The sequence below is a fragment of the Eublepharis macularius genome, chromosome 6, assembly GCF_028583425.1.
Source record: "Eublepharis macularius isolate TG4126 chromosome 6, MPM_Emac_v1.0, whole genome shotgun sequence".
Classification (NCBI taxonomy): Eukaryota; Metazoa; Chordata; class Lepidosauria; order Squamata; family Eublepharidae; genus Eublepharis; species Eublepharis macularius.
In genome coordinates, this window is record NC_072795.1 from 118,028,521 (window position 1) to 118,090,489 (window position 61,969).

The window sequence follows — 61,969 nt, forward strand, 5'->3', positions numbered from 1 at the left end:
CGTGAGCGTCTGATCAAGTGTGTGCAGAGTCCCCCAGGTTGGAAAAGAACCCGGAGACCGGTGAGTCTCAACAGGAGGGGTAAGGGCTATTCTTCCAGGAGGCCTGCTAGGGGTTTGAGTGGCTGTAAGCAGCACTTAAAACGGCAGGCGGGAGGTAGCCCCTTTGACCCCTATCCTTCATAACCCCCAAACCCTCCAGGTTGGGAATTTCCCAACCTGGAGCTGGCAACCGTATGTGTCCATCACATGCTTATCTTCATGCACACTCCAGCACTTGCACGATGACAACACTTCCGGAGGTGATGTCATATCGCCAACCCCGGAGTGCTCCCTTGCTCTGCGCAGGGCCGATTTGGCCTGTTTGGAGCCAAAATCGGCCCCCAATGAAGCCTGGGGGCACTCCTGCAGCTGGCACGATGTCACTTCCACAATGCCTGTCTTCACATTACAAAGTCCTTGTGTTTGTTTAATGGCAACGTGAGGCATGTGAAGCAGATGTTCAATGGGAGTTTTGTCCTGAGGTATGTAGGCAGAAGCAGTTGTAGCCTTCCCTTCAGTGCAGTTCTCCTCTTTAAACCACTCCGTGGAGCCGCTGTTGGCTCTGTTGCAAAACTTAGATGCAGCCACACGGGTAATGTGATTTCTCAAATGGAGCAAGCAGCAGCTTCATGGGGGACTTTAAGGAGGAAAAACCAGTGCAGAAGGGGAAGCTGCAGCCACTTCTACTGTGCACCACAATCACAAGGAGAAAAAAAAGAGTCTGGGAAGCACAAAACTCCAAATGAATGTCTTATTCAAAGTCCTCAAATCACCACTCAACAAACAAGAGGGCTTCATAATGTGAAGACTGGCCCTGAGATGCCACAAGCAGCAAGGGAGAAAGTACAGAGGAGTTTAGTTCAGACATAACACAACATGAACTGTGATTTCTTCTTAAACTGGAGTTCATAAAACCAGAATCATCAATGATTGTTCCATCATGGTTTGTTTTGACAAATCCTAGTCTCTGCTTCTCCACCATTCTGTTCTGAATTCCAGATGCTGTTTCCGTCTTCATTGCAACTCCAGCCAAAAGACCATGCTGCTTCCAGACTGGGGGGGGGGGCATGGGGGCGGCCTGTGGTGGTCATGTTGCTGATGCCGTTGTGGGTGAAATTGCCCTTGCGGCGCAGATCCCAGATGGCTTGGGGCAATCTGTTTTCTCTCCATTTTCTCCCTTTCACATCTCTTCTGCACTGAGGCTCCCTCCACTGCTGTGCTGTCCTGTGATCATTATTGTCTGCCCACCCTTTTCTTGGTTTGGGCCGCATGCGGAGCTCTGCATAGGAATAACTATATGCGCCTATGCCTCCAACAAGACTACTTTTTTCTGTTTTGCCATTGGTTGCCTGGAAGAAGAAACGCCCAACTACTTCTTGCTCTTCTGGCAGCCAGGCTTCTGGCAAAAGACACCCATTTGTAATGTGAAAGAAAGCCTTGCAGGTTTTTTTTAAAAAATGGAAATGTTTGCCAATAAACAAAGGCATCCATCCCCTTCCACAGCATTTCTGCATGGAATAATGTCATTGATCAATAAAGGAAGACATTCATAATGTGAAGCGATGCGCAGCGGTGGGAAGGAGCAAGCTTTCATATGTTATAATGGAGCCCAAACCTTGGAAGAAATTTAGAAAGCAGGCACTGCGGTGAGGATTTTCCCACTGCCGCAAATTGAGAAGAAGCTGAAATGTACGTTATCCTGATCCCTTTTTTAAAAAGTTTTATTGATGCCAGCAGCTATAGGATGTTCACAGACAAAATGCAGATGAACAATGGTTGCAAACAGGCCATTTCCTTTCATTCAATCAATCACGAGATGTACCTTCCCTTTCAAACTGAAGAAAAAGATCATGCTGATAACATTCTGCCTGGAAAACACCATCTTTTTACAGGTTTTAAATAAAGTGAGTGTTAAATGGAAAGGACTGTTAATGATCTGAGCAGGATGATGTCGTGTGGAAATGGGGAAAAACCTGCATGAGTTGGGTCGCTGAAATGTGGGAAACCTTGTATATTAAAGTAACTCAGGTAATTTACTATTGCCCGGGGATATTGTGATCAAAGATCATAGATTTATTGTTACAGTCCAAGATCAGCAAACAGTACAATAAAAGTATTGAATAGCGAGTAAAAGCAATACAATTATAAACAGTTAATTATAATACAATTAAAAGCAATACAATTATAAAATTGTGAATTTGGGGAAACCAATACTTGTCATCATCGTACTCACTTAACTCCCTAACTTTTCAAGTTAACCGTTTTGTCACACCAAAACCACATATGTGCACAATTTCGTACACACTTCTCAGTGCCCAACAGGCACTCCCCCTCCCCGTTTCCTTCCACAGTGGCTATCCTCATTCCACATTCTAATACTGGAGCGTTATCTTGCGCCATATCAGTGGCAAGTTAAATCAGGGAAGTAATGTAGGAGAACGCGCATGTGCCCACATCCTGCACCCGTGCCACTACTACCTGCTTTGGCTTCAGTGTTTGAGAGCTACAGAGATTCTGCCCTTAGAGCCTGCCTGATTGGCAAGGCCAGCCTGCCTGATTGGTCCATGGGCCAGTGGAATGTCTTCAACAGCCCCTGGCATGGAGTGAACCAGAATTCCATCACTTTTAAGACAGGAGACTCCTACACAGACACATTGCACTTCTGGAGTTGTTTCAGTGGTGAGCAGGTCTTGCCAGGAAGCAGCAAATCAGGATTATGTCAGGATTCCCCATTCAGACATAATGTGGAACTATAGTTATGAGTAAATGCCGTTAATAAACCAACTTCAGATCCTGGTTTAAGAAAACCAAACCAACCATAGTTAGAAGGCTGGGCTCAGAGGACCCATTAACAGTAGTTAAAGATAACCGGCTCCAGTTGATCAGAGATCTTCCTTAATCATATTGATTATTCGGTGCTTTTTTTTTTTGCAAATGGACAAATGGCTGAACACACACACCTAATAATTTCCTTGTGGTTGTGGATGTGTACAATCTGTACATTTACAAAAAGCTGAAATGCAAATGTTACGGAAGCATTAGCATCCATTTTCCTTATAAATAATAACAGTGACAGAATCCAGGCCACTGGAGGTTAATTCAGAGTAACAGCCACAGCAAGAATGCTTAAAATCGTCAACAGAGCACACAGGGGGGAAAAACCCATGCGTCATATATATGGCAATTTGAAACCAAGTAGAAGATTTTTAGATGTTTCCTGACACCTAGAGCATTGATCTGGACATTGCATGGAATATATTCATTAAAAGATGCTATTTAGGTAGGCATTCTCTCTCAAGCCAAACTATTCTTGATGCTCTAATACAAGAAAGACAGATATTGGGCAGGAGGAAAGCAGAACAGAACTCAGGTTGCTTTTAACATTTCTACCCATTCTCTAAGAATCTCTGATCTGACATTATAGTGAATGTTATGTAAAGTGCAGAATCATATTACCTTGCCCTTTTTACACCTATGAAGCTACTCGATATTAGGTCTAACGGTTGGTCCATCAAGCTCAGAACTGTTTACTTGACTGGCAGCAGCTCACAGGGGGAGAAAATTCGTTTTAACTGGAAATGCTATAGACTCAGGGACAGTCTTAGAGTCTCTCTACACAAGACATCTTACACAGGGACACTCAAGTGACTTACTTTCTGCATGGTCTTATATTCAAGTGTACTCTGTCTCCTTAGCAGTGCATTTGTATCCACAATGGGAGAACAAGTGTAAGATTTCACTTGAGCTTCCCTGTGTAAGATGTCGTGTAGACATCTTAGTGATTCAAGGCTCTAAATAACTGTCAAGAATGCCCCCTACATCCTCTTTATTCCTGCCATCACATACCTCAGTCACCTGTGAGTTGTTTATGACGGAGGCAGATAGCATGCAGAATGAAGATGGCAGCTCTGCAGACAAGGGGAGCTCATGTGTGCATGTTGCCTTCTTTCTGTGTAGCTGCAACCCAGTGCACCAGCCAGCTGGACCACAAGGGCAGCTGGTTGCTCTCTGCTGGTGATGTGGCAGGACTAGTACACAGATGAAGAAGAGGTCCTGCATGGATCCAATACAGGTAGCTCCTTGCCCACCAGCTGCCTGACTAGGGTTGACTGGCTCGGTGCTCTCTCCCCCTTGCTTCAAGTAAGTCACTGTGTACCAGGAGCAGGGTATCCGCACAGTGGTCACAGGGCTTTTATCTTATTGTAGCTTTTACTTCTATTTTTATTGGTTTAGGTGTGAAATGCCTTGAGCAGGTCCCTGGAGAGGTTGCACATACATTTTCTAAATAATTTTTTAAAACTGCAGAACATTATAAAAGCATGTGCAAAGTTAAGAACATTTAAATCTCATTGGTTTCAGGAGGAAAGTGAAGTGCATGTTTAATTTTATTACACTGAAATCAGCAGGACTTTAGAAAGCTTAACTTGGGCAGAATCATGCCCCACTATGTCATCTAGAAATGTACATTTTAAAAGAGGCACATAGGAAGGAGGACAAATGAAAGAAAGATTTCTAAAACCCATTTTGAAGAGTTTTATCCATACTATTGCAGTTTTTTCATTACATTGGGAATTTGATAGCAGATATGAAAGGAATGCGACTTTAATCTTTCTCTGTTGAGTAACAGTGACAAGCTGCTTTTTAAAATAGTGGCTGCTGAATCAGGCAACAGGTAAGGAAAATATTTCATACTTGTTTAGCCTTCAGATAGTATGTTTCTGGTTTTCAAAGCTTGCAATTATCTGATTCAGTATACAAATGCACCTAGCTCAGAATGCTTAGCTGTATTATGAATTGAGTCTCACTTTTATCCAGATGTTCTTTTCCAGCTCAGCCTGTTTTGTTGGTGCATGGACAGAAGCAAACATAAGAAGAACCCTGCTGGATTCGACCAACAGCCATCTAATCCAGCATCCAGATTCCCACCTTTACAAATCAGGAACACTCACAAGCAAGGTGATTTAGTCTTGACATGGAAGAGAGACTTTGATGGGACTGTCCTCTATTAATTGGTCTAAACCCCTTCTAAATCAGCTAGTGGCCATCTCTTTCTATAGCAGCAGTGAGTTCCTCAAGTTAATTATGCATTGTGTGATATAAAGCACTTCCTTTTGTCTCACAAGCATCTACTGCCCACCCATTTCATGAGGTTCCAGTTTTGGGGGGGAAAGACAAGAGTTTGTTCTGTCTGCTTGCTTTGTAACAGACATAAATGGAAAAAACCCTGTAGTGTCATCTTGGACAAAGGAAAAAAACCCAGAGTTTCATCTTGGACAAACACAGCACAGTAAAAATCAAAACAGAACAAGGCTCTCCATTGGGTCCCCAGTGGAGCTTTCTTGAGGTCAGTGTCCTTACGTCAGCCACTTCCTGTTCCCATACAAAGGAAGGGCTAACCCTTGTGCACTTCAAGAGGGCCTTTGAGAAAAAAATCAACACACAATCTCCAGGGGGAAAGGCCCTTTGGAATTTTTTTAAGTCTTTATAGTCTTCCTGAAAACTGCGAGTGAAGAGATCTTTCAAATCTCCAAGTTAGAGTTCATCCTAAAATTGTGCGGCAGCAACACAGAAAGCTTGGGTTCAAGTTGTGACCAATTGTGCAGCTCCAGGAATGGTTGCCTTCAACAGGTATTGAAACATAACTGGTGCACTGGTTCCCATTAAAAGAATATCATTCAGTTTGCCACTTACCTGAAAGGGAAGTCCCACCTCACTAATCTTTTACAGTCCTTTAAGTCTGTAACTTACATACATGGGAATAAGGCTGATCCACTTATTATATACTTGGACTTCTGAAAGGCTACAGAGAAAACAGTAGTTATAGTACTGAAGGATGAATACTCCTGTAGATTGGTGACTGGTTAAAGAAGAGGAAGCAGGGATAAATTGACAGTTCTCAAACAGAGAAGAGGAAGCAGTAAGGTTACACAAAGTTCTATATTGGAGGTGATGGATGATCTAGAGTTAAGAGTGAGCAATGAGTTTGCAGACATCACTGAAGTATTCTGGATAGTGCAAATACATGACTTCTAAGTGCTCCAAAATAGTCTGTCTTTCCAACCATAGAGAATGTGCAAAAAATTGTAAAGAACATCCAGTGTATCGATACCCAGTGGGACAAAATGCAAACGTTCTAAGTTTGCATATATGATGTGGGGTCTGAACTAGCTGCGACTGGTCAGGAAAGGAACAGTGAGTCATGGTGGATAGCTCAGTGGAAAATATTGATTAGGTATAAATTCTGAGGCAAATCCCATGCTGGGGATAGTGTACCGTTCTGGTTACACCATCTCAAAAAGAATGCCATAGACTTGGAAATAGTACAGAGAAGAGTAACCAAAATAAACAAGGGATTGGAGCATCTTTGCTATGAGGGAAGGCTAGAGCTTGAGGCAGAGCTGAATTTATGGACAAGCTAAATTTAGAGCCTCAAATTATGAGGAGCCTCTAAATTTTAAAAAATTACTAAATTATCTTTGTTTTGGTAACAGTGTAGGACCTCTTAAATTTGACCTTTAGGGCCCCAGCACGTCTTAATGAAGGCTTAGGGTTTTTCAGAAAAACAGTGGGGGGGGGGGAGAGAAAATAACATGGCAGCATTTGAAAAAATTGCACACGGTGTTAAGAAGGTTGACAAATAACTTTTCTTCCTCCCCTGTAATACCACAACTTGGGATCTTTCAGTGAACAGGTAACAACTTCAAGACAGACAAAAGAAAAGTACTTCTAAAAACAATGCATAAGTAATATATATAATTCACTGCCATGCTATTAACAGCTATGATCTTTGATGGTTACATTAATTCTCCATGCTGAGGCAGTACCCAGCTTGCTGGATCGGGGCGGGGGGCGCAATCAGCAGAAGGCGTTTACGGATTACTAATTAACATGCAAATTATCAATATTGTTGTATATTTACAATTATGCAAATATATTTTCTTATACTGGCTCTTTGTTGCTCTGAATTTTTAAACCGTTTGGTTCTTTCATTATTAAAAATGTATTAATATTATTATATATATTATATTAATTATGTAATATACAAATTTAATTATAAACCCTTACGGTCAAAATGATTTTCTCTGACTATCAGCAGCTCTTCAAGGTCTCAGGGCCAGAGAAACATTTTCCCCAGTGCTCCTAGTTTCAGATCCTTTCAACTTGAGATGTCAGAGATTAAACCTGGGAGCATTTACAAAAACGGCATGGTTATTATAATCATGAGCTCTCTCTTATGACCTATGCAACATTTTCCCGCTGCAAACTACTTACAAAGTCACTGTATGGTAATGATATCACTTATGGTTGAAGCATTAGGTTACAATTCCAAGTAATCTGTGACAATTCTTTGTAAACTTTTTGTACACAATTACTTGGATCTCATGTCAATTCCTACAAACAGGCATGAATAAATGTGATGCTACATTCAACATCAGATTATCGCTAGATTTTTTACATACAACAAATATGACATCCTGACCTTTTCTCCCTGATTGTTCTTGATTGGTTTCTTAAGTATTTTTAATCAACATTTTGGCACATTACAAAAGCTAATACGTTTCTGGGATTAAAATGAAAGCCAAGATATGAACCAAGATTCTGAAAAACTCATTAGATTCTGGATAAGAAGAAACCCAGATTTTGTGCCATGCAGTACTGTGCGTATTTTGGGAACACCTTAATTTAAAGGTTATGCATTCTTAATAGAATGCACATTATTTAATAAAGGTAGAATGAGAATAGGACAATGTGAATGGTGGTTCATCCTCCAAGCTTTATTCTAAACAGGTCTCAGCTTTCACTTTTCAATTTCAGAAAATATATTTACATGATACTGGTTTGTTATTGATGATTATGTGCAGATACACTTTGCCTTTCTTATGAAGGAAAGCAGAGTTTTTTGGAAACACTCAACACTCACTAAAATTTGAGTACAGTAATAAAATAATAGATGCCTTACAGGGATATATTCTTCTCTTATTTATACTGTCCTTGTCCCAGAATCAAATGTCATTTTATTTTGTGTTCTTGCATTATCATGCCATACTGCCTCATCTAAAAGATGAAATCAAACAGAATTATTTGTTAGATTTGATATTCTATGGTAGCAATCTTTGTTGGGGACTCTCATTGAACTGGACCTCTTGCAAGCTGCGTTCAGATGTCGCAAATAAGCCTCTTTGTTTGTGAAAGGTTTGTTGTGCTCACACACTTCCTTCCATGATGCACAGAGCATTACTGAAGGGTTCCAGGTTTTGGAAGCTTTCAATAGAACTCCAGTCTGTTATGATTCCCACTTGTGCAAGTGGGATTTGCTTCCATCCCACAATCCATGATCCAAGATAGAGTTTGTAGGAAGAAAACAAAATCCCAATTGCCCAGGCACCTGGTGTTCAGGTAAGACTTAAGACTTCCAAAAGCAGAAAGCCTTCAATTGCACTTCCTGTGCAGGGGGAGAAGATAGGGAGCATTCGAGCACAGCATTGCAATCACAAACAGAGTTTTGTTTCAATGTCTGAATTCAAACTCTGTCTTGGGATTTGCCTAGAGAATTATCTGAATCTGTGATGAGTTGGTTCTCAGAGGCTACTTCAGACATAGAAGAGCATAGACATAGACGATACTGTACCGTGTAGCCACAGGAAACCTCTGAAGTGGCCTGCCCTGGTATGAAATATTATAACCTTGGCCTTCTGCTCCACATTAGAGCAGTTACTACTACCTGCTGCCTTGGGGGTCTATCTGCCATGGACTGCCAATCCCTAGAACTGACACTGCCATTCATGGACCAGCCATCTGTCCCCTGAAGCAGAGGACCAGGATTCTGTGACTGGTCTGGATTCCATCATAGTCATCCACAGCTACACCATGGCCCTTACAAGTCTTTGCACAAATGGCTCTAAAGAACAGAAGACAAACTAAAGACTCTCTGAATCTAACTGTCCTACCGGGGAGGGGGGAGGGGGGACGGATGGACTTGTCTGCTTTCCAAGAGATCGTAAGAGCAGCCTGTTGGATCAGCTTCCATTGCTGCTGCTTCCCAACAGCTGGTATCTAGCAGTCTCTGAACTTGAAGGAGTGCTCTTGATGGTGGGCCTATCCTACAATAATTTGCCTAACCACCTTTTAAGGCTGTATCAGTTAGTGCAATCCCTATATCCAGAGGCAGCAAGATCCCCTAGTTAATTATACTCAGGGGTAGACATTCAGCTGATTGGGAACGTTCCCAGTGGGTCGCTGATCTAGAGGGATGCTAACAACCAAGAGCAAGTTGAGCCAAGCGCCAGTAGTTCTGGATAAGTCACTTGGCTCAGACCTGTCCAGTAGCGCTGTTGGACATGTCTGAGCAGCCCTTGCAAAATTAGCTTGTGGCAACAGAAGAACCACTCAGCCTGGCTTGTGCCTAGACCAATGTAACCTCCCAGTCCACCCTGATGATGCATTGTGCAAAGAAGTGCCTTTTGTGTTTGTGCCCCAATTTATTCTCCGTTGTCTCGAATGGAAAAGTTTTGAAAGGAAGAAGAAATTCACTCTATCCAGTTTCATCACAGCACACAATTTTATATATTTCCCATTAGTCATCTTATTTTAAAACTGAAAATCCCTAAACCCTTTCACCTTTCAGATCCTATTGGTCTAATCTAAATGAAAAAACTTATCATCCTTGGCACATAGACCATTCATTTCACTATAAGCAAGTGTAATTTATGGGAGAACCAAGAGAACTATTCTTTTACAGTCTGCTTCCTTTCGCCCTTTAATTGAGCAAATTATGTCATACATATGATTACCCCTTGTCATGCAAATTGTATCTGTTCTATAGAGTGCTGCTATAGCCTTCTCAGATATTAAAACGTAATAGTCAAATGAATCCACCTCAATTTTAAGTAGAAAATTAATTGGTAATTATCCTTCTTCCTTTCTAAGTCTGCAATGGAATTTCAGAGCGATCTAAAACTGCTAAAGCTGCAATATTTTCTCTAGGGTAAGTGGCCTCTTTTTGCTATTCTAATTTTCTCCCTAGAGAACTAGTAAAATATTCAAGTCTCCTTTTATTCAGGATATTATATCTTATGCAGTATTCAATGCCTAGAGCAGAGTTTTTCAAACCGTACACCAGGGTACCCTGGAGTTCCTCTGTACTCTATCAGTTTATGAATGAGAAAAAGAAACATACTTCACTGAGCAAAATATGAGTCCAATAACACAAGGTATGAGCTTTCAAGAGTCAAAGAGTAGACTCTTGAAAGTTCATACCTTGGAAATCTAGTTGGTCTTCACGGTGCTGTTAGTCCTGGATCTTGCTTTTCAACTGCAGAGCAACACAGCTACCTCATCACTACTGATCTGATTTTCATTGTGCAGCCAGCTACGTATGGCAAGTGTACTATAGGGCACACATTTGATTCACCTAGGCACTCACAACACCCAGCCAATGCCCCACAAGAATGTACCTTCTACAATATGCCCACAGAATCTATGCAATATGCAGATTCTGTAGCAAATGGTTAGGAAGTTTTGGTAGGTTAGTAAAAAGTTTGAAAGTCTACAGCTGCGCTCACTGGAAAGCTCTGCAATATTCATGCACATAGAATTTGCAGAGATCTGCTCAACCTGCTAATGGAACGTGGACATCAACCAGTAAGCAAAGCAGCCTGAGAACCACAGCTGAGAATTTGGGGGAGATATTTGAGAAGTGACAGCTGGGAAAAAGAGAAGGAAAGGCAGAAGCTAGAGGAAGAACTACAGAAAAGAAATATAGCCAAAAATGGTACTTACCAAGTGGTAACAGAGAAAAACATGGACGACTGACTACTTCTAGCAGAGAGAACGATAAACAGCACAGGAAGCAAGTCCACTCTATGGACTTTTAGTTAAAGTTTGTAGCAGACTGTCAGCCTGATCATATTCATGTGGACTTGGCAGTTCATCAAGTTCAATGTGGCTTAATCTGAAGTGAACATATTAACATTGCAGCCTAGTATTACCCAAAATGATACTTCTAAACTTGCAGAGCAGACTAGGCCACCTAAACAGCCCTTGGAAGAGGCCTGTCTCCAATCCCCCACCAGATGCAGGGGGAAGACAGAAACACTTGCACAGGAGTCAAGGAGGTTGGTGAGGATGCCGCTGCTAGGCAGAGGCACGTGGTACAGTCCCCAGGCACAGCGGGTCTAGGCAGGGTTCAGTGAGGATGGGCACCGTGCCACCTACCACTGCCCACCAGCAAAGATGTTCTTGCCATCCAGTTTGCAAAGTGCAAGGAAACTGGTTGACCAGCCAGGAGCCAAGTAGGCCAGCAAGAACACTGATGTTGGGCTGAGCCATGGGTTTAATGCAGTGGCAAAACTAGACACTGCATTGCCTGCCTGGCCTCATTGCTCCCCAGGCTAGGTAGGGGGTAGAGACATACACACACACACACACACACACCCAGAACACCAGCCAACTGGGATTTTTCACAGCAACCTTAAGGGCCAATCTGTATACATAGTTACCAGATTTATTACTACTAAAGCATATTGGTAATAGTAGTTTCTCCTGATTGCTTTAATTTAGGGTCAGGATCCAAAGAGCTATGCTCAAAGTTGCACATGGATCCCAGGACGTTTGTAGACCCCCACTCCTACCACAGCTCTTCATTCCTCCTTTTGGAGGACTGTGCATTCTAGCATGAGATGCTGAAATTGGCAGGGAAGACATCTGGCAACATGGTCTGAATGCTTTCCACTCATTCTGGGATCTTTGAGTCCTGGCCTCCTTCGAGTGGCTGGCTTACAGAATCATAAAATAAAAAGCAGTGGACTCACAAAATATTTTCCCATAGTGCAACTGAGCAGTCAAGCCCAAAATGTCAAGCCTACTCCATGCAAGACGACAGAGGACCTATGGATCGAGATTGGGTTTAGACCAGGAAGAACCAAACTAGGTGACCCGCACAGTTGTTAGCAGTCACATTCTTCCTAAGCACAGTAACACAATTCTAAGCCCACTGACTCTAATGGACTTAGAAGGACGTAACTCTCCTTAGGACTGCACTGTTGGTCTGTCATTATCTTTCAGATTTGCTGCAATGATGAAAGGGGAACTATTCATGCCTTCCTCAGCTACTCAGAAGAAAGGCAAATAAGGAAAAAGATTGGCATGCATTCTGGCCAAAGTCGAATGGCTTTAGTGTACACAAAATTTAAAAGGAGGCAAAGCCACCCCACCCCATATTAAGTATTTTGTGTTTTTCAAAATACAAGCAACATAAAATAGCATGTGATTAAAGCTGTAAAACTGTTTCAAACAGTTGATCATTGCTGTCAAGCCGCTGTCACATTTAGAATGGAATTAAATTCCCTTAAGTAGCCAACAATTTAGAGCTTTCAGAAAAGAACAGTGTAATCAATTATAAAAGTAATTAGCTTCACTGCATTTTCTACAGTAGCATACATCAATTTTCATGCTTTCTGGAATCATCTATTTCAATATTCCAATTTGCAAGTTCTGCAAACTTGATTAACTACAAAAATACTTGGCTTGATCCTGGCACTTGATTGTAAATAAAAGGTAGTTCAGTAATTTGGGAAGCAATTTTAAAATGAGAAATACTTGATGAAGTATATTCTATAAACTGCTGGAAGGTAATTGCTTATAGTCAGGTGTGTTTGTAAACTCAGCATTATTTAATTACATTTAATTAGATTCTTTGTAATTGAAACATTTGATGGTTGAATGTTGCCCTATTAAACTGATTTAGAACACCTGCAATATGCAATTAGTTCTTCCAACACCAAACATAGTTTTAGCTACAAACCTGCCAATTACATTTCTCCTTTCCTGGCTGATTACTAATATTGGTTATAATCTAAGGAGAGCATAAGCACTTCACTCCAGAAAGCAGAGCTGCAAAGACTAACCTATCAAGGGAAGAAGCTGACAACATACATGTAAGATGAGAATTTTTCACATTTAGTCAGTTTGCTACTGGACATATTGAAATGTTGATGAAAACCATCTTTCCCTGGAATGACTTTTAGTCCTCTCCCCCTAGAAAAGCTAAGAGAGTCAATGGACACAGATTTAATGGAGAACTCTATCAACAGCTTTGTGAAAGATTCAGTCGATGCCTTTGTGACTACTTTGCAGGTCTCTTTAGAGAGAGATCCTGCTTTCCCCAAGACTGTAACAGGAGGCGGGGTAACAATAACAAGTGCATTGCTTGTCCTGAAACCTCTAACCCAAGCACCTTTGGAGACACAGAAATCAACTTTTCTGATCTTAGAACTCTTACTGTAACAAGGTTATGTTTAATTTGATCTGTTCTTGCACCTTAGGATAATTGGTGTTGGGGGTTAGCAAATGCTTAAAGAATTCAACCTTAAAGATTCACGTTGAACCGTATGGTGTGTAAATCACTCATGGGGTGAGTAGCTCCTATGCCATATTATGATACTAATGGTCAACCGACAATTACCTATTGAAGCACAGGAAACACCAAGTCAATCAAAGAAGAAATTCTTAACTCATTCTCCATGTTTAGAGTTGCCTTAAGGTTCAGCACAGCATGTCTGAAGCAAATACTTTCTGTCTGAACACGCGCTTCACAGATTGCAGAAGGCTATTTATGAAATAATTTAAGATCTGTGTATTACCAATATACTGTTGTAATTATCCAACAAGTATCACCTCGGTGTGGGAATTTGTCCAGGGGATGTAGTGATGAGTAGCAAATTTAGAAACATGCCAGATTGTGCCTTAAGCATCTTGCTTACTCACCGCATCTAGACTATTGTTAGCAATTTTCTTCCCGTGTTCTACCCAGATGTCCTCATAGTGCCCTTTATGGCCTGAGAGTGTAAAATGGACCCTGAGCTATAGAAAGGCTTGGTTCTCTATATGGACCTTAAGCAATTCCAAGAAACCATATCCGAGGCAGATAAATAAAAGAGGAAGAATACAAAATTCTTATTGTACAGCAGATCTGGCCAAATGCAACAAAATTTTTCAGGTCAAATTCATAGGATCATTCAATTAAGCAATATTTTAAACTGATAAACTACCTCTTCCAATTTGTAAGGCAAGGCAGCACCCTTATTCACCTCTGTTGCCCCCGTTTCTGCTGAGATCATTTCATGCAGTGAAGACGTTTATTTCCAAAGGTGACTTTGTTCCTTCCTGAGGCAAACACGTACGCAGGAAGTTAACTTGACAAACTACCAACATTTTAGTATACGCTTAGGAGGATCATTTCAAAGTTATAAAGACAAACCACAAAACTCCTACCCATTTAAACTGAAATTGTTTATTAGCCATTTTCTACACCATGTGGAACACAACGCAGGCAAAACAGCCTCTATAAAGATACATTAAATATCTGATATAAGAACCATTTCATGATATGGCAGTAAGTTTTGAGAGAATTATCTTTGCATCTCACTTTCACAATCAGAACAAATGTATGTTGCATTTTTATTATAAAAATAAAGATTTATAAAGCTTTCCATATAAATTTATTATAATACAAGAATGTAAAACTCCACATAAAAATTGGTCTTCATCTTTTTTACCTATTTTGACATGAACAATAAAGGAAAATAACGGAGTACCAGAGGACACTTTGGAAGAGATAACTATGTGCTCTAAAGCTCAGAAAAATGGAATGCGTCAAAGAAAAAACCCTGGTTGTCTGCCCAATTTATTACTAAGTGGAGAAAATCAATTAATAATAGATACTTAAGTGAAAATCAACTAAAAAACTTAGCTTTGGGGCTATGTACATCACTTTTAAAAAGTTGGCCTTGAAATCAAAAACTGTAAATGTAAAGAACTGAGGCAGTCAAGTCTTTGTCAGACATCAACATGATTTGACAGGTTGACATCAGTCTGCCTAAATGCCACACATTGCAGAATGTTGGTCTACATAAACGTACTCTGTTAAAATACTATTTTTAATGTTCAGGATTCTCCCTATTAATTAAGGGCCAAATGAGGGGGGAAATTCCATTTGTGTGGTGATGTCATGCTGTACAAACTTTTCCTGTCTCATAAGCTTATATAGTTCAGTTTTTGTCATGATTTGCAAGAATACTTGGTTCAAAGCCCACAATTGCTTCTGGATCGCTTACCTACTTCCTACAGCACATGTATACTGTGATTTATGCATACAAGCAATACTGTTTAACAATTAATAGAAACAGTAGCAAAAGGCATCTTTGGTCTTTATAAATAATACAACATTCATTATAAAACATAAACTGGAAAACAATGGCATTGCACAGAGTCTGTAAAATTTAAGAACTGAAACATCTCTGGATATTCCATGCTTTTCTGTAGTCTTCCAATGAGAAGCTAATTTATGAAGCAGTGTGCTATGTTTCCAACTAAAATTCCAAATCCACATAAATAAGCCTAAATGCAAGTGCACAAATAAACTATGACACTTTATGAGTAACAGTGTGTTTAGGATAACAATAAAAAAACCTAAATCAAAATCTAGGATTCTTTCCTTTGAATTTTGTTACATGTCTATTGCCTTTTGTAATAACGGAATGTGGTATTTTAAGATGAAGATTTAACCACTTAATTTTTCCTTACAAGTTTCCTTAGCTTTTTTCCATTTTCACGATTAATGTCTGCATGAAAATAAATAACTGTAAATCCCATAATACTTTGCATACTGCAGTGTGATCATCTTGATGGCACCACACCTGAACAATGGAAGCACCACTCCAGGAGACACTTCATTTTTCAACCGCAATGTTTTTTGAAACATTAACTGTTTTCTTCTAACTGATTTACCTGTTAAACAGATGAAAAACTGAATAGTTAGAATGCTCAACAAGTTTTAATGCCCAGTTTGCACAGGCTTATGTAAAAAGAGAAACTGGTTTTATAAACCAGAAAAAGCATTATGTTAAGAGCTCCAACTTATTGTTTAAGTTGAGCCCAACTATTTCAAGTGCTTTACTACATGAGTATTTCATGCTGCTCAGTTTTTGCCACAACACCAACAGCTGTGTGCATACAGTAACAATGCTACTATCTCCTCACTGTTACAGCGAACCTAAATTTTAAAAACTAGCGATTACATATTTTACATCAACAAATGATATTTTCACAAAATGGCCACCATATTTAATTCTTTGTGAGAAAACTTTGAGAGAATTTTATTTGATGTTGGGTTTTGAAACATTCTGTGGAAAGTTAGAAAAGGTCATGTCAAACATCTGTAATTCCAAATGCCACTGCAACAATATGGTCACCAAAATGGAAATGCATCTTTTTAAAATGACCATGGCGAACCTTTTCATGACAATCAATATACAAACAAAACTAAGCTACTTTAAAATTAGGTAAGTTTTTATTTGCCATGTATCTACTGTAAGAAAATCTTCCAGATGGCTTTTCTAACAAAGTAAAGCAAGAAATATAAAACCAAGAGTTCTTCCTGATATCATATATTAAGCAACCTGTCAGTAACATAACTAAGTAAAGGCAAACAAGCTAGAAAGTAAATGAGATAAAGATCCTGCCGGGCACATCACTTCTCAAAATGCTAAATGCCATCTGTTTTTATCAGCGTGCGAAAGACTTTGTTCTTGGATTCAGAGGGAAATAACGAACTGCATTTGAGGAGAAAAAACTCAGAACAGAAGAAATTTCAAATGAATGAAAAATCCTGCCCCCATTCTGTTAGGTAAACAAATTACATGAAAAAATTAGAAACAAAAGATCATTTTTACTCTGCCTTTTTATTTTTAAGTATTTGATAGGTAGGGGTCTGCAAGTCTTCAATGGTCTCCGCGATGGGTCTGTTAAGAGTTTCTGGAAGCAGAAGAGTCAGGAAACCAGCTGATAACCCCGTGATGCCAAAGATCATAAATGGTACAGATGGCCCAAGAGACTTCTAAAATAAATCAATAATTAATCCTTCATCAATTGATGCCCAATTGCATGCAGTACATGTACATAATTTAATAACACAGAAAAATCTACTACCCATAACTTTAATTCCATGACTTCCTAACCCCATCGCCTCTCCTATACAACTCCCTCCCTCTGTTTTTTTTTAAAAGTGTTTGATTGCATGAACAGGGATTAAGAAAATTAATTGTGTAAGGTGAAGGTATGAATGGATTTAAAAGCTGGAAAAGAAGGGAAGAACAGATAAACTGAGGGCTAGGATTGCACAGTAGCTAAGACTCTGATCTGTGAAACATAAAGTCCCCACTTCAATTACTGACTCTTTCCTGAACTGGTTAGGCAGCCATAGGCAAGCCACTCTCTCTCAAAGCCAAGTGTCCTATTTGCAACATGGCAGCAATATTCTTGACAAACTCTAACCCAGTGATTACAAAAGTGGGCAGTGGGATTATCTAGGGGGTCCTAAGTAACAAGAGGGTGGCAGGGGGGTGCTGGAGGTGGGCCCCTCCAAGCATGTTGTTTGCTTATTTATGATTGACCAGACTAGATCCTAAAGAAAAACACCTTTCTCACTTCAAGTTTCTGCCTCTGCATGGTGCTGAAATCTGGTAGAAACTCTTGGAATTTTTAGTGAACACGGCATCAGAGCTCTAGTCAGACCAGTATACTGCATTCTGAGAAACTGTTGTCACTGTATGTGCTTTTGTCTCTTTGTCATCTTTCAAGTTTTTGCTGGTAAGGCCTTAACGTAACAGTATTTAATCATTAAATGATTTGTTTCAGAATAAAAACATCAGAAGCAGAAAAATCAAAGCAGAAATATATACAATAGTTTGGACTATCTGAAGTGTGAATTTATACCAGTACCAAGTAATTAATTCATTGAAGTAAAAAGTTTTAATTGACTCTTGAATAAATGTGCAATTAATTGTTACTGTTTTTAATTTTGTTATCTTCCTTAGTGCCTTGTGCAAACTGCTATTATGAAGAATGCTTTTTATAGGATAGGGTAGGGGGCAGTGGACCAAAAAAGTTTGGGAACCACTGGTCTAACTTTACAGCAACAAGAAAAAACACACTTACCATAGAGGGAACAAAGGGAGCCAAAATGCCACCCAATCTGCAAGTCATTGAACAGACACCTAAGCCAGCATTTCTGTTTGAAAGAAAACATGGTATCAAGCTCAGAAGAGACTGGCGCCAGCAGGTGGAAGCCAACCACTGCACACACCTTCCAACAAAATGCCTCCAATCTGGGCAGCTGCAAGGACTGGGCTCCTCCCAGACCTGTGTGGCACACCTCCCTGCGATGTTTTCTCCCCCTACCCCTTTCCCTCATGGCAAAAGGATGGCCTGAATTGGGGTCAGCTGCTTCTCACTTCCTTACTCCTAAGCAAATGAGCAGCAATGGCAACCACAAGTTCCTACTAACCGGGAGAAGGCAAGGGGGGCAGTTGCTGCTTCCACCTGCCGAGCTAGCTGCAAGTAACTGAAAATAATCAAGCAAGCTACAAGTGGCAAAGCTGCAGAAAGAATTGCTGCTGCCTTTTGCCACCACTAGCTGCTCACTCATTCCACTTACTGCTGTTGCCCCAGACACCCTTGTGATGTTGCAAGTGTGTCTATGACAATCCCTCATACACAGGTTAAAATGGCATCTAACGACAGCAGAAAACAATGAGGGGTGAATGGGGGAGTTTGTAGTGTAAGGGAGAAACTGATTAAAACTACCCTTCTTTCCAACAGTGGAAATCTAATACTAGGTCCAAACCCCTATCAATAACTCCACTGTCTCAACCAATGTATCTAGTAAAAATGTTTCAGTCAGTGGCAGACAGCTCTGATGACATTAAGGAAGCAGTCTCAAAAAGCTGCATCAATAAAGGGACAGGGCGTGACTATAGACTTTACTACCATTGCTGTAAAGATGATTGTACAGCACAGTTCCTATGTTTTCTAATATGTCAGTCTTATGTTCAGTTTCAACATTTCTTGAACTCTGTAGGGGATTTCTGCTGGTATTAAATCCTTGTAAACTTGCAAGGATAAACCCTATTACATGTTTACTGAAATGTCTTTGAACTGACTGTACTGACTCACACTGCGTAATCTGCCTTGAGTCTCAGAAAGGCAGACTATAAATAACATAAAATCAATCAATCAATCAATCAATCGCCATGATGATGATTTATATAGAGTATTTGAAACCTACAAAGCACTTTGCAGCATATTATCTCTGTAATCCTTACAACACTCCTTTAAGGACAAAAAGTTATTTTATCCCCATGGCTTAAGTATCACTGTGTTTTCATCTAGTGATGTCGTTACTTAGGGCCTGGAATGACCCACTGAGTTCCAATCCAATCTGGCCCATGTAACTTTGGGTGATATATCTCTAGTTTAAAAAAGAGCCTCTTCTGGCATGAATCAGTAATTAACTCTTTAGGATATCTGCATCCCCAAATATTTTTTTATTTATATATTTGAAGAATTTGCATACCATTTTTTTTACAAAAAAAATAGTTTCCAACAATAATGCAATACAATATGCCAAGAAATCACTTAAAATTTAAAACAACCATTGAAGAGCTTACAAGAAATAAAATTAATATAAAATGCCCTTAGGAAGAACAGGAAGAACAATTTTTGCATGGTACTAAATACATTATCTGAACTGAAAAAATGTGAGGTGTTGCTGTGCCTTCAGGGGCCACTGCGCCGAGAGAATAGGATGCTAAGCAGATGACAGAAGCACACAGCCATAGGCTGCCTGTTTAAGTGGAACTCACGCCATGTTTGCATTCGAAACTACAATTAGTGCAATGTCTGAATTAAGTCACATTAATATGGTGCAAACTAGATGAAGAAAACTAAGTAATTTTGAAGTATTACCACTAGGTGGTAGCAAAAACTTATTTTCAAATTACTCCAGAGTTCATTCTCAATCTTCATCGCATAATAATAAAACCTTTTAGAGATATATTCCTAAAATGGATTGAAGCATGCAGTATTATTTCAGTTGATCCTATAGGTGGAAAAATCATAATACCGAGCCGGGGGTGGGGGAGGGGGGGTCATCAATATTTTTTACTTGAAAGGCAGGATATAATTTTATTTCCGATATACTGATTTAAAATATATGATGGCTCCCTCTAATCCCAAATTTGTTTTTCCATAGTTTCTCCATTAAGAGAAGGAAACTATATGCCTGAACATGTCTCACAATCCCTAGAAAAGGGCAAATCATTCCAAATAGGAAGTTGCAGCCACCCCAATTATAATTTATATTTTAATAGCTTGAAACACCTGTCAGTACTTAAACTGAGATACATTCCCTTGTCTATCATTCACCTGTTACTGTCAATTTAAAGCTTTGTTTCCCACCTTTCCCACAAAGATCTCCATGGGGTCTCAGTTGTCAATCTATGTACATGGGCAACAGTATACAGAAGTAAGTGACCCTACAGATATCTCTAGTTCAAGGCCACTTTAAAGTTTTATAGGGCCAAAACTACATTGAACTAGGGCAGGGGGAGGTTAAAAAACCAGAAAGCCTGTGAAGGTCTTGCAGTACTGGCAAAATATGAGCAACTTGGTGAGCCCCAATAATAACCTGAGTCTCAAACCAATTGCTATATCTGAATGCTTTTTAAAGGCACCCACAAATACAAGTCATTACAGTAATTTAAACTGGATGTTACTAAGATGTGGGTAACTGGAATGGTTTTGTTCTGCTAAAGTAGTTATGAGCTGCTTTAGCTGACTCTTAGGTAAAGAGTAATCCACAGTGTTGCATAAGAATTGTTTTACTACCAGCCAATAGCTTTATTTACATTCAGCAAGGCCAACGAATCTGTAAATGGCCAGTCTGGGAGCACAAAGGTTAAAACTGCACAAATGTAGCCTGCATGTTAAATATAGCTACTGCCAGGGTTTTTTTTCTGGGAAAGAGGTGGCGGAACTCAGTGGGTTGCCCTCGGAGAAAATGGTCACATGGCTGGTGGCCCCTTGATCTCCAGACCGAAGGGAATTTAGACTGCCCTCCAAGCCAACGGCGCGGAAGGCAATCTAAACTCCCCTCTGTCTGGAGATGGGGGGGGGACACCAGCCATGTGACCATTTTCAAGAGGTTCCGGAACTCTGTCCCACCGCGTTCCTGCTGGAAAAAAGCCCTGGCTACTGCTATTTTAACTGCCCTGAGTTGTGCTGTACTGCTATCATTATTTGAAAATTAGGGTTCAAATAAAAAATTCAGTTTTTATTTACCTCACTACTGTTGGATAGAGTTCTGAAGTATAAATATATATGATATTGAAGGCAGCACTTACAGTAAATTTTCCATATAAGGCTAAGAGAGTGGGACTGAAGAAAAATTCTAGAAGAGAACAGAAAAGTAAAAAACAATCACTTGCAAAAATGTAAGCATGACTCATCTCTTTTGTGAGCAAAGTCCTCCTAGGCAGCTCTTAGTAACTACAACCAATGTCTGGGAACCATTCATTTCCAAAGTAAATTTGTTTTAAAGATTTACAAGAATCATTAAAATATCGATTATTCCAGCAGTCAATGATAAGCTTGTTTTGTGATCTTTTCCCTACCCAGAAATGTTTTTAAAAGCTCATAGTATGCAATGCTGAAAAAGCTACATTTAATGAATATGACTATATTGGAGGCAGAAATTTGGGTTGGTATATCTGTCTCTGTTCTATGTATTTGTCCAAGCTGTGTTTGGTTTTAAAAGTCTCGTATACACCTCTTAAAGTTTATTCTTGGTGAGTATACGCTACTGATGAATAGTTTGGTATTTATCTGGACTTGTCTTACATGTATTTTCCATTAAGGGTGCTATCAAATTTGACCACATCTGCGTTCCTTATCTTGTTAACATCTCAAATCACAATCTTAGAGCATCCTTTACCCTACTGCGATTTCAATCTATGCCCTCGGCAATATTGTCCAGACGTTATTCTCACACTCCTATTGTCCAAAGGGTCTGTATATGTGGATCTCATACATTCGAGGATTTACCTCACTTTACTCTTTTCTGCCCTTTATATTCTGACCCCAGATCTAAGTTTCTGGTGGGAATTGTATCTGGTCTAAGCTTACATACACACACTGAGAAAATCTCATTTTTGCTTTCCAATGTTGACGTGTATGTTTCATATAGAGTTTCACTTTTTGCCTTTTACTGCTATGAAAATAAGGTCTAATGCAGCAAAGAAAGAGGGTGTTACCTGAACTTGCAGTTAACTTACTGCTTTCTGGTTTTAATTGGTGTCTGTTTTAGTGGAATTCTCCCCATGTTTTGGTAAATCTGTATTGCATATATAATTGTATTTTACCCAATTTTTATTTTATTTAAACGGGTTTTTGTAATTTTGTGATAGCCTATAGCTATACCCAATAAACTCTGGCTGGCTGACTGACTGACATAAAGAGTGCTATTACAAGTATCCACAATGCAATGCAGTTCACTGCTTGAAACTACCTACCAGTGCAGAAAGACAACTATTAATATGTCACTACAAAATGTGATCTTGTAGTGGTACGGTAAATGTAAATGGTAAATTGCTCTAGGCTGAAAACAGCCTACATGTGATATACTTGTGGTTACCATAGAGTGGTCACTCAAATACAGCCACCCTCAATTTTGGTTAATTGTTTTCATACAAAAATCATTTTGAAAAATCTTCAAGCAATGGATAAAGGACCACAGCAAATATAATTCTCTCTCTTTCCCCAATTCTGACACTCCTTTTAACTCTCCATGCAAAAATAGGATGCACAATCAATGAAGTATGTGGCTACACAAGGCTGGCATCAGCACACAGAAAGATGGGCAGCTTCCAGGGCCCATGACTTCTGGTGGGGTCCACTACTCCACACACTGCCTCTGATGCCTGCACTCACATCCTTCCACTGCCGGCTTGTGTGAATGTTTTGTGACCTCTGCTCCCAGCTGCATATGCCACTTACTATTGCTGGAGAAGAACATGGGGATGACGCATAAAGCATTAGCATTCCTGGTAGCCATGGCAGTGTACTTTGCAAATACATATTGGCTCACTTCAGATGTTATGTGAAGCTACAGTTTAATTAAACAAACCATGGCAATGAACCCAGCATTTTTCATGTGCCTCAGAGATCTGGTTGTGAACAGAATTCTAGTTTCACAAATGAATCATATTAAATTTAAACCATGGTTCCACATGATTCCTGAACTGAGTCAATGTGTACAGTTCAAAATGCAAGCTTTTAGTTTATTTAGGAAAATTTCACAATGCTTTTCTTATTTGCCACTACTACATGTGTTCAGTATTTTGTTTTCTGATATGACCAGTTGTGTGTACATTGGCAAGAGTTACATTTACTTTTTTTAAGCACATACTCACCACCAGTATTCTCTGGCAAGAAGATAGTAAATATACATGCAAAACCTGCAAATATCAAAAAAGCAGTTGTACTTTTACGTCTTCCTGACCTACAGAGAAAAAATAACACAACTTCAGTCTGGAAATCCTCAAGGATTCATATTTTTCAAAAAATATTTGAAATATTCTTAAAGACATCAATGAGGAAAAGAATCAGGCTGCCGAGTACTATATGTCCAAATTTTCTCCAAGTCTCAAGAATTGAGCATGTTAATGTTAAACAGAATATTAATCTTTAATGAGGCCATTGATGTATGAAGCAGGCATGACTTCACTAGGCTAAAAAAGCAGAGTTCACGTACTGCCCAAGCCCAACAGGTGATCAATCCCAGTACACAAGACAATTTTGGGACCTCCATGACAATCATAGTTTATATAACTCAATAAAACAAAAGTTAATGCAAAGCTTCTCAATGTAATTTTAGGTCTAATGATACAATTTCCTAAAGAAATTAGACGTTTATTAGTCTTACCAAGGTTTCTCAATGAAGAACATACAAAGTGGAAATGCTGGAATTTCGACAAGGCCATAGAGAGCCACATTTAGATACAGATTTCCTCCTAATTCACCAGCATTCAACGTTAAGCCATAATATACAAGGCTGCACACATACCTAAAAATATCAGTAAAAGATTGATCAGCAGATGATGATTGCTGTAAGCAACATTATTTAACGTTTAAAGACTATACAACAGAAAAACATAATCTTGTGCACACATGAGCCAATAAGAACTCTAGCAAAGACGCTGATAGTTATCAGAATACTTCTTTTTATGAGTGGGAAAAGTCCTCCAAACATACCATCGATTCTATCATTTCTTCATGGTGCAATTTCTGCAACAAGAAGCGTACTTCATCCACTGTTGGCCCATGAATAACAGGCTGAGACACCCAATATGAATTTTGTTAAAACCAACAAAACCCCAAATTTACCAGCTTATTTCGACTAACAAGAAACTCAGAATCAAGCCATGAGTACACACATCCCCGCCCTCCTATGTCCCTCATCCCCATAAGCTGGAGAATGAACAGCCTTGCCCTGTATCTACACAGCAGGATGGTAGCAGCCCCCTCCTGTCGGCAGCAAGCAGGAAAGAAAAGGTACTAGCGGAGCACTGGAAATAGTTCAGCAGTTCAGGCCTCTCTCTCTCCTATCCTCTATCTTTTGGGAGACAACAACATGTGGAGCAGAAAGTTGCAGGCCAGCACCAAAAGGTGGAGGGGAGCTGTGGGGAGGGGGGGGCAAGGCAACCAAAACACACAAGACAACCATGATTGAGTTAAAAGAGGCCACAACTTTATTGATTTACAGCTTGCGAAGCATTGGTACTGCATACGGCACAGATCTGAGTATCAGCTGACCCACCTGCCAGCCGATGAACCCCATGCCCCTTCAGACCATGGGATAACAATTAGTGGGATACCACATGGGTGTACACCCTTGTGGATCCGATGGCACCTGGGAGTGAGGCGGACCTGACAGCCCCCAAGCTTAAGGGGATCCTCATAATAGGGAAACTGAGCTCACGGGCCATTTCCCCCCAAACAGATCAGTGCCCAATGACCAAACCACCTGCTCCACTCCAAAGTTGTGATAAAAGGGAGGGCTAGGTGGGATGATGGCCACAAGTCAAGTGCCAAGGGGCAGGGCCTGCCTCTCCTTACAAGGGCCAGCAGTGAACCTGAGAGGAAACTGCGTCTCCAGGTCCGCAGCCCTCTCCCCTGCCCCACGCTGCTCAGGCTAGCCTGCTCTAATTGGCTGGCCTTGGCATTTGAATCAGGGTGGCACGAGTTGCCCTGCCAAGAGCACAGTGGCTGCTTTGCACCCTGCTCCCTCCTGCGCTGCCTGCAACTGAGTCCCCCAGTTAAGTCTGGAGGTCAACATTACTCATCCTGCTAGGCTCTTAGCAGGAAAGAGACTCAGTCCCTTCTGCCTCCATGCAAAACAAACCACAGGCAGATAAAAATGATACCAGGATATTGTGCTGTGGCTCTCATTCATACACACCAAATGCCCCTGTATGTATGTAGGAACACACAAACAACTAAAATCTCTAAATGGAAATTTTAGTACAGTGCTTATGCTGTATTTCTCATACCCTTCATCTCTTAGCCATTATATCACAGAAACTTTGAGGGTGTTGTCATGGACAGGAAAACAGAGTTGCGCTTACCGTAACTACTGTTCATTGACGTCTTCTGTGCAGACACACATGGGGGACTGCGCCTGCGCAGACCTGCAGACCGGATTTTTCTTTTCTAGACTACGTCCACTAGGGGGCGCACGTGCGCACCAATGCGCATGCGCGGCTTTTCCCGCCCGAGCGACATTGGGCGACGTCGCCCCCTTCCCCTCAGTTTCTCCTTTGCCGCCGAATGCCTTCACATTAGATGGAAGAACACAGCGGGGTAGGAGGGAGAGTTGTGTGTCTGCACAGAAGACGTCAATGAACAGTAGTTACGGTAAGCGCAACTCTGTTTTCACTGTCCGTCTTCTGTGCAGCCCCACATGGGAGACTCACAAGCCACTTACCCAGGAGGCGGGCATGTGTTCTCATTGAAAAAGGGATTGAAGCACTGCTTGACCAACAGCAGCCTCCTTCCTTTCCCACACATCCAGAGCATAATGTTTAGCAAACGTGTCGGAAGACAACCACGTTGCAGCTCTGCAGATGTCTAACAGAGGCACCCCCCTAAGGAAGGCCGCAGAAGAGCTTGTGCCCTGGTGGAATGAGCTGTTATTTCCAAAGGGCAAGGCAACGTAGCCTGCGAGTAGCAAGCCCTAACAGTCTGAGTCACCCAGCGAGAAATTGATTGAGCTGTAGCAGCCTTTCCCTTCCTGGGCCCATAATAGCATACAAACAGTTGTTTTGCACATCTAAACTGTGAAGTACGTTGAAGGTAAAATAAAATAGCCCTTCTCACATCCAAGGAATGTAAGGCCCTTTCAGAGTTATTAGTAGGGTCAGGAAAAAATATGGGCAAGACAATATCTTGCGAGGTATGGAATTGAGTAGAGACTTTAGGTCTGAAGCGAAGGTCAGGTCTCAGAACCATTTTATTTTCATGGACTTTCAAAAACGGAGGATCCGACCTTAAAGCTGCCAACTCGCTAACTCTGCGAGCAGATGTAATGGCGACCAAGAAGGCCACCTTACAAAACAACCATTTTAACTCACAAGTAGCTAGCGCTTCGAAGGGCGATTTCATAAGCCCCGCCAATACTACTTGCAGTGACCATTGAGGAACAATATCTTTAACCTGTGGAAACATGTTATACAATCCTTTCAAGAAGGATTTTGAGAGGCTGTGGGAGAAAACTGTTTTCCCATCTATCTTAGGGTGGAAGGCTGAAATGGCCGCCAAATAAACTTTAACAGAGGAATTAGAGAGTCCCCCGTCCTTTAGAGACAGGAGGAACTCAAACACAGATGACAGCTGGCAATCCCAAACATTCACTCCCTTGTCACTAGCCCAGGCTTCAAAACGCTTCCATTTAGCAGAGTATGACCTGCGAGTAGTGTCCCTACGTGCATTCAGCAAAATCTCAGCTACTCTGTCAGACATTCCTTCCGACCCATAATGTGCCAAGCAGTGAGGCTCAGTTTGGGTAGGTCGTGATACCAAACCCCCTTGTCGGACAGAAGGTCCGGGTTCAGAGGGAACCGATAATATGACCCCTGTGACAGCTGCATGACATGTTGGAACCAAGCTTGTCTGGGCCAAAAGGGCACTACTAGAATTATGTGAGGCCCATCTCCCTGAATCTTGGTGACGATTCGAGACAACAGCGGGAACGGAGGGAAGGCATAAAACAGGTGCCCTGTCCAGAGTATCTGAAACGCGTCCCCTAGGGAATGGCGACCTAGACCTCCCCTGGAGCAAAATTGTGGAGCCCTCTTGTTGTCCTCTGATGCAAAGAGGTCTATGTCTGGGAACCCCCAGTCCAAAAAGATGGTATTCAGGTAGGAGTCTGCTATGGTCCACTCGTAATTGTTGGATCGCATACAACTCAGTTTGTCTGTGATCACATTTGTGGTGCCCGGAATGTGGACTGCATGAATAAACACGTTCCTTTCCCTGGCCCAGTTCCAAATTCGAATGGCCTCGTCGCAGTGCCTTGGAGGTAGTGCCCCCTTGCTTGTTCAGGTAGAACATCGTGGTGCAATTGTCCGTGAGCACCTGAACGGATTTCTGTTGTAGCGTGTCTGTGAATGCGATAAGGGCATAACGTACCGCTTTCAATTCTAGCAGGTTAATGTGATCTTCCCTATCCTGCTCTGACCAAACCCCATGTGCCCTAAGGGACCCACATTGGGCTCCCCCTCCTATCGTGGAGGCATCAGTCGAGATAGTGATCTCGGTTTGGACTGACCCAAAGGCAACGCCACCTAAGAGATTAGCTTCACTAAGCTACCATCGTAAGGAACGAAGAACCCCTCTAGGGATGGAATATCTCTTGTTCTGAGATTCGTGTTCAAAATCATGAACCGAGAGGAACCACATCTGGAGAGGTCGCATATGCAACCGGGCCATAGGGGTAACTGCTGTAGACGAGGCCATAAGGCCGAGTAGTCTCTGGATAGCAGTCGCAGACTGGAACCTACATCTCGAAAACAGGTTCACCATCCTGCCAATCTTTAATGCGTGTTCCCTGGGCAGAAAACCTCTATTTACATCGCCATCCAGTTCTATACCGATAAATAGTATTCTCCTGGACGGGGTAAGGTTAGACTTTTTGAGGTTAACCAAAAGTCCTAACCGGGAGCAGGTAAGCATCACCGTATCAATTTGGACCCGAAGGTCATTAGCAGAGGGTGCTGCCAAAAGCCAATCATCAAGGTAGGGATAGATGGTACAACCTTGTTCCCTCAAATATGCCACTACAACAGCCATACATTTAGAAAAAACTCGGGGGGCTGTTGATAGTCCAAAAGGGAGCACCTGATAATGGTAGGTCCTATTATTACAAAGGAATCTAAGGTACTTCCTATGGTCAGGATGGATGGCAATATGGAAATATGCGTCCTTGAGATCCAGAACGGCGAACCACATGTCCTCAGGCATTAACTGGAGGACTGTATTTAAGGTAAGCGTTCTGAACCATTTAACGAGAACGAACTTGTTAAATTCTCTCAGGTCTAAAATAGGCCGTACTCCACCATCCTTTTTGTCTACAAGGAACATCCTAGAGTAAAAACCCCAGGAGGGGTCTTGAGGAAGAACCTCCTGCACTGCTCCCTTTTGGAGAAGCACTATAACCTCCGTCTGTAACTTATCAGAAGAGGATTGCACTGCATAATCAGGAAGAGACAACACAGGGTAAACATCAAACTGAATTTTATAACCAACAGCAATAACGTTGAGTACCCAACTATCACGGGTAATCTCTGCCCATGCAGAGGCAAACTGAGCCAATCTGTTTCCAAAAACGACAGACTGTTCAAATTCTAGTCAGAACTGCTTGGGTTGAGTTGCTGACTCTTTGGCATCGGGGTCCTGTTGAGTGCGCCGTGGCCGGTAACTAGGTCTCCTGCGGTGGAAGGTATTCGCAGGGGGTTGGAAGGGCCTGTAGGACCCATAACGTGGATACGGTTGATATCTATGTTGCCGAATCTCACGATATCTCACGATAGCCTTGAGACAAGCAGTACTGATACCAATTGTCGGTGAACTGCCTGGATGGGAGAATCCCGTAGGAGCGAGCTGTCAGTCGGTCTTTACGCTTCTACGAGAGGTACTCATCCGTTCTGGATGAGAATAGAGATTGACCCTCGAAAGGTAGATTCTCTACTTTGTTTTGTGTCTCGACAGGCAGTGCAGTTGTGCGGAGCCATGAGTGTCTGCGAAGCACGATGGAGGATGCCAATGCTCTCGCAGAGGTGTCAACCGTGTTGCGACCAGCGTTGATTTGTTGTCACGACAGCCGTAGCGCCTCATCAAGTATTACTTTAGCCAATACTTTTTGATCAGCAGGAAGCTTTTCCATGAAGACCGCCATGCGATTCCATAGGAAAATCTGATAGGCTCCCATGATTGCCGAATAATTGGAAATTTTCAGTGTAAGGGCCGCCGATGAGCATAATTTCTTGCCCAATGAATCTAGCTTCCTGCTTTCCTTGTCAATGGGTACAACATGGGAACCCTGGCGCTGACGGGTCTGCATCTCCTCAGTAATGAGGGAAGAAGGTGGTGGATGAGCAAAGAGATGCATACAGACGTCATCTCTGGTCTTATATAGAGCTTCCAGTTTACGAGATGTCGGGTAAACTGATGCTGGCTTTTCACAGATCGTGTTGATGATTTCCACTAATCCTTCTGTGAATGGGAATGAGGATTCCCAGAGTGGACATACTGCAGAATTTTATCTTTCGGCTTCGGATCTACAGCCGAAATCTCGATGTCCAGAGAACGGGCCATACGGACCATCTGTTCTGTATAGAGCCTGTAATCTTCCGTTGGAGAAATACGACCAGTCCCAATAATGATGTCCTCGGGTGACGGGTCAGACGGAGGGCTAGGGCTCGGATCTTGATAAGGCCCGCGCTGCTGGTAGGGAGAACCCCATCCGGGTGACCCATAGCAGGAGAAATCGCTCCGTATGACACCCTAATACTCTCTGCCAAGGGACGGGGAATAGGATCGGTGAGACCTTGCATAGAGGGAGCCTTCTCTCTCAAAACCTCTCCACGGTGAATGATAGGGTAGATTCTCTCTACCAGTAAAATCATCAGCCGGCCCGGCACAGGATGCAAGAGGTGGAGCGTCAGGCAGGTCACCGTCCTCACCAGAAGAATGGTATGATGGAGGAGACAGGTGCGGGGAAGGAGTCTTGGGCTTCTCCCAGAACACCTCATCAGTTTGGACCAAAGTCGATTGTCTGTGCTTCGACTTCTTCTTGGCTTTCTTCTCACCCTGAGAGGGCAAGGTACGGTCGTAGTCTCGACTCCGAGTCACCAGATCCGATGTTGTCAACGGATCCGAAGCCTGCGGTTCCGACCGAGCACTAGGCTTCGGAGCGAGGCTGAGGCGAGTCGGCTCCGTATGTTTTGGAACCGATGATGTTGGTTCCGGCATCGGATCCGACGGTTCAGGAGCCGATCCGGCCAGGATGTTCGGATCCGACGAAGTCCTCTGCACCTTCGGAGTCGACGTAGACGGTGGTTCCGACCTCGAGGGAGACCTGGATCGATATCGTTGCTTCCGAGTTGGATCCGACTTTGAAGGCTTCACGCGATCCGAAGTGGAGCCCGAAGCATCTTTCGGATCCGAAATCGGAGTCGGGGTTTGTCAGAACCGATCCGAAGAGCAGGAGCGGGGGGTGGAAATGGAGCTACGGGCAGACTGTGCAATCACTGATGGGGCTTCAACTGTCCCGCTTACTGGCGACGGACCTTTTTGAGGGGTATCCGCGACTCTTGATGCCCTCATAGCCCTCCTCCAGAGTAGGGCATTCAACCTGTTAGCCCTCTCAGCCCTGGCCTTAGGCGTAAATCGTTGGCAATGCTCACACTTCTCAACGATGTGTCCTTCGCCCAAGCACTCGAGGCAAACGGAATGGCCATCCGTCCTCGTCATCTTGGTAGCGCAAGTCGAACAGCATTTGAATAAGGCTTTCTCAGCCATCTCTCGCCAAAACAAACGATCTCCTCACAAAATGGCGTTATCTTCTTCACAACGGACAGCTAGATCTTTACCGGTCGGCGGCAAAGAAGAAACTGAGGGGAAGGGGGTGACGTCGTCCAATGTCGCTCGGGTGGGAAAAGCCGCGCATGCGCATTGGTGCGTACGTGCGCCCCCCAGTGGACATAGTCTAGAAAAGAAAAATCCGGTTGGCAGGCCTGCGCAGGTGCAGTCCCCCATGTGGGGCTGCACAGAAGACGGACAGTGAACCTCAGTTCTCAATCCGATACACTGAAGAGGGGGGGAAGCTTATGAAAAATCAAGACACCAAGATCTCACAATTTCAAAAGAAAGGGTGATCAGGAAAACTAGTTCTCTCTTAGGTATTTATGTCTGTTTGATGTACCACAAACATTAAAACTGTTCCAACACAGCTTCAGAATAAAATTTCTCCCCATTAGGATTTGCCTTTCCCATGTGAGATTAATTCATGTACTCTCTGAATCTCTTTTTATTAATTACCAGATGTACATCAAGATGACAGTACGCCACCGAAGGACTGGGTGTTGAACTAAATTTAGGACACTGGATGCTGAGTTATCCTTTTTCACTGCTCCAGCACACTGTTTCAGTTTCACAGCAATTCTTTCTTTTCCATTACCAAGTGCAATGGATAGTAGAACTTTCTCTGCTTCTGCACTTCTGCCTTGGGAGTACAGCCATCTTGGTGATTCTGGAAGCATACTGAAAGAGAAATATTGCAACAAAAACACTTGAGCTTACTCGCTAAAATACTGTCTTTTTTAAAGTCTGCATATTAATACAAGTGTCTGATTATGTGATAATCATAGAGTTGGATCTAGAATCAATTTTCCACCTGTAGAGCAGAACTTTCTCACCTTCCCCTTGCAACTGCAGCCCACTGATCTTCATGAAATGCTGTTCCTGGTCGACAGGGAACTCAAAAGACTACATGAGAGGGGTCTGCAGCACAAAGAGAGAATCAGTGGTAACTTTCAATTTAGTCAGGATCCAACTCTATGATACTAAATGCTTTCCAAAGTTTGACAGAAATTTTCTAGTATAGAGAACTTGTAAAATATATATAGAGTCTTGTAGAGATTTGCAATCTGAAAATTGATTAAAATATTAAATTCTACAAACCACTGACAAACTAATGCACTAGTTTATCATAAATTTCTTTTTAAAACCCTTTAGTTGAGTAACTCCATTTTCAGTCACAAAAGAGAAGAACCCATTGCTACAACCAGGAAGGCTTCCATCTTCCTAAATCCAAAGGGGCAGAATACTCCTGCTTTTGCATCTGCCCCTTATGGCTGCATTTCATAGTTATAATTTAATCTAACAATGTATTCTCAAGAAAATAAAGAATGCATACATTTTTTCTTTCATCTCATTATAATAAAGCTTTAACATGGGCACACTTGCCTTCCGTGTATGCAGTGAGATGGATCGTGTCCAATCTCATTTTTTTTCTTATTGCATTCTCTCATTGCACATTATCAGTGCAGCAGCTAACTAAAGCCCATCAGACTTCCAAATGGCAAATGAGACTTCCTCACCACAATTCATTTTAAATTACTATTAGTAGTGTGAAAGACAGACTAAATAAGCTGTTTCATTCAATAAGACAAGAGGAACACAAACCTACTGGAAATGACGCATCGTAATTGCTTGTTACATTAAAGCCATAACCAATTGAACAATCACAGTAATATTACAGTAATGTGTATTATAATACCATAGTCACAAGACAAAGTGCAAGAAGGAAAACATCTTTTACTTGCTTTATTTTTAATTAATTTTTTCTCTATAGATTTCTTCTCTGCAATCCATTTGTGTCATTATTCCACCAGCTACTCTAAGAATCTATATACATTACATGCAGCTTCATTATACAAAAGGATATCTTCCTTATTATAAATTCGTTCCCAACTTCCCATGTATGTGTCTGTATGTTTCGTTTTAATCATCTTTCATTATTTTGTGTGTGTGTGTGTTTAAGCACGTTTTATTGTTATTGTTTGCTGCTTTACGGGCCCTAAATTGAGTGGAAAGGCAGCTTAAAATGTTTTAAATAAATTAAATACATATTAGGCTTTATGTCCAGGTATAGATGCAGTATTTAAGAGATGGGGCACAGTCCACAAACTCACACATCCCTAACCTTCTCTTTTCAAAACTGATTGTACTGAGCAGGATTCTGTCTGGCACGTGGAGAGTGGCACTCAGAGACCTGAACTGCCCCCCTCCTCCTCCCCACTGTAGCCTGTTGTGCCCTTCAACATGTCCTTGGGGGTTGGTGGATCTCTGGAAACAGCAATGGGGAAATTGGCAAAAACCCTCTTCCCTTTTGTAGTAATAAAAGAATCTTCCCCACAAGTGGAAAGCATGGTTTGGATGCATCCTGACATGTAACTTGACATTAGCTCTAAGGTCAACACTAACTACAGTTAGCTTTCTGCCACAATCTGAAGTATTTGCATGTCCACCAGAATGGCCCCTCCTGCTCAGGCACCATCAGCACTGGCTATTCTGCAACTGGCAGAAACACAGCGAGAGGCCCTGCCAGGCCCGACCAGTATCCATCACTCCATTGGCAGGTTTCACTCATTTATAACCTAGTTTCCTTGTCTGCAGCCTTGGTTTTTTTGTTAGGAAAGGGAAAGGTGGGATATTAAATAAATAAAATTTATCTTCCGGGGTGCAGTACATCAATGTAGCCTTAATATAGCAAGCAAAATACCTACCAAACTTTTATTCTGCCTTCCAGTGACAGAGTAAATTTCTTTCAAGTTAGCTCACACCTACATAAAATAGTTACTTACAAAGAGAGAAGAAGAAAGAAAAGTCCAGGAGAATTTGATACAAAGGCCAGAAACCGCCACTCCCGTATACAATAACCCAATAAGGCATAAACCGCTATGCCAACTGCGAATGTCACATTTGTTAACGAGCCTGAAAGCAAAACACAGAAATCAGCTACTGCATTAAATACTAGTACCATTTCCCTAGTATCTCAAGTTCTCCCAACAGCATCAATGTAGCAGGGCCACAATTCTAAAAGCCCTTACTCTTGAAGAATCCAAATTACTTAAGAAAGACACTTCATGTATATTCTAATCTATAACCCTCCTAAAGTTTAAAAGACATGAAATGCTTTGTGGACTTGTGTGCCATTTATAATGAAACACCTTGCTCATGGTATCTTAACCCTTTACATTCCTCAACCTTAGGACAGCTAACAGAGAGCAACAATTTGATGTAAAATTTTTATTAGATTCCAATTATTTTTTAAACTGAGGTAGATTAAGCGAGAAGTGAAGGACATGCAATAGATTCAAACTGAGCAGAGAGGGTACAAAGAAACATAGCTGATGCATCTTTGTATATTCCAATAAATAATCCAGAGGGAGACAGAAGCTACAGAACAAAGGCAGAAAGCTTCTCCCCCTCCCAAACTTATTAGCACTTCAATTTGAATCATACTGATTTGAAAAACTAAATCCTCTGATTTCAATTAACATATACTAAGCCAATATTCATAGGACCCTGACCTTATGAAGATGTCGTTTGAACAGATATTTCTTAAAAACATTCTCAATTAAGGCAATTATGGAAGAATCCAAAGTTAAAGAACAAAATGCCTGCCATCTACTGTATGTAGTGTAAGAAATAATAAATACCATAAGGAGAGTTCACAAACTGCAGTTGAAAAACTGGAGCTTATGGACCCTTTGACATGGTTGCCATGTCTACCAATACATCATCAGTGTGCTATTGTGAAACAGTGGCTCCCTCTCCCTGCCAAGTACTAATCAACTGTCTCAGCCTGCTCGATGGCTGAGAGATACTAAACAACACAGCACCTGAAATGGCAGGCAGCAGGGAGTGGAGCACCTCTTCAACCTCTCAATGGCCAGCTCTGCCGGGGGGGAAATGATAGGTGAGCCAAGAGAAACCAACAGGAGGGAGAAACCATAAAGGGAAAAATAGACAGGAAGCAGTAACAGATAAAATGGGAAGGAAGCATTTGGAGAGAAGAAGAATCAACAAGACAATGAGAAGGCATGACTCGTTACATTTTCTACAAGGTAATAATAACACACATGGGGAAGTAGGGGTAGAGGAAAATAGAGGGATAATCAAAAAAGGTACAAGACCACATTCTGTTTACAACTCATCTACAATGGCATAACTGAAAGACTTCCCCAAATTAAGAAAACAAATGATCAAGCCACCCCGAGAGCAACTGGCGGGTTCACATGTGTTATACATCGGCTGTCTCTTGATGGCCCAGCTGAATGTATGAACTAATTCCATCAAAAAGGCATTCTGCAATATGAAAGCTCTATCCATGGTGCTTGATCTATCAGAGTGCATTCACATATACAAGCCACCACCTCTACAATTATCTAGTGATAAACAACATGCATCAATGACAGATGCAGTGTTCTTGCAACGTTCATTTAGGGGACGAAAGTTTTGATTACAAACCTTTGGACAGGGCCATTTTTAAAATAACTCTATATAGTGCCCAACTGTCACAAAAATTACCTAATAATGACATCAGGGAACCAGCAACACAATGTCGCGGTGTCTCCTCCTGCGAGAAGTGTGTTTTTGTTCAGCTCCAGTCAAACAGGAATAGGAGTGCTGGAGCACTATATAACACTGCTTATTCAGGATGGGTGAGTGGTTGTCATAATGGGTGCAGTAAAAAACGGGGGAAGACTTAATGGAAAAACCAACAATGCTGGGAAAAGTTGAAGGCAGAAGGAAAAGATATGTGAGATGGACTGACTCAATGAGGAAGCCACAGCCTTCAGGTTGCAAAACCTAAGACAGGACATTTTAGAGGTTGTTATTTCATAGGGCCACCGTAAGTCAGAAGCTACTTGACAGCACGTAACAGATACAAAATGCCTGCTTTCTTTCACATCTTCCAGAAACCTCCCCTATCACTAATAAAGCACTCAGAGATTGAGATCAGCTGCCCCAAACCTAATTTAACAGGAGTTTGAGCAGGCGTTTAATCATGTTTACATTCATGCACACTGTTTATAAAAGTTTGGGGCAGTCAACTAGCCTGGACATGAGCCATTTATGGGTGAAATCGAGGAAATTTTTGGAAGTTGGCAAGTGCCTTTTTTCCCCTCATGAAACCTGCCCCTGTCTAATAAAAGTGTCAGACTCCTCCACCTTTCTTTTTGGTTCAGAGGAAGGAAGGGGAATCTTTTTGTCATGAGACTTGCAAGGGACTCAGCCCAAGATAGAGAGATTCCTTATTCCTTCTCTAGACTCTAGACAAGGTGAAATTGTCTCTGTCTCTTTTCTTTCCGAGAGATCTGGAAATGAGGGAAGTATCTCCTGCTTTTCAAAGGCTTGTAAGGATACAAAGATCTTCAGAGGACTTTGAAAATATGTGGGGACCACTCAAGCTTAGGACATATGAAAGAGGCCTTCACCTTTAAGGACAATTGGAAAAAGAAGGCTTGCACTGGCATGCATTCACAATCTTTTCTCTGGGTTTTCTGGTTGTTGTTTGGGAGAGGGGGGTCCTGTTTGGGGGAATAAAGGAAGAAATAGGTACTCTTTTAATGTTTAGGGGGTTTCCCTAGATACGTAGAAATCTTCCACTAGTTTAAAGGTAGCCACATTTTGCTGTTCTAGTGATCTACTTTATTTTAGAGGGAATAATATTCAGAAGTTGGCCAAGTAGGTGTCCTGCATGCTTTCAAGTTGCTTCTGGGAGCAGGCCCTATGGAAATCAAAACCTACGGGAAAACAGAGTACTGTTCAGTCACCTGTAAGTCTGACAAACAATTTCAGTCCATGTGCCATGCTGTAGGAGGGAGGTGGTGGGCAAGCATTGGGAAAAATGGTTTCCTTCAAACTTTGGAAAGCCGTAAATGTAGATGTGGCATATGACAGGGAGAAAAAAATGCTATCATAAAAAATTATGCTGAGGAAAAATAGTTTTTTCAACATTTCAAAATTTTTGGGCAATGAAACTAGGGATGAGTTTTAGAAATGAAAAATGTTACATTAAACATCCATTAAAAGCAACTGACAGCCAAGTATACAGAAAACTTTGAACACAGTTCTTAAAGTTTTACTGCTATAAGGTAACCACAATGGTCTAGAAAGGTACTACCTAAGCAAGTTCCCTCATGAAATCAATTGACTCTCGACTAAGAATACTGATACATTCAAGTTTTAACACCCACTAAACACGTATCTAATTTGCAAGGAGAATTAGATTTACTTTACAGATTTAACCAGGTCCTGGTATCTTACCTGTCAACGCCCAGAATGATTTTCCTACATATTCTTGTGTCAAAACAAAAGACACTAAAGACATACCACCATTTGTAATCCCAACAAAAAAGCGTGATATTGCAAAAATTTCATAGCTTGGTGCAAATGCTGAGATATACCCAAAAATAACATCAAAGAAGAGACCTGCACAAAACACATACAGTGAGTATAATCTAATGTATTAATCCTAAATAATGAACAATTATCAAGGAGACAAAAACACACTCCCTTTTTCATTGCATCATGGGTGAAACCTTAACTCCGCTAAAGTAAATGATCATATGACATTTTTAGTGTTTCAAAACAATCAAATAGTGTTCAGACACATGTAATATAATTCAAATAAAAACTAAGAAGTGAAAACTATAACATAGCACTGCTAGTGTTAATTTCCTCAAAAGCAGATGAGGAAAAATGAATGCGAAAAATGTTGGCCAAGGTAAAGCAGGATTCACTTGTATATGTGCCGGAAATACCAATAATTAACTGTCTGAAAATTATATATATAGTATTCATAACAGGATATACATTAAGATGCATCTCAGAGATGGTCCTATTAGGTTTTGTTACAGAATCAGTTAAGGACACCAATGCATATCTACTAACTAAAAATCTTACTAACTCTAAAAATCTTAAATGCTTCTAAATGAGGTTCTGGCAACAGTTAATCTGTGTAATATTCGGCTAATTTGGTAAAGTTGAACAATCATTTAGATACACAATTTTGTAAAGATTCTTTCTTCTCAAGAATCAGATTTTTTCATAAGATTATCACCTGAGCCAATATAACCTGAGGGACATCAAGAATTATCTGTTGAAAAATATTCCTGTCATACTATAATGTAAACTTTCAATGATATTTAAATTTTTCAGACCTGATATAAATTTTGCAATTTTTCTTTTGTAATTTCATGATTTTGTAGAGACATTCTTGCTGCAGTTTATGTCAGTAAAATGCATACAAGTGCATGCTGGAAGCAACACTGATCAGTTCATTTTAATGCTAAAAAGTCTAATATACTTTCATAAAACAAAGAGCATTCATATTAACTGACAAAGTGGAAACATACAAATAAATGACTCCATGCAGATAAATTTCCATAAGATCTTACCTGACATATACACAGGCTTCCTTCCCAGTCTATCTGACAATGGGCCAAACATTATATTTCCAATGAGTAACCCAGCAAAATATAAGGATGAAGCCAGGCTCACTTTATATGCTTCATGTTTGATTAAATACCACTGTTGAAAACAAAAAAATGAGGTTTATCAGTTAAAATACAATAACAAACCTGTGAATGTATGTTATCTCCGCATTTTGAGCATTAAACTTGACATGACAAAATTAGTGTGTGAGAATCAGCTTGCTGATAATTTATCATAAACCAGAAATTCGGGGGAGAGGACAATATAAAAAGGCAGCGAGGGGAAGCCCCACCCACACTTCCCCTCCAAAAAACTTGCTTATAATACCCAGCCATTTTTCACCCAATGAGGCTCTAAAACTGGAAGTAACACTAGAGGAAAAAAGTTCCTAAAGATCCTAACGTGCTATCGATTTACTTCAGAATCTTATAATCAGGGCAATCAAGATGTGATGGGGTTAGAGCACCTACCCTATGAGGAAAGGCTGGAGAGTCTGGGTCTTTTCAGTCTAGAAAAAAGACGGCGGGGTGTGTGTGTGTCACATATGAGGTTTATAAAATTATGCATGGGGTGGAGAAAATTTTTCTCCCCCTCCCACAATAGTAACACTGAGGAGCACCCAATGAAGTTGATGGGCAATGTGTGTGTGTTATACGCTGACAAGTCACCTCTGACCTATGGCAACCCTATGAATGGAAGACCTCCAAAACGTCTTATCATTAACAGACTTGCTCAGATCTTGCAAACTGGAGGACGTCGCTTCCTTTATTGAGTCAAGCCATCTCGTTTTAGGTCCTCTTTTCCTACTGCCTTCTAGTTTTCCTAGCATTATTGACTTTTCCAGAGAATTTTGTCTTCGCATAACACGACCAAAGTATGATAGCCTCAGTTTTGTCATTTTAGCTTCTAGGGAGAATTCAGGCTTCATTTGATCTAATATCCACTTATTTGTCTTTTTGGCTGTTCATGGGCAGTGGGTACAGATAAAAAGAAATACTTTTGTACTCAACAAGTATTAAATTGTGACATTTGCTGCCAGTGGATAGAATAATGGCCAAAAAAGCACAGATGGCTTTAGATAGATTTATGGCTACTAGCCATGGGGAGTAAAGGGAATCTCCACTTTCAGAGGCAGTAAACCTCTGAACACCAGTGCCAGGAAGCAATGTCAGGACATGGTCTCAGCTTCTATGCCCTGTTTGTTGGTTCTCTGTAGTAACTGGCTAGCTACTGTGTGAGAGAGAACGCTGGACTAGGTGAACCCCTGGAGTTCTTTCTCTGTCCTTAAGGCAGTCCCTGTGCTAACAATTCCATCCCAGGCAGTGTCACACCCTTGTAAGCCCACTGAAGATATCTGCTCAGGATAGCTCTTTAAATCTCTCCGGGCCTGCCCTACTGGAACCATTTTACTTTTTCTATACCCTTCTAATTGTACATTGACCTACATGGCATACACATTGCAAAAGATTGGCTCTGATTATTCCAGAATCCCACAAAAAGATTTGGAGAGGGTTTTCGACAGCCCCTATTGTTTGAAGACTTAGAAAAGGGAAAGCACGCTTATCTTGGATCATCAGAGAAGTGATCTCTGGTTTGGAATACATTGTGGAGTTTTGCATAGGTAACAGCAGCAGACAGACATTGGTTACTATGGTAACTAGCAAAATGTCAAGCTGAATTCATAACAGCTACATGTTTAAACAGCTGGACCTTGTATTTCAATCTAATTCTAGGAAGCAACGGATTTGGAGCCTCTGATGAAGTCCTTGATATGTGGGTTAATCATCAGTACAAACAAAAATGCTACACAATCAAGTGCTGCTCATCCAAGAAGAAAACATGATGAGCTACACAAACCACACTTGTGGAAAATGTAAGTGCAAATACACAACATGCAAAATATTAACAACACATCAGTCCCTTTGCACTTACATTTCTCACACACGTGGTTCCTGACACTTTTCTTCTGGGATCTGAAGGTTTTTACTAACACCAAATTCCAAAACGTCACCATTTACTTTATAAAATGTGGGAAATTCAAATTCTGTTCTTGATAGCCCCCTTTATTGCTGAAAATGCTGAGAAGAAGGGATGAGATTATTTAGACATCTCCTTTGCCAGAACAAAACTAGAAGCAACCTTCAAAAGCTGCACAGTAAAATAGTACAAACTTTGACAAGATTTATTACGTTGACTATTGAACGAGAAAAAAGCATTAACAATGTAGAGGAAAACTCATAATATTTGGGGACTTTATTTAGATGAAAAATGGCAAATAAATATTTTAAAATAAATATTCTAATAGGTTTTGCAAAATTTTTGTCCCCTCAGGCCTTTGACAAGTTTGCAAGGGCATTAACAGAAGTTTTAAGGTTTCCAAGATGAGTTAGCTGATGGATAATTAATTTGTAATTCTCAATGTCATGTGCAGATCACGACAATATTTTCCAGCATGGATCTAGTCTTAACCAAAGCACAGAAGTTTGACTTTCCAGTTAATCATAAGCACTTCCACACATACAGCTGCAAGAACAGAAATGTTATGCTATAAATCACTGGCAATTTCTGATTCTCTCACCACCTCACATTCTCCGTAATATAAATACAGAGTAATCTGAACTTGTGTACAATGGCGACAAAGGAGTGTAATGAGAAGGAATCCAGAATAAAGGCCTAACTATGCTTGCATCTCAATGGAAATGCTAAGAACACAAAATGTGAAACTGTAAGGAACTGTACTCTCTCTTTTGATGTTAACTTTTACCTTACTTAATCAAAGTGACTGCTAAGAGGTCATCTGGGAAGGATTCCATGCAGCCCTGGGTTACATCTGAAGGAAGTACTTGCTATACATGCAGCAAACATATGCATGTATGTCTACCCTCCAGAAAATGGATGATCTTCAATGGCAAAAAGCTTGAACATGGGTTAAGACTCCTTGAAAGGTGACATCAGGCACATGTACGTGTAAATTAGTTATATGCTTCCAGCATAAATAAGGCCTTAGAAGTGTCTATTCAGTCACAATTCTTTAAACATGAAACAAAGTCAAATGCAATTAAGGTTCTTATGCTAGAAATGTTATACGAATGGTAGTCAGACTATGCAGAAGTTCAAATTCGTAACTTGAAAGATAATATATTAAAAGAGACAATAAGTTGTTTTGATTCTGATTTTACTAAAGTTTTTTTAGAAACATGGGAGGAACATCATTACACAGATGTGGGGACTGGGAAGTAATACCAATCATCTTGCATGAAAATAGCCTTAATATTCAAGCATTAAAGGGTTAAATGAAAATTTTTAAAAATTAGAAATATTTGAAAACTTGCCAGAGCCAGATACTTTACTTTGAATTGGCTAAGTTAAAGATACAATCTTTTTTGTCAACATGTCTATTCCAAGATGACTTGCCAATGAAGGTCTTAAACCTAACGGCCAAACCAAATCTGATAACTGGAGAGCCATTTCTATCTCTCTCAAGAATTTTAAAATCATAAATATTAATGATTAGGGGTGTGCAGCGGGGAAATATTCGGAAAATTATTCAGAATAACCCAAAACCCGAAGCGGCAAGCCACTTTGGGTTATTGGAATCGCTTTGGTATGCTTCTTAATGATTCGGTCAATAGTAACACCTATACAAGTTCCCAGGGACTACATCCACTTAAAGAAACAGTGTAACCACTCTCAGTGAAATACTTACACAATGAAACTCTTGCAACTACGATTTCTTCAGTACAAAAATATCCATTTATTAGCAAATATGTAAACACAGTCAGAAATCAATTAGACACCTTCTATAAATGTACCATTTTATACCCATAGACCGTATGACCTTAAATTATCTCTCAGTGTACAAGGCCCAGTCTTAGAAATAAATGGGAACTTAATAGTTTAAATTGTGTCCAAAACACTGGAGACCTGATCTCAGCAGACAGAGCGTTCCACCAGCTGGAAGCCAGGACCGAAAAGGCCCTGGCTCTAGTCGAGCCTAGGCGGGCCTCCTTGGGGCCAGGGACCACCAACAGCTGTTTGTCCCCTGATCGGAGTGTCCTCCGGGGAACATATGGGGAGAGGCGGTCCCATAGATACGCTGGTCCCAGTCTGCACAGGGCCTTATAGGTCAATACCAGAACCTAGAATCTGATCTGGTACTCCACTGGCAACCAATGCAGCTCGCGTAAGATTGGTGTTATATGCGCCTTATTTGGCACTCTCATAACAACACACGCCACTGCATTTTGTACCAGCTGTAATCTCTGGATCAGGCTCAAGGGCAGCCCCGCGTAGAGTGAGTTACAGTAATCTAGCCTAGAGATGACCATTGCTCGGATCACTGTAGTTAAGTCACGGGTTGACAGGTAAGGAACAAGTTGCCTGGTCTGCCACAGATGGGGAAAAAAGGACCTGACAACCGCTGTGACCTGTGCCTCCATTTTCAGGGAGGCATCCAAGATTACCCCCAGGCTCTTAACCCTCAGAACTGGCACTAAAAGTGCCCCATTGAGGGCCGGGAGCCAGAGTCCCAAACCTAATCCCCTATGGCTCAAGCACAGGACCTCCATCTTTGTCAGGTTCAGTTTCAGCCGACTCTGCTTCAACCAACCACTCACGGCTGCAAAAGCATGTTCCAGGACATCTGGGAGTGAGTCGGGCCAGCTGTCCATCATCAGATACAACTGGGTGTCATCTGCATATTGACGACACCCAAGTCCGAAACTTCGCACCAACTGGGCAAGGGGCGCATATAGATGTTAAACAATAATGGGGAGAGTATTGCTCCCTGTGGGACCCCGCACACCAAAGGGTGGCGGGATAACAATTTCTCCCCAAGCACCACCCTCTGTCCCCGACCATGGAGAAAAGAGACAAGCCACTGTAAGGCAGTCCCTCGTATCCCCACATCGGTGAGGCAGTGAGTCAAAATATTGTAATTGACTGTATCGAATGCTGCAGACAGATCCAATATCAGCAGCGCTGAGCCACCTCGATCCAGATGTCTACAAAGATCGTTTGTGAGGGCGACCAGCAACGTCTCTGTCCCATGTCCCAGACGGAACCCGGACTGGAAGGGGTCTAGGGCCAAGACATCCTTCTGGAAGCCCTGCAGCTGTTCCACTACTGCCTGCTCAATCACCTTTCCCAGAAATGGGAGGTTCGAAACCAGGCAGTAATTGACCAGGTCAGTGGGGTCCAGCAATGGTTTCTTTAAAAGAGGCCTCACAACAGCTTCCTTTAATGGCCCAAGAAAAACCCTGGAGCCTAAGGACAGGTTAACAATGGCCTCCAAAGATACTCAGCAGAAGCTAACTTGCATTAGTTTTGGAATGTTTCCTTGAATCATCGTAGATCCATTTTATTATAGACAGAAGGAACAAAAGCATCACACAATTCTAAAGAACAATTTTGCATTTGGTTTGCAATCATCTCAATATATCATATAATGCTCTTGTTAAACTTAACATTATGCTCCAATGGGAAGAAATACTTCTTTCTGCTTCTATTACAAAAGCATTAATTTGTCATTCTGAAAAAATACAGAAAAAAGTCATAATTGCTCTCCAATGTTCAGTAACACACCCATTTAGAATTACTCAACAAAACAGCAGCTATACTGTCAGTGTTCAGTTTGTTTCTCCCCTTTCTGATGTATTATCTGAATGCTTTAGCCTAAGGGGGGAAATCACTGTGTGTCATCTATCTGTTCAATACATCAAATAATCCAAGCAAATTGGGATACACCAATCTGAAAATGACTCAGGTGAGAATGAAGTGACTCACTGTTGTCAATGATCCTCATTTCCTGCTCACCAGAGTACTTTTCATGAATTCTTTCAACACACATAGGGAAGAAGAGCAGGACTGCACTTGTTCCCACTTCAAGCTTGTAAACGCTGGCTTCCTGAACACACAGAGAGAACCCTACACATGTAAAAAAGTGTGTACGTGAAGATTCCACATGCTTGAAGAATATCTGAAAAATGATCTAGTGTACAGGATATTTCAGTATACAGAAAAGCAGAAGGGAAGCCCTTTCTTGATCGCCCAAAATTTCAAAGCAAATAAAAATCCAATGAAAATTTTGTCCCAAGATTTGAAGAGGCAGTATCCTACCTTGAAGCCATGTGGTTAGAAGAAACCTGAAATACAGAAAAATGTTTAGATAACAGTAACCTAATGTACTTGCCTCTGTTACTATAGATGTGAAGTTATTAGCAAACTTGATGTGCTTTGCAAGTGCTTCCTTACTTGTTGGAATCTCTTCCTGATCAATGTGATATTCTGGTACAGCTCCCACTATTAAAATAAGCATAGACTGAAAGGCCACGAACACCTTAAAAGTAAAACAAAGAGTTTATTAACGAGGGATCTCTCTCTCTCTCTCTCTCTCACACACACACACACACACACACACACACACAGAGTACATTTTTTTAAAAGGTCTCAGTGGTTACTTACCACTGAGGTCTCAGTGGTTATCTCTTACTCCAATTTTGTCTCTTAAGTAACCCCTCTACTTTCTTCCATATTGTTTCTATTCACTCCTTTGGGGCAAATTAAAGCACTGTAATTTGGGACCGCATTTCAATTAGGGCGAAAGCTACCCTTCCACTCTCAACAGGCTCTGATATACACTAACCCTAGAACATGGCAACTGTATGCAGAAGCCACAAATGAGCTATATTTCCCAGGGATTATACTGCCTCCCTGCCTTTTTTAGTGTTCCCTTATATTTTTGCTGGCACCAAAGGCCCTCACTTTATTTCTCTCTGTTTGACCCACATTATAGAAAGGCTTAGTTATATTCAGTAGAAAGACAGAGCAGTCAGCATGTGGGGGTGGCTGTAAGGTAACTGTATTCTAATAGATGCTTTACTAAAACGTAAATAGAGTTCATTTACAAGTAAATAACCGTAATGATTTCAGGGTAGTTTCCAAAGTGTAATGATTTCACTAAGACTACTAGGTTCCTAACTGCAAGATAAGTACAGGTTTTTCATAGTTTCTAAATAGACCTAACCACCAAGTCTTAATTCCCTTAGCTGCTACTTAGGCTAGTATCATCCACAAGAAAGAACACACAAACTTCTCTCAAGATTACATTACAACTTCTCTGTCTCCTCCTTTCTATAAAACTCTGCCTAAGAACCACTCGCTCAAACTTTATTCCCCTCAGATGGTAAAACCTAAAATACATGTGCTAAAATATCAAAAGCTGTAGCAGTTTTCAGCTGTCTCTAATACAGTGGTAGTATCTGCAATATTGCTTGTAGCAAGCTACATTTCATAAATATGCAAAAAGGAATATAAATAATGTATATAAATAAATAATACTGCAATGTTAGATACTGATGTTTTTTATTTTGTTAAACAATACATTCACGTTTGATACATATTTTCCCAAGATTTCTATTTTCCCCAGAGAGAAGCAATCAAAAGTAGTCTCAGAAACAGCCTAACATACATGATCAGAGTTAGAACTAAAATTTGCTTTGTATAAAAACAGGACCAGAAGTATGAGTATCAAAGATGTGCGTGATAAGCTCGAAGTGTGAAGCAGCAAGAGCTGGTAAATGGGTGAAAAATATTTCATCAGCATTTATTTAACTTTAAAAACAAATATCGCTCCATATGGCCCAAACAGTGCTTCAGGTTGATTTAAGATAAAATGGTAAAAATATAATATTCTATTAACTATTACAAGAACTTATACATTTCCTCTAAATGCAGTTTGGTGCATTTAGTTACACTTCCCTCAAATATTCCATTCCACTGCAGATATGTTCAGAAGCTATTTGAATATCTTTTTTCCAAGATCAACACCTCAATATTTTAAGTCTAATGTCCTGGCAGATTATTTTTAAACAGAATTTTCTTAGCTTTAAACACCATTATAAATTTCCATGCATCAAGGTGCAATTCTCTTTTTACCAGCCTCTTTTGTATTGCAGTTATATACTACATGAAAGACTTGACTGTTATTTTTAATGAAACAGACCTAACCTGTTTATACCAAGTCAGAAAACTTGCATATTAAGGAAAAAATTGCTAAGAAGACTGATGTTGTTTAGTTTTGATCTGATATTTTTGTGATGGAAGATTAAACATGAGAACACATCACCAGGCAACAAAGATGCAAATTGCTTTTATGTTTAACTTATAATTGACTACAGTATGGAAACTACTTCTTCATAATGTGGTCTCAAGCCACTTCAGTAGCCTCTAGTTGGAGAAATCTCATGGGGAGGGCATGGTCCTCGGCTATGATACCATTATTTTAGGATTAGCAGAATTCCCAACAACAGATTGCAGTTAAATCACCAATAATTGCAAATCAAGAAAGTCTCTAACAAAATTTTCCTCAGTAACTTGATTCAGAGGTCAAAATAAACCATGGTGGTGTTTTTTTAAAGCAAGTTGTTCCACAAACACTAGTCAGTCTACCAAACGTACTCTAAAAATCTCCATGTAGAGTCCCAAAATGGTACCCTAAGATCCCTTGCACTTCCTGGCTGTTAGCAAAGCTTTATTATGGGTGCAGCCTGCGCAGTGCTCACTAATGGTCAACTGCAGAAAACAAGAGAGGTACAAGTAGAGGGCCCAGGGAAAACCAATCGTCCTGAACTGCACTCTTGGCTACAGACTGTCAGTGACTCTCCCACTTCCCCTTTTTGTCTAGCTGCTTCACACTGAATTCCCTAAACTTTTTAAAACTCTGAAACAAAACAGATATTACATCTCTTACCCCCACCCCCGACAAACACCATTTCTTGACATTTTGCCAAATTTTCTACTCTTGTTTACTCTGAGTAATAACACACACGTGATCATGACTGGAACAGCCATTTACTATTTGGATCTGGGTGATTACAGAATCGTTTGATCATCCCCCTCTGCCAAGTTTATATATAGGATAATAGGCATTCCTCAATGCGTCTCAAATGTATCTTTCAGGGCTGAATTAGGCCAACAGTCACAGGAAGCTAGACCATCTTCACTACAGAAACGGAAGGGGTTTTTTTCTTAAATGTTTACTATTCTGCTTGGATGAAGATTGTTGATGCCAGGTTAGGACAGTTGAGGCGTACAACCAAAGAGACATTCTTGTGCTGGGTAAGGCAGAAATCCTATCTACTGTTAAGTGTCATCTTATTAACCTTGATTACAATAGTACGGTGATATGGACTTGTAGAGTTTGTTCAACCAAATTTATTAGTATCTTACTTCCATGGTCCTTACCATTCTACATGAGAAATGTAATGGCTTTTCATTGCGTTTTGGCATTTGCCCCAGCTCAACTGAATGCTAACCCCTCTGAAATATTGAATTGCAGATTTTATCATATTCCATATTCAGATCACCTTTGTGGTCAAGATAAAACTGACTTTTTCTCATAAAATATTGGAATGTCATCTTTTTATTGATTTTTAGGAATTGTTAGATTTTATGTCTTTTAACCTGTGCTCCAGTTAATAATTCTTAGGGAACATTCTTCCCTATCTGATGCGACATAGTGATCCAAAGTACAACCTTGTTGGTTGCTAAATTTCTGTCCAGCTTATTTTCCTTTAGAAATTAATTTATTATTCTATTAGTCATTGCTCAAGATAATTTGATCACAGGAGCTCTGAAAAGGAAAGGAGATTAATGACCAAGGTGGCCAGACACTCCTTAGGGTGCCAGAGTTCACCCAGGACCTCCTATGTGCAGATTTCTAGGTTAGAGCAGGAGAATACAAACAACCAGCTTATTAGATGGGAAATGTGTTGAAGTTTTCTTGCTTCTTAAATTGGGCTAAAATATAGACTGCGGCTGTTTTGTAACGTTTCATGGTTGCTGTTGGTCCCTCTCTAGTTATCCCTTCATCTATCAATGCAGCTTTTTATTACTACTTCTGGTTCACTGTTTACAGAAACAGATGGTTGTAGGGGAAGTTCAAACAAGCCTCTATTTTGTATAATTTAAATGATCTATATGCATTCTCAATGAATGTACATTACTCGAGCTAATTTTTTTAAATTCTCTGGTGTATGTGTACCATCTTCACAAGGTGAAAAAAAAGTACAAATCAAAACCAAAAGGATTGTTTGCCCATGTGCACATACTCCCACACCAAACTATTCATCAAACACACAAAGTATAAGTTCAATTATATCAGTATGTAGGGGGGTGGGAATCACACACTCCAATATAGATATTAAAAAATACCTCATGAAAATTACAGGTATTTAAACATTTCAAAGTACAACACTAGGTACTGTAAAATTTGAAAACTATAAAATCTGAAAACCATGACTGACACTATGTTAAATATGACACATTTTATTCCTATTTCTCACTCAATGTCACCCACCACAGATAGCTTATACAGAGGAACGTTCAAACATGTGAGAAATGAGGAAGCCAACCACTTCAAAGACCCAGACTTTCACTACACATTAGAATGCAATTTACTAAAAGCTACACCACATTTTTAAGTGGCAATCAACCAGTCCCCTTAGCATGAGGTAAGCAGTTATCTATATTAATTCAGTGCTGGACTAGGACCCAGTTTCTCTCAGCCTAGCTTGATCTAACATGCACTGTACACATTTCAAAAAGATAGGGAGACAAAATGTCGAGGTATCAATTTTAAAACACATTTTCCTCAAATTAAAAAGTGGTCCTAATGAATGAGGCATATTTTTTTTCTTCATAACTTTGTATTTTTTCTGGACTTTGCTGTAGTTTTCCTTTGAGCTTCTTCTAAAATACACATGCAGCCATCTTCTAAACACAAATTTTCCCACTACAGAACAAAACTTCAATTTATAAGAAAATCTATGCAGATTATTGATTAAATTATCTTAAATGCACAGGATCAGTTAAAGGTTCATTAACCAGCCCTAAGAATGAGATAAGCCACCATCTCTATCAGCCTCAGAAGAGTGCAATATATGATAAAAGATCTTTAACAAACAGGGTTGCCAACAGATCTGAAGAAAACTGTCCTGTCCTTTTAATAGCATTTCCAAGTGAGGAAATGAGCAGGTGAAGCTTTTCATTGGCGAGGAAGTAAATAATAGCATATTAAGCCTCTATTATAGGAGCAGGATGCTTTTCTCCAAGCCTGCTGGCACCCCTATTCCCAGGATATGATTAAAAAGTATACACATAATGCAGCATGCTGAAGCTCAGCAGGCAACTAAGTTGTCAGTTAAGTTGTTAGTGCTTGGATACAAGATTTCCTGGGAATCCTAGAAAAGCCACTTTGAGTTCCATGAAAGAAGAATGGTGGGATTCAAGTTTTTTTAAAAAAAAAACTCTTCCTGATATTATATATTTGATTTAAAGGCTACTTTTCACTGTAAGAATCTAACAGCATCCTACAACATTTTAAAAAACAATACAAACTTCCTCTTCCTACGCTCATCCCGCCACCCTCAAAATAACTATCCTAATGTAGGATTCAGGATTGCAGTTGCTTGATTAGTAGACGCTTCCTCCTTCCCAAGAGTAAAGACCTTTAACATCTCAGAAGTCAAGTAGGGAGAAACCAGATGCTGCTCTGCTTCAGATAAAATTCATTTGGTGACTTCAGAGTGGTAGTTGGTTGGTGGCATATCCTCCTTTCCTTCCAGCTGTTTTTAACATCCTGGGCACCAAGCATGGAGAAAAAATAAGAATGCAGCCCACCCAATGTTTTTAGTGTTTGCTTTCCCCCCTCCTTCCGGTTAGGACTCCTCTGCCTAGCAGGCAAAATTCCACAGGTGAAGCCTTTTTCGCTTATGCCACGTCACTTTCAGAATGTCTGCCTGTCCAGACCCTTGAAACCTTGTAGGGGAAATCTTAATTATTATCTATATACTTCTGTCCTCAGCTGTAACCTATTTGGGATGCCAGCCAAGGTCCACCTGCTTCTATCCCCTACATTTTGTGTACCCCACCCCTCCTCCAAAGACCTCAGAGCTGAGCATATGACTCTTCCCCTTCCTCATTTTACCCTCACAACAACCCTGTGAGGTAAGTTAGGCTGAGCGTGTGTGTGACTCACTCAAGGTCACCCTGGCAGGCCCCCTCAGATCCCACTAAACACTCTAGTCCCTGCCCCACACTGGCTAGTGTAAGGCCAAACCCCTCTCATCTTGCTCAGAAGATCCGTTCCCCCAGAGGACTGCGTGACGGGGCTCTTCCTTAACCATTTTACCCTCACAACAACCCTGCAAGGTAGGCCAGACTAACAGTGTGTGACGGAACCAACAGGCCCAGAGGGTCTCCCTCCCCTCCCCCCCCCCAAACACAGGCAGGCCTCTTGGCGCCCCACACGTTGCCCTGGCAACACCCACTCCCCCCGCTCTCGCTCTCGCGCCTCTCTTCCTTCGCCTAGCAACTGACGCGATAGGCGAAGGGGAAGCTGGGGTAAAGGAAGGATGTCAGGGCGGCCCTCGGAGGCGAGGGGTCGGGCCGGCTAGTCCCCCAACGCCCACCTGCAGCAGCACCAGGAAGGCGGTGAGGCGTCTCTGTCGGGGGCCGAACTCCCCCACCAGGCCGAAAGCCTCGTCCAGCTCCATGGCTCCGCTCGGCCTCCCCGCCGCATCCCCGCCAGTCCCCCTACACAGAGCAGCCGGGCCTCGGACGTCCAGCGCACTCGCCCGTCGTAGTCGTCGTCATCACAACGCTGAGGTGGCGGCGGGCGGAGGCGAAAGCCGGCGGCTGAGGGGGACGACGCGCCCTCTGGCGGTGGCTGGCCGAACGCCCCCAGGGCATCGGTGGGCGGAGTCAAGAGGGAGCACCGCCCCTTACTCGAGGAAGGGCGTCTGCGCGCGCAAGGGCTTCTGGGACGGAATGCCGGCGTGGAACGCGGCGCTGTTGCGAAGCTGTGCGCGAACAGAAGTCCCACCGGTGGAGTTCCAGGATTATTGTTGAAGCGAAAAATACGTGCAAAGGCGAGAGCTTGCTAATGAGTTTGCAGCTCTTTGTAGGCACCCTCCCCATCCCAAAAGCTGACTCGCTAGGGAATCGCGGAGCATTGCAGCCTCCACGACAGTCAGGAGAAACGCTAAAAAATGCCTCGCTGCAGCCGGAGTCTGTTACTGTGGCTATAGTACAACCCATCGAGTTATTTACTTGAGATGTGCGCGAGATCTTGCCGCGTGGCTGCAACGCTGTGGGCGTTTGTGGCGCAAGCCTACTCCCAGAGGTAAATCTCAGTACATCCTATTTAGCGGTTTAGTAATTGCAGCTCTTCGGTTTAGCACGCACTGTATAATAACTGATTTTGCAGTTATTAATCCTGGAACCTCTATGTAGGACTTCATTTAAACTCGCACAAGATCCAGTTACATGGCCTGAATCCTATGTGTATGTACAACACTATCCCTTTTATTACTGCCATTGAACACCAGTTGGACTTCCGTCGGATGCGCTGGGTACAGGTGAGTGGGTTTGCCAATGCCTTTTGTGTTGGGAGGGCATTAACAGGTCCCCTGTCGTACCCAGGGCCAGCTATGGTACGTTTGTGCGCTGCCAGGAAATAGTGCCCAAGTAGAGAGGCCTTTGTTAGTTTTCAGAAGGTGCAAATGAAAACCCTGCTTCGAATACTATTGCACAGCTTCATTTGGAATACTGTCAGCAGTTCTGGTTGCCATGTCTCTAAAATGATATTGCAGAGCTGGGAAAAAGCCACAAAGGAGGACAACCAAGATGATTGAGGGATTGGAGCACCTTTCCTATGAGGAAAAGCAGGAAAACCTGGGATCTTTCAGTCTAGAAAAAAATATGACTCTTGAGGACAAGATAGAATAATAATAATAATAATATTTGATTTATTTACCACCCTTCTGCACAACTCAGAGCAGTTTACAAAGCGTGTTATAATCCCCACAACAATCACCTTGTGAGGTGGGTGGGGCTGAGAGCTGAAACTGACCCAAGGTCACTCAGCTGGCTTCAAGCAAAGGACTGGGGAATCAGACCCATTTCTCCGGATTGGAGTCCCGTTGCTCTTAACCATGACACCAAACTGGCTCTCTAGAAGTTTACAAAATTATGCATGGGATGGAGAAAGTTTCTCCTTTCCCTTAATACAAGAACTCCAGAGCACCTAATGAAATTGTTGGGAAATAGGTTCAGAAGGAAATACTTTGGTTAAACCAGTAATTAAACCCCCAGAGGGGGGCAGTGATGGTCATATGCAAAGATATTTTTAAGGGAGTAAGATTGATCAAAAAGAGATCCATCAATGGCTACTAGCCATGGTGAGTAAAGGGAATCCAGAGGCAGCAAACCTCTGAACACCTGTGCTGGGAGGCAGCAGGAGAAGAGGGTCTCAGCCTCTGAGGCCTGTTCTTGGCCCTCGAGGACAGCTGGTCGGCCACTGTGTGAAACAGTACACTGGACTAGGTAGGTCACTGGTCGGTTCCAGTAGGCTCTTCATACGTTCTCATTAGGAAGTAGTTGCAGCCTGTGTGAGGCAATTGCCTCTTTTCCTAACCCCATTCCAGTTTCTGCTGTTGTTGCTGCGATTCTCTTTGCGTGCGTCTATTTCCTAAACAAGAGAAGGCTTTGTATCTGTGCCATTGCACCCTGGCAGTTACGCTTCGCAGTTGAAAGCAAAAGCAGGGGTGGAGAAGGTGTGATGGCTGCTGCTGGCAAGGAACATTTATATATACTTTTTTTCCAAAGTTAAAACAGTCAGTAGTGCTAGTGAATATTTTCAAGAGTTGTGATTGCCTGCAGAGGGAGGTGCAAGAAAGGAGAACCTGCATAATCCCCAGGAAAAGGCCGGTCTGTGTTTTGCAACATTTTCAACTACAAAATGTATGGCCATGGCGATGCTCAGAGACCACTGGGAGCCGCACAATATGTCTAGAAGAGCCACATGTGGCTCCCCAGCCGCGGTTTGACCACCCCTGTTATATACCAGAGACTAAACTTAATGATAACCACATGCACTTGCAGGGGAGAGGGGAAATGGGGAGGACTGCTGTTAGTTGTGCCCTCTTATGAGTCTTCAGACTGGATTTTTCTCCTTTTCACTGAGAAAAACCTGAAGATGATTCGGAGATTTTTATGCTGAGTGATATGAAGTGGGAAATTTTAATTTTGATTAGAGGAAATGACCCCATGAGAAGGGGAGGAGTTGGAAGAGCTGAACGGAGAATTGCTTATGCTGTTTAGCATTTCTTCATCTCTGTATTAAATTCCACTAGTTTTAAAGCTCTGCAAATTTGCATTTATATACTGTTACATTGTTTATTGAAATGTCTTTGAAATGGACTGTCCTGACTCACACTGTAATCCACCTTGAGTCTCAGTGAGAAAGGCGGACTATAAATAATGTAAATAAATAAATAAATTTTTGCCCTGGTGTTGACCTCGTATCCCACTGAGCTCCCTTCCCTCGCTCCATCTTCCCCACGAACCATCCCCAAACCTCCATGAATTTCCCATACTGGGGTCGGCAACCCTGCGGCACAAAAATCCTCATTTCACTGGCTCTGAAATTAGTAACATTTCAGTCTGCCCTCCTTGGCTACTAAGTGTGCTTAGCAATTTACTTCATATACAGCTACTTTCATGTCAAATCCTACACTGTTTGCTGCCTCTCGATTGCACATGCGGGCCCTGCAGGAGAGTAATTGGAAGCTTCCTAAGGACGTCCACTGAGCTGCAGATAACCCCTGCAATAGAATTGGGACTGAAGGGCTCATGCTCGCTCACCACCCTTTGGCCTCCTACCCAGCCCAAGGAGCCAGTGGAAGAGATTCTGGAGAGGTCCAGTGTGGCCTTTCTCCAAAGGAGGGTGGAGAAAGAGTAGAGAGGAAAATTCCGTCCATGAGTTTTTATGCAGGCATGCTCTTTTATCCCTTTCTTTCTAGCCCTGCTTTATTGCTTCTCGTTTAATCTTACAATTTTTTTGTTTTGTAAAATTCCATCATGTATACCGGCTTTAAGAATGTGCAGCGTGTTTAAGGGTTTAATCAAGCTATCGTTTCAAACCCCTGAGGCATTGCTATCGCAATTACATTTGTGCTCATGATCTTAAAAAACTAATAACAAACCTTGTTAAGTCTTGTGGCCTCAAAGCCTAACAAAGCCACTCTAAGCTTTCATGGGCCGCCGCTCACTTCATCAGATGCATGTAGCGGGTTCTTACTAGGCAGACATATCTTAATTATCCATCAACGGAACTGATATGCTTATTCATATGATCAACAGAACGGATATGCTTACTCCAGGAACAAAGGGTGGTCAGTAATCGACATCAAAAAGCAAAGAAGTGGGTTCTTTCAGAGGTCACGGTATACCCAAGATTGAACATTCTCTCCCGTACTGGACTTGGACTACATGGGTTTTGAAGATTACTCTTTGATCCCTTCCCAATAATCCTCTTTGGATCACTGTTGTAGATCTTGTTCTTATTTCTGCACGCGAGTTCTAATCATGAATCAGGATTGTGCATTAAGTTAGATGGAAGACATGATCTGAAAGGTTGTGTGTGCCTGTCAGACTGAAGACCACTGGAATATAATTAGGCTAAGCAAAGGTAATTTCTTCAGGTTTCCCCACTCAGAAATACCTTTTATTGGAAAAAAGTAAGCCCACAATCATCGACAAACAAAGGAGGCAATCCATGCATTGGAATTTAATTTTTCTTCATGCAAACATACTTTTTCATATCTAGCTTAGGCATGATTACGGGAGGGGAAGAACAATGGCTTGTGCAGACAATACCCACAGGCAAATCACTAAACTGTGACAAATGTCTGGCTTATACTAACAAAAGTCAGGAAATGGCTGGATAGTACTAAAGCTGTTTTTAATTTAGCCTGACGTGCCTCTGTCTCAAGGCACATATGGCCAGAAAACTATCTTTCTGTATCATCTGGTTTGCCTGATAAGAGGCTAAACTACAGTAAACCAGCTGGCGGAGCTTATGTATCAGGGTGGGTTTCTGCAAATTCCTGCAATATTTTTTCTTTAATATGACCCAATGGCTACAAACACTGGAAATTAATTTTGAAATTCTGCATAGATGAAGTTCATATAAACTCTGACATGGCCTTGAGTTCTCTTATTCTTTGGACTATCTCATTGTGGTATACTGTTGATAAAGAGCTTAGACATTCCATGTAATGGAATCTCTTGTTTGGATTTCTGGTGGATTGCTTCCTGTTTAGGAGCATCTCATTTCCCTTGTAATAATATAATAATAATAACATTTGATTTATATACTGCCCTTCAGGACAACTTAATGCCCACTCAGAGCAGTTTACAAAGTATGTCATTATTATCCCCACAACAAAACACCCTGTGAGGTGGGTGGGGCTGAGAGAGCTCCAGAGAGCCGTGACTAGCCCAAGGTCACCCAGCTGGCTTCAAGCGGAGGAGTGAGGAATCAAACCCAGCTCTCCAGATTAGAGTCCCGCACTCTTAACCACTACACCAAACTGGATCTCAATCCTTTAGTAGAAAAGGACATTCTAGCATCAAGAAAATGTCTTGTGTCTGATGGGACACCAAACCATGGTTTGGTCTTACATTAATGTGCCTCAGCTTTGCACCTACACTTTGTGCCCTTATGGTAATCGGGAAACTATGTTTTGTAGTCCCCTGCCAACACTGCTGGCGCCAGGGTTTCTGGCACCCGCGGCCAAGTCTATGTGCATGCGCACACAGTGCATGCACACGCCCCGGCCTGCGTGATGATGTCATCACGTGGCAAAGCCGGGTCCATTGGCCGGCAGGTAGCTGGGGCGGCGCACAGAGGCTGCCCACGCTCCGCACGCCGCCCTGGCTGCCTGCCTTGCCTGGCCCGCAGCTGCTGCTCCCGGCCGGGGGCGTGTGGCGGGGACGGCAGCAGCACGGGACTGGCCAGCTTGAAGCGGCTGCAGGGCAGGCACACCAGCTCCTTGGCATGCACCTCCGCCCCCGGCAGGCCCTCCGGCACCCCAGCACCCATGGCGGTGGTCTCAGTGGTGGTGCCAGCCCTGCCTGCCAAACCAGAATTGCAAATCGTGATCAACCAAGAAACATAGGAAGGACTTGGAGCAAGGGAAAGATGATGTGCATAATGGCAAACCATTGTTGACTGTGGTGATGAATCTAAAACATTCCATTGACTCTGTCCTCTTTAGAGATGTGAAGACCCAGAGAACTCCAGAAAAAGAAAAAAAAACAATTGGATGGGGAGGAGAGAGAAAAGGGTTTTCCAGTTTTTCTCAAGGACTTCTATTTATTTTTCCAATAGAAAAATTAGAAATTATGGGGAACCCTGAAATATATGCTAAATTATAAATTATGCATGTTATATACTAATAGCGAGGTGGCCCTGATCTGTGTATACTTAAATCTGGAGACTAGAGCCATGAACAGGTAAGACAGATTTTCCTACACATCTTAAAAATGCCCCAAGTTTGCAGAATAATATGAAATCGAAAAAAATAGATTGGGGGTTATAAAAAGCACAAATTGATTAAAGGAGCTCCTGTAGCTTTAACCAGATGCCTTCAGTGGCTGTTGCTAGGCAACTATGACAGACTCTTCCAGTTTCAGGAAAGGCAGGGGGAGGGCACATTGGGGTCTGGCCCAGAAATAACCATCAGACCCCTTGATACCACATGATTCGCATTACTCACCCAGGCTTGGTTGCTTGCTACCGTTCACTAGCAGCCCCCTCCTAAAACCAGTGTAGTATAGTGGTTAGAGTTTCAGAGAAGGATATGGGAGACCCAGGAATCTCCACTCCATTGTGGAAGCTCACTGGGTGACTTTGATCCAGTCACACACTCTCAGCCTAACCTATCAGGGTTGTTGGGAGAATAATATGGAGGCAAGGAGAATGATTGAAATGCTTTGGGTCCCCGCTGTGGAAAAAGGCAGTATATACATGAAGCAAATTAAGAAATATAGATGGAGATGGGGGACAGATAAAAGGTACGTTGTTTAATGGGTTTGAAGGAGAGAAGGACATAGGAAAAGGTGAGCATATGGAGGCTCCCAGGAGGAGTGAAAGAGGAAATAGTGTGGGGAAGGGGATACAGGGGACAGTGCAGTACCCTACCCAAGTCCTTGCAGGTTCCCCACCCTGCAACCGGGCCTGGCTCAGCTGGCGTTATGCATCTGGGCCATAGGGGAGAGGCTGCCTGGAGTGCGAGGGGGAAAGATGAAAACGGGGAGAGACAAAGCAGGGTGGGAAGGAGAAACGGAGCAGGAAAATAGAAGAGGCTGTGGAGACAGGGAAGGGAAAGAGGTCATAATGTTGGAGGGAAGCATAAGATGCTCCCCCAGAAGTCCTTGCAGGCCCCCACTTGTGTGGTTAATAATAGCAAAATAAGTTTACAGTTGATAAGAAAGCAAGTGTAGCATATACTTCATATTTTCCCAAATGCCTGTTTATTAAAGAAGACAAAAATCCTTTACGTTCTCTAAAAGCGGAATCCTAAGAACGGAGCAGGATTCCAAGTTGATCTGCTTAGGATTGTTCTCTAATTCTCTCACATACCATGGCAATAGAAAAAAGGAAGCGTCCAGTAACACCTGTAAGACTAACAAAATTTGTGGTAGGTTATGAGCTTCTGTGAGCCTCAGCTCACTTCTTCAGAGCTGTGGCTCATGAAAGCTCGTACCATGCTGCTACAGACAGACTAACACGGCTACCCATTTTGATCTATACCATGGCAGTGATTTAGGATACAGATCTTGCATTGTTGCTATCTTTAACTTAAGCAATTGTACTAAGACCTTTTTTTAAATAATACAGCTGTTTGCCTAAAAAAGGTAATGGGTAATGTTGTTCTGGAGCTGTTTGCCCATTAAACATCTCTAAGCCCCTTTGAGAATTACTTTAAGCTCTTAGGTCCAACCCAGTTGTCCTGTTGCAGTCCCAGTGTGGTTGCTGCTACCACCATACCGAATCATGCAGAAGCAGACAGCAATGAAATTGAAAACCATACTTATGAAGCGACTTCCAAAAAGTGAGTTTTTATGATGCTGCCTGCGGGTAGGGCTTCCAACATGCCTGAAGAAAAATGTCCTCTCCTTTAATAATGTCTGGAAATGGATAGCTGAAGTTTTTCATGGAATGGATTCTCTATTAAAGGGACAGAACACTTTTTTCAGCAGCTGCAATGAAGCAATTTACACACACATAGGGGTTTGGATTCCATGTGGTTCAGCATTACAGCAGCAACCACATCACAAAAGGCAATATGAGAACTGAGTCTTGGCTGGGACAGCTTTTGTAGCTATTCTAGGGGCAACACAGGGTTGACTAAAGACTCTTTCTGGTAGGAATCACCATGCAATCTGTATGTTGATCATACACAGCATGATACACTGATCTACAGTTCTCTTAAGTGATGAGCTGAGTGCAGTTTGCATGCCAGTTCTTGGAGAACCAGCATGGTGTAGTGGTTGAAATGTCAGACCAGGATCTGGGATACGCTAGTTTGAATTCCCACTCTGCCATGGAAGTTTGCTAGGTGACCTTAGGCTAGTCACACACTCTCAGTCTAACCAACCTCACAGGGTTGTTGGGATAAAATAGAGAGAATTCTGTAATCCACCTTAGGTCTCTAAAGGAGAGAAAGGTGAGGTAGTAAAAAAGTAGTTGGAAATACTGAAACAGTCTTTGCTATAAGAGATTGAAATAATTATCGAGGGAAAGGGTTAGTTGGGAACATTTTAAATTTTGTTGGGATATGTATTCAGTTTCAGTCTTCATATATAGCAAAAAATAACATCTGGGTACAGTTTTAAATTCAAATGCCACCTAAGCCTTTGGGACAGAGTGCTGTAAAACTCTTCACTCAAGCAAATTGTAGCTGTACAGGCACTGACTTTTAATGGACACTCAGTTCATATTATTATTTCTGCTGTTTTTCTTGGTTCTTTTAAAACAGGATCTGAGAGATATGTTTCCATTAGGGAGTCCCTACTTTGAAAACAACAGTTTGGCTGTAGTTTTCAGGATTGTTGTCCTTTAGTGACTGGTTTGGTTTGAAGTTCTCATGTATCCCACCCCACATAGGTCTTCAAAACAAAACAAAAAATCCAACATGTACACTACCCCACCATCGATATGCACACTGGGAATGAGAACTACACAACTATTTCTCTTGGCATTCACTCTGAAAAGGAAATACACGCTAAGAGTGCCTGTGCCAAAATAAACATATTTTGTTCTCAAGCAAGGAATTGCTGGCATATCTTCTTGGTAGGCCAGCCACTAAGTTACATTCTCAGAAACTGTCTACTTCCAGGCAAAGTGTGTGATCTGGGATGAATCATGAGTCAAAAGCTTTAACATTAGTTAAGGAGGATAGCCTACATCGGCAACAGTGAAGCGGGAAATGGCCTAAAATAAGGACCAGCAACTGGAGGCCTCTGGGCCAAATCCAACTCCAGGGTTTCCAACCTAAGGAGAGGTCCTGGGGAATTGGTGTCTATGATAACATGGTTTGCCAGTGCAGGGTTGCCAGCTCTGGGTTAGGAAATTCCTGGAGATTTTGGGGGTAGAGCCTGAAGAGAGTGGAGCTTGGGTAAGGGAGGGGCCTCAGCTGGGTATAATGCCATAGAGTCCACCCTCCAAAGCAGCCATTTTCTCCAGGGAAACTGATCTCTGTCAGCTGGAGGTCAGTTGTAATTCCAGGAGATCTCCAGCCACCACCAGGAGACTGGCAACGCTATGGCCCACTTGGAAGCATGAAGTTTGGAACACTGACTGGCCACCTTTAGCTCCTTTCTCAGAATGCTCTTTTGTAAAAACTACACACTGAAAGAATTTAGAATGATTGATAACGTTGAAATGTTGATGGTTGCACTAAACAGGAAGTTCTGCTCTAAGGTGTAAGGTGGGACTAGGGGACAATTGCTTAACACCATGGCATTTGTGCTATGGTGTTCGGGAGGATTCCAACTTGGTTTCAATGTTGTTTAACATCTACATGAAGCTACTGGGAGTGGTTGCTCTGGGAATTGGGATTAGGGCATGATCAATATATGGGTGAGACTCGGGTCTATTTCTCCTTTTAAACTGAGGCAGGAGATGATGTAGATTGGTGCTTGGAATTGATAAGGGAATGGCTGAGGAACAATATATTGAAGCTTAATCTAGGCAAGATGAAGATGCTATTGATCAATTGTAAAACAGTAGAGGAATAGAAAGCCTGTTTAAAATGGGGTTGTACTTCTTCTGAAGAAGCATATTCACCACTTGGGGTTCTCTTAGATCCTGAGTTAGCTATGAAGGCACATATCTTCATGCTAGTTAAAGCTTAAGACTAGTGTGCTAGCTGCAGCAAGAATGATTTGGCTGTAGTTATCCATCCAATGATCGCCATGCTAGTTAAAAGACATTGGCTGCCTATATACTATATGCCTTCAGTCCCAATTCAAAGTGCTAGTGATTGCCTTTAAAACTCTAAACCATATGGGACCAGGATACTTAAGGAATCATCTTCTACCCTAGGTTCTTGCCCAACATTTAAGATCTTCCAGCAGGCCCTTCTCCATATGCCCCCTGCTTGAAGTAAGATCGGTGGATATGAGAGGACTTTTCTGTGTTGCTGCCATTCCCAGTGGAGACTTACCCATTCCTTAGAAATAGCAAAACTAAGTACCATGCTAAATTACTGTGTGAGAGGGTTTTTTTCCTAGTCTGTGGATATATGGTTGCAATTTTCAGTTGGAATTTTTGTTTGCTAATTATTGTATGCATTTTTAAACTTTTAGGCATTTTATTGTATTATATTTATATAGGTATTTCCACTTTCTCCTCTGTGGGGAGTCTAGGCAGCTTACAAAACCAGAAAATGTAACTTAAACAAAGATACGCAGGACAACTCTTAGCTCCTGGGCTAGCCTCAGATCTACATGACTATCTTACCCTGGGGCACAGGCTGTAAGCTATGAGCTAAAAATAAAGGGCTAAAAAGCTCTTTGTCTCCTGTAGTTCACATCAAAGGCCATGAACAAGTTAAATATCTACAAACCAGGAGGAAGAGAAACTCACTGCAGATCTCACATCACTGATCCTAAGATGTTACTATCTTCCTCCCCTGCCATATATCTGTTTGCAAGCCAGCTTGTGAATCCATGTGTGTTAAGAGTGCAGGACTTAATTTAAAAAAAAAAACTGTATGGTGCTTCTACTAAATGTTTTATATATAGACTTGAAACATTGTGTGCACATGACAAATCCAAGACCACTTCACCTATGTCCTGCCATAACTTCACTCATCTGAGCAGGGCCTTCTGCAGGTACCACCCTGCAGATGGGCAACATCAGGGCTTTTTTTCAGCTGGAACGCGGGGGAACGGAGTTCCGGGACCTCTCGAAAATGGTCACGTGGCTGGTGGCCCCACCCCCTGATCTCCAGAGGGGAGTTGAGATTGCCCTCTGTGCCGCTCAGTGGCGCGGAGGGCAATCTAAACTCCCCTCTGTCTGGAGATCAGGGGGCGGGGCCACCAGCCATGTGACCAT

The 61,969-nt window shown here is 41.7% G+C and overlaps 1 protein-coding gene across 5 annotated transcripts; it reads right to left on the minus strand.

Moving 5' to 3' along the window:
- Positions 1 to 14,309: 14,309 nt before the first annotated feature.
- Positions 14,310 to 51,186, minus strand: LOC129331969 (solute carrier family 22 member 15-like). 5 transcript variants are annotated; one of them, XR_008597302.1, is made up of 12 exons: positions 50,970 to 51,186; positions 44,690 to 44,836; positions 38,463 to 38,595; positions 37,330 to 37,494; positions 33,858 to 33,987; positions 31,531 to 31,752; positions 23,858 to 23,998; positions 23,346 to 23,434; positions 21,279 to 21,325; positions 18,034 to 18,106; positions 16,775 to 16,933; positions 14,310 to 15,825 (listed from the first exon to the last, which is right to left on the minus strand). XR_008597302.1 is itself a non-coding variant. In XM_054982677.1 (12 exons), the coding sequence occupies exons 1-12, from the start codon at positions 51,051 to 51,053 to the stop codon at positions 15,799 to 15,801; spliced, it is 1,479 nt and encodes a 492-aa protein (XP_054838652.1). In that variant the 5' UTR covers positions 51,054 to 51,186; the 3' UTR covers positions 14,310 to 15,798. The 5 variants fall into 5 exon arrangements, 3 of the variants coding, with proteins under 3 accessions (XP_054838652.1, XP_054838653.1, XP_054838654.1); XR_008597303.1 differs by having other exon boundaries at positions 16,770 to 16,933; XM_054982677.1 differs by having other exon boundaries at positions 21,217 to 21,325.
- Positions 51,187 to 61,969: the final 10,783 nt, after the last annotated feature.

What these genes read in the sequence shown, in the direction of transcription:
- LOC129331969 (XM_054982677.1), bottom strand. Translation starts at nt 51,053, where the DNA reads ATGGAGCTGGACGAGGCTTTCGGCCTGGTGGGGGAGTTCGGCCCCCGA. An exon ending in CCTTCCTGGTGCTGCTGCAG is followed by an intron (nt 44,837 to 50,969) that starts GTGGGCGTTGGG and finishes TTTACTTTTAAG; the next exon opens with GTGTTCGTGGCCTTTCAGTC. An exon ending in ATCATTCTGGGCGTTGACAG is followed by an intron (nt 33,988 to 37,329) that starts GTAAGATACCAG and finishes TTTTGCTTTCAG; the next exon opens with GCTCGTTAACAAATGTGACA.